The 71,596-nt window shown below is 48.0% G+C and overlaps 4 protein-coding genes and 1 pseudogene across 13 annotated transcripts; 4 read left to right on the top strand and 1 right to left on the bottom strand.

Annotated features, from left to right (window-relative positions):
• Positions 1-17,252: 17,252 nt before the first annotated feature.
• LOC136511981 (small ribosomal subunit protein RACK1z-like) lies at positions 17,253-19,468 on the top strand. Its single transcript, XM_066505983.1, has 2 exons — positions 17,253-18,225; positions 19,117-19,468. The coding sequence occupies exons 1-2, from the start codon at positions 17,335-17,337 to the stop codon at positions 19,228-19,230; spliced, it is 1,005 nt and encodes a 334-aa protein (XP_066362080.1). The 5' UTR covers positions 17,253-17,334; the 3' UTR covers positions 19,231-19,468.
• A 1,722-nt stretch (positions 19,469-21,190) lies between these two features.
• LOC136511452 (beta-1,3-galactosyltransferase pvg3-like) lies at positions 21,191-23,601 on the top strand. The gene is made up of 2 exons (XM_066505520.1): positions 21,191-21,964; positions 22,105-23,601. The coding sequence occupies exon 2, from the start codon at positions 22,331-22,333 to the stop codon at positions 23,411-23,413; it is 1,083 nt and encodes a 360-aa protein (XP_066361617.1). The 5' UTR covers positions 21,191-21,964; positions 22,105-22,330; the 3' UTR covers positions 23,414-23,601.
• Positions 23,602-27,224: 3,623 nt separating this feature from the next.
• Positions 27,225-31,849, top strand: LOC136511450 (uncharacterized). 10 transcript variants are annotated; one of them, XM_066505513.1, is made up of 5 exons: positions 27,225-27,862; positions 27,999-28,115; positions 28,546-30,154; positions 30,436-30,461; positions 30,914-31,849. In XM_066505513.1, exons 3-5 carry the CDS (start codon positions 28,600-28,602, stop codon positions 31,634-31,636), a joined length of 2,304 nt encoding a protein of 767 aa, XP_066361610.1. In that variant the 5' UTR covers positions 27,225-27,862; positions 27,999-28,115; positions 28,546-28,599; the 3' UTR covers positions 31,637-31,849. The 10 variants fall into 10 exon arrangements, with proteins under 10 accessions (XP_066361610.1, XP_066361608.1, XP_066361607.1 ...); XM_066505511.1 differs by having other exon boundaries at positions 28,009-28,115; positions 28,493-30,154; XM_066505510.1 differs by having other exon boundaries at positions 28,009-28,115.
• A 3,698-nt stretch (positions 31,850-35,547) lies between these two features.
• LOC136511231 (F-box protein At3g07870-like) lies at positions 35,548-36,622 on the top strand (annotated as a pseudogene).
• A 5,550-nt stretch (positions 36,623-42,172) lies between these two features.
• LOC136511232 (uncharacterized mitochondrial protein AtMg00810-like) lies at positions 42,173-43,197 on the bottom strand. Its single transcript, XM_066505382.1, has 2 exons — positions 42,789-43,197; positions 42,173-42,243 (listed from the first exon to the last, which is right to left on the bottom strand). The coding sequence occupies exons 1-2, from the start codon at positions 43,195-43,197 to the stop codon at positions 42,173-42,175; spliced, it is 480 nt and encodes a 159-aa protein (XP_066361479.1).
• Positions 43,198-71,596: the final 28,399 nt, after the last annotated feature.

Consider the following 71,596-nt stretch of genomic DNA (forward strand, 5'->3'; position numbering starts at 1 on the left):
CGGTGAAGAGCAAGTGAAGTCAAGATCGATGAACCAATATAATCACGTGATGATATGAAGTGGATCATATCATTGTTTGATCGTGTTGGTGCATGTGTTGCATCGACATTGAAGGAGATGGAATGGAATGCGCAAGGCAAAGGTATAACCTAGGGCATTTCATTTCACCGGTCATAGGTGTGTAGAGAAGTTTATGACTGGGTTTAGGATAGATGGCCGTACTATCAAGAGGGGCAAACTTGTTTGCATATCGGTCATCTAGTGCCACTCGAGTGATCTAACTTTGCATCGTTGCTAGGATCGAGTGGCGTGGCAAGTTGAGTGGCTAACATCCTTTGGGAAATGATTGTGAAAAGTTAACACACATACACATGGTGGTGTACACTTGGTGATGTTGGCACATTTACAAAGGAGGTGGTGTTTGCAGGGGTGAGATGGGTTTGGGTCCCTCGGCGCTTTCAGAAAAATGGAATGCCTATTTTCTATTGTGCCGGATGTAAATTCTTGTGGTTAGCACATTGGAGCAAGGGTGAAGAAGTTAGAAGTGAAAACGAGTTGATCGTGAAGACGCTGGCGTCGGTCAACTGACCGGACGCTGGGTCTGAAAGCACCGGACGCTGGTAGGCTGCGTCCGATCCGGCTGACGTACGATGACGCAGAAGCTGGAGTGTGACCGGACACTGGGCTGTGTCCGCTCAAGTGTGACCGGACGCGTCCGGTCGAGGTCGGTACCTTACTAGAAACGACCGGACGCTGAGGGTTCAGCGTCCGGTCAGTTGAAGCTGCTACGTTCGGTCAGGTCAAGTGACCGTTGGAATCGGGACACGTGGCCGTCTGCGGGCGACCGGACACTGAGGTCCAGCGTCCGGTCAACATGACCGGAGCGTCCGGTCGGCCCGATTTTTACCCAGTGAAGAGGTAACGGCTAGTTTAGCCCTTGGGGATATAAATAGAAGTAGCCTTCGGCCATGGCTGGTGTGGAGCACCTAAGGGGACTTAGTGTTCATGCTTGAGAGTGCTTGGGAGCCCTCCATCTCACACATACTTGATAGTGATCATTCGATTGTGTGAGTGAGCGATTCTAGTACGATTGCATCGTAAGGTTGCATTAAGTGGCACTAGGTAATCGAGTTGCAAGCCGGTGGTGCTTGTTACTCTTGGAGGTTGCCACCTCTATCGATACGGGACCCACAGGATACCCCGCAAGGGAGAGAGAAGATCTAGTTCAACTAGGATTCTTCCCATGTAAATCTTAGTAGTAGAACTATCAAGTAATCCTACTAGGAAATCTCATTGTAAACCGACTAGGACTCTGGCCTCCTGACTATATAAAGGAGGGCAATGCTCCTGTCAAAAGAGAGAACAGAGCAGATCATAATCAATCCAACACAAAGGCTAAGGCCGACTAGACGTAAGGTTATTACTCGATCTACGATCGAGGGCCTGAACCAGGATAAATCAGCTGTCTCTTGCGTAAACCATCGAGTTCGGCATACGCCGAAGCCCGAACATACTGCCCCGGGTACCCCCGTGGCAGGCTATCGGTGGTAAAACATCGACAGCTGGTGCGCCAGGTAGGGGCTTTCGGCGACTTTGCTTCCGAGAGCTCGATGGACCTCGACAACATAATTTTCCCGACGGGATCAACTTTCATCTTCGGCTCATGGATCTACGAGGCAGACAACAACGGCAAGCTTCAAAGCCATCTCCTCGAAGATCCAGATCATCTAAAAGAAGTTCCTATTTCAACAACTACAATGGATCAGCTCACCAGAAGATTTGCGCAGCTCATAGTATCCGAGTCAAATCAGATTTCACGACCACTCGTATCTGATTCGAATTCAAGCTCCAAGGCGAAGTTTTATCCGAGTGCTTTCAAGAAACCGAGTTCTTTTTTGGCAAGATTCCAGAGCACAACCCAAAACAACTCGGATTACCCCTAGAATTCTCTAAAGAAGTCGAGTTCTTTTCCATTTGGGCTCGACAACATGACAAAATCCTATCAGGGACAGGTTGAAAGATTTTTCAATCCAAGATTCGGGATACCACTGACAGGAGCTCAGGAGGGTCTCGTGCTAACGATAACATCGCAGGACTGTATCATCCACTGGCCGGATTCTGTTCCTGAGGGTAGCGGAACCCAACTAGTCGGCACAACAACAACAGCTATTTTACCTTACCAAGAAGGAGACTCGATCTACGACACCGAGGCATCCACTAAAGTTATCAGCGACTCCGACAGCATGAAAACTAACGCCAATAACAGAACGACTCATGCACGAGAAGTGCTCATGGTTCGATGACCGCAGTCACCATTAAATCCCCCAGAAGCACCCGATGTCAGATCATCAAATGAATCAGAATCCAACATATCACCCTTTACCCAGGGCTACGATGGAGAAACAGATAGTCAGAAACAAGCTAGAGAAAGAAAAAACAAGTTGAAGCAAGGGTGCCAACACCGTGCTAGGTAGCGCAGGGAAGCTTGGATCAGATACGAGTCAGAATTAGCTGAGTACGACAAAAGAAAATCGCAATGAGAAGTCGAAGGAAGACGCACGGCGAATACGCCTTACGATAAGATTCGAGAAGCATTAGAAGAACTCGGAGCAACTTCGCATCCTGGTGAGAAGTATGAACAGCTCTAGGACTTGCTCCGATCGACAATCCCAAGAATGCATGAAGAGAAAGCTCGATCAAGACTACCCACCAGATCAATAACCCACCGGCAAGAAGATCAAAATCAAAGGAAATCCGCTTTCGAAAGACTTGGGCCGGGTGGAAGCCATGACGGAGGAAGTAGGAAGGAACATAATCAAGGCCACCGATTTGAACAACTAAGGAAGACTAGGAGCAGGGTACCTACCTAGACAACCTCACAAGATTGTTCCCATTAGAACAACAGTTGGCCAGAGGAAGGCGCCGAATCTAAATTCAAAGAAACCAAGGCACACGACAGATTCCCCTGCTTCGCGAACAGGCTCGCATTGGTGCGATTACCTCACAAATTCAAACCGTCTAATCACTCCAAGTATGATGGCAAAACTGAACCAAAGCAATGGCTCAGAATATATTCACAATCAATTGAACTAGCCGGAGGAGACGACGATATCAAAACCCTTTTCTTCCCCATGGCACTGGAGGCCATGCCCCTCCAATGGTTCGATAAACTAAATCTAGGATCTATCAGAAATTGGGAGGATTTGCAAAGAGCTTTTTGTGAGAATTTCACAGGAATCATTACACACCCAATCACTCATGCAGAACTAAAAGGACTCAAGCAAAAGGGAGGTGAAAGTCTTAGAAACTACTATCGATGATTCGGCGAACTATGAGCTCAAGTGCATGACATAACCGAACGAGAAGTAATTGAAGCTTTCTCTCACGGAATCATGGCTACATGGCAATTTCAAGACTTCTGCAAAGAAAATCCGAGAAACAATGAAGAATTCAGACGTACAGTAGAAAAGATTATTACTGCAGAAGAAAAAACACGAGAGAGGTTCCCAGACAGAAGCAACCAAGACAACCCGGACAAGCAAAATCACCGAAATAGCAGACATCAAGAAAGAAAACGTAGACCAGACAATACTGTGGCAATGGCCGACAAATCAAAAAAGTTTCCCAAACCCAGAATATATGATGACATTGAAAACATACGTTGCCCATTGCACCCTAGTGGGAGGCACACCATCGGAAATTGCTACACTTTCAATGATCGATACACAAGAAAAAATAGTAAGGAAAACACCAAAGAGGACAATCAGAAAAGAGAAGAAGACAACCACGAGGACAAAGGATTCCAAAAACCCAGGGGAACGGTAGCAGTGATTTTCTCAGGGGCTCCGGATTGCAGAAGCAAACATCAAGAAAAACTAGCACTGCGGACCATTATGACAGCAGAACCGGCTACACCAAGATACCTCAATTGGTCACAGTATCCTATCCAATTTACTAGAGAAGACCAATGGACTAGCGTGGGAAACGCAGGCCATTATCCACTGGTTCTAGATCCGACTATTGCTGGTATGACTGTCACCAAAGTACTAATCGATGGAGGAGCTGGACTTAACATCATCTTTTCAGAAACTCTAAGGAAAATGGGACTACAACTCGCCGGGATAATTACGCCAACAAGCACACCTTTTTACGGAATAGTACCCGGCAAAGCAGCCATGCCACTCGGACAAATTACTTTACCTGTTACCTTTGGAACTCCTTCAAACTACCGAATAGAGTTTATCAAATTTGAAGTCGCCGACTTCGATTCATCATATCATGCAATCCTCGGACGTCCAGCACTGGCCAAATTCATGGCAATATCACATTATCCGTACTTACTGCTTAAGATGCCAGGACCCAATGGTATCCTTTCTCTTCGAAGCGATTTAAAGCGTGCTTTTGACTGCGACGTTCAGGCGATCCAAATTGCAGCTAAAGCGCAAGCCGACAATGGAAGAAAAGAAATAGCCGCAATCGCTGCAGAAACAAGCCAAGAAGAATTAGAAATACCGGCTAAAAAGCCCAGCATCATCGCACCACCAAAAGAAGCCGACGTCAAGTAAATCGACTTAGGCACAGGCGATACCTCCAAGACAGCAACTATCAGTGCTCACCTCTCGGCAAAATAGGAACTCGCGCTCACCAACTTTCTTCGGGACAACAAAGATATCTTCGCTTGGAAGCCAGCCGACATGCTAGGAGTCCCAAGGGAGTTGGCTGAGCACAGAATTGATGTTAACAAAAGCTCCAAACCTATAAAACAACGGCTACGACGATTCTCACCCGACAAGAAGGCAGCAATTAAAAAGGAAATAACAAAACTGATGGCAGCCGGATTCATCAAGGAGATCCTTCATCCAGATTAGCTAGCAAACCCAGTCCTTGTACAGAAGAAAAACACGGACGAGTGGCGTATGTGCATCGATTACACAGATCTCAACAAACATTGCCCAAAAGATCCGTTCGGGCTACCACGCATTGACCAGATAGTTGACTCGACAGCAGGATATGCGCTATTATCTTTTCTCGATTGCTATTCAGGATATCACCAGATTGCACTAAAAGAAGAAGACCAGAGCAAGACATCTTTCATCACCCCGTTTGGTGCCTACTGCTACAAGACCATGTCGTTTGGACTAAAGAACGCTGGCGCCATGTACCAAAGAGCTATCCAGACTTGCCTTGGGAATCAAATCGATGAAAATGTGGAGGCATACATGGACGATGTGGTGGTGAAAACAAAGAACGCAGACACTCTAATTGAAGATTTAAAGCAAACCTTCGAAAACTTGAAGAAATGGAGATGGAAATTGAACCCAAATAAATGTGTATTTAGAGTTCCCTCAGGACAACTACTCGGATTTTTGGTCAGTCAGCGCGGGATCAAAGCCAGCACCAAGCAAATTCAAGCTATAACAGAAATGGGCCCACCTAGAAATGTCAAAGATGTGCAAAAACTAACAGGATGCATGGCAGCCCTCAACCATTTCATATCAAGACTCGGCGAAAAGGGGTTACCTTTCTTTAAACTACTAAAGAAGACAGACAAGTTCGAGTGGACAATAGAGGCCGACGAAGCTTTCAAAAAACTTAAAGAATACCTCACTTCATTGCCTATCCTGACACCTCCAAAGAAAGATGAAGATATGATGCTATATATTGTGGCAACTCCTACCGTAATCAGCACAGCAATAGTCATAGAAAGAGAAGAACAAGGGTGCGTGTATAAAGTGCAACGTCCCGTATACTACATCAGCGAAGTACTGTCAGAATCCAAAATCCGGTACCCGCATGTACAAAAACTACTCTACGCTCTACTCATTATCTCACGGAAGCTTCACCACTATTTCGAAAGCCACAAGATTACTGTGGTGACAGATTTTCCACTCGGAGACATCCTACACAATAAAGATGCCACAGGGCGCATATCCAAGTGGGCAGTTGAAATTGGAGCTCTTGACATCAATTTCACCCCACGAAAAGCCATCAAATCTCAAGCCCTCGCCGATTTCGTGGCCGAATGGACAGAGATTCAACAGCCTTTATCAGATACAATCCTCGACCACTGGAAGATGTACTTTGACGGATCACTCAAACTAGGCGGGGCCAGTGCAGGCGTTCTCCTCATTTCTCCAGAAGGAAAACAACTCAAGTACGTCCTTCAGATATTATGGCAAGCTACAAATAACGAAGCAGAATATGAAGCCCTCATCCACGGGCTACGAGTGGCGATTACCCTCGGAATTAAAAGATTACTCGTATACGGTGATTCAGCAGTGGTCATCAACCAAGTCAACTAAGATTTGGATTGCACCAAAGAAAACATGGGTACTTATTGTGCTGAAATACGAAAACTTGAAAACATTTCTAAGGATTAGAAATTTTACACGTCCTACGCGATTCCAACATTGCAGCAGATGTCCTTGCCAAGCTCAGATCAGACAGAGCAAAAGTTCCACCTGGCGTATTCATAGAAGAGCTATCAATTCCCTCTATCAAACAACCCGGTGAAACAACACATGAAATTTAGGCTAAAGGCGTTCAGATCTTGATAATCAACACTTCATGGACCCAAGTTTTCATTGACTATATCAAAGAAAATAAACTGCCAGCAGATAAAGCAGAGGCCACACAAGTTGTTCGCAGAAGCAAAAACTACGTTCTAGTAGGGGATAAACTCTACAGAAGAGCAGCATCATCAGGAGTACTACTAAAATGTGTCTCATTTGAAGAAGGCAAAGAAATCCTAGATGAAATACACTCAGGATGCTGTGGAAATCATGCCGCTTCAAGGACACTGGTTGGCAAAGCATTTCGCGCCGGATTCTACTAGCCAACCGCTTTGAAAGACACAGAAGAGCTTGTCAAAAAATGCAAAGGTTGCCAAATGTTTGCAAGACAAGCCCACGTACCAGCTCACAATCTTATCTGCATCCCACCCGCTTGGCCTTTTTCCTGCTGGGGGCTAGATCAAGTAGGACCCCTGAAAAAAGCAAAAGGCGGCTTCGAGTACATCTTCGTAGCAATCGACAAATTCACCAAGTGGATTGAATACAAACCACTCACGAAGTACAGCGCAACCAAAGCAGTCGAGTTCATCCAAGACATTATGCACCGCTTCGGCATGCCCAATCGAATCATCACAGATCTAGGCTCCCCTTTCACAGCTATAGAATTCAAGGGCTGGGCACAAGACTGTGGTTTCAGTATAGACTATGCGTCTGTTGCACATCCAGAGGCCAACGGACAAGTAGAAAGGGCTAATGGACTCATACTAGCCGGATTAAAGCCAAGATTATACGAAGAACTAGTGGACTATGGGTCCAAATGGATTGAAGAATTACCAAAAGTAGTATGGGGACTACGAACTCAAATAAGCAGAGCAACAGGCTACTCACCTTTCTTCCTAGTTTACGGGTCAGAGGCCGTACTGCCCGCCGACTTGATCTGGACATCCCCAAAGATAGAGCAATACGATGAAGGAGAAGCGGAACACACAAGAAGATTAGAACTCGATAGCTCAGAAGAAATCAGAGTAAACGCTACCCTCCAATCAGCCAGATACCTACAAGGTTTAAGATGGCATTACAACAAGAGTACCCAACCTCGATCACTACAAGTCAGAGACTTAGTACTAAGAAGGATACAGAAGACTGACGGACGACATAAGCTACTCAGTCCATGGGAAGGTCCCTTCATTGTCACAAAAGTCACCGGACTAGGCACAAACAAGTTAATAACCGAAGATGGAAAAGAAGCTAGCAATACATGGCACATCAGCCAGCTAAGAAGATTCTACGCGTAGAAACAACTCATGAAAAAACAGATATGCAAGCCACAAGAGACCAACGTTCACAATCAACGAAAAGCAATACTCTTCAACAACATATGTAGTAGTTTATACTCATGATCAATAAAGACGACATTCATCCACAGCATGTCTTGTCATGACCTTCAACGAGTTGTTTTCACGAAACAAAAAGCAAAATGGCTGAAAACATGCCTGAGCATCCCGGCCGAGAGCAAAATAGCTAAAAAAACGCTTGAGCCCGCCGATGAGGGTAGCTAAAAGCTAACACCCGAAACAAAAAAGCAAAATGGCTAAAAACATGCCTGAGCATCCCGGCTGAGAGCAAAATAGCTGAAAAAACGCTTAAGCCCGCCGATGAGGGTAGCTAAAAGCTAACACCCAAAACAAAAAAGCAAAATGGCTGAAAACATGCCTGAGCATCCCGGCCGAGAGCAAAATAGCTGAAAAAACGCTTAAGCCCGCCGATGAGGGTAGCTAAAAGCTAACACCCGAAACAAAAAAGCAAAATGACTGAAAACATGCCTGAGCATCCCGGCCGAGAGCAAAATAGCTGAAAAAACGCTTGAGCCCGCCGATGAGGGTAGCTAAAAGCTAACACCCGAAACAAAAAAGCAAAATGGCTGAAAACATGCCTGAGCATCCCGGCCGAGAGCAAAATAGCTAAAAAAACGCTTGAACTCGCCGATGAGGGTAGCTAAAAGCTAACACCCGAAACAAAAAGCAAAATGGCTGAGTCGACCAAAATTTAACTTCAAAAGACCCTCCAGCACTTCGTTCCGAAAAGCAAGAGGCTCGGGGGCTACATCCAGATAGGAATACTTTTTCCTCGGAAAAGCACAAGCGCCACTCAAGAAGGCACTCGGATGTCGAAGTTTGCCAAGGCAACATTCTATACCGAGTCATTTTACATAGCGCAGGCGAAAGGTTGTTAACGCAAAGATCTACATCTAACAAGTCATAGCACGGACAAAGCACTTGACGGATCACAAAGGAGGAAGAAAAGAAAAGTACTCGACAAATCGAGGGGTCTCGTCAGAATAACGCACAGAGTTGTTTTGCGGAGCAGAGACGGGAACAGGACAAAGTACTCAGCAAGTCAAGTAACTTCAACCGCACCCAGGCAAAGAATACATCAACAAAAATAAAGAATCTTCATTTAAAAAGGAGTGTAATATTACAAGGGGATGCTCAATCGAGTCAGGCGTTGTCATCAGAAAGGGAAATGTCAATATTTAGACTGTCTACAACCCTACTGGCTAGACCTTCGACCTCAGACTCCATCCTCTCAACGGCGTCAAGATATTCTTGGCTTTCAGCTTCTTCTACTATCTTGGAGAGAGGCGCCTCTGGAGCAAGGACCCAGACCTGGGCCAGCACATTCTTGGTACATACTTGGGCACACCTCTTCGCGAACTCTTGGAAACGAGTCGGAATCTGGGGAATGAACTGCGCCCAAGATTGCCCGTCATCCGCTGGAGTCCGGAGGACATCGGCTACTGAACGAAAAGATTTCCACAAAACATTCCAATTCTCAATAGCCGTCGCCAGCTTCCCGGACAAGCCTTCAATAGTTTTTTTTGCCTGCACAAGATCTCTGTCAGCTCCGCACCTAATCAGCTTAGCAAGGGCGAGTTCTTCCTCAGCATGAGTAATTACCTCCTCAGCTCTATTATGACTAGAACGGACAAGGGCCTTCATTTCATCAATACTCTCCGAGAGCTTCTGCTTCTCAACTCAGAGAGCTAGACAGGACACCCAAGAACAAGTCAGCGGAAAAAGAAGTCAAAATACAAGAAGAAACAGGCAGAACCCACGGCACCTTTGCATTCATTCTTCGCAGACTCCACCGCAGCATCTCTCTATTTCTCCGTCTCCACTACCCGGGCACGAAGGGCTTTCTCCTCCTTTTGGTGCATTTGACGCTCCGTCTCCAACTCAGCCCGGAGGAGGTCAAGATCGGCTTTCAGAGCGTCCACCTCCGAAGACAACTTCCTCTTATTTTTAGATGAGAAAAAGAAGCCAGAATGATCACGAGAGAAAGACTGAGCAAAAAGAGGCAAAGAGAAACAAGGCGTAAGGATAGAAGAAAAACAAGCATGCAAAAGAGAAGTGGCAGTAAAACCTACCTGGAGCTTTTCACCAAAAGAAGTCGCGAGGGCCGACAAGCTCCCCCAGGCTGCGGTCAGCTCCGATAACCGATGAGTGGCATTGAACTGTTGCACCACGTCACCAGAAAAGGAGGGGCCACCGGAAGCAAGAGAAGGGGAAGGAGAGGCCGGCTGGGGCGAAGAAGGAACGACCAAAGCAACCTCCAGGGAAGCCGGAGCCAAACCCTCAGAAGGACCCGGCGCGACGACCACAGTTACCTCCGGAGCGACCAAGTCCGTAACTCCGCCAGGTAGCTCTGAAGCCCCCGCGGCAACTTCATCAACAGAATGTTGTGAGTCTCGAGGTTCGGAACTCGTTGGCACGGCGGGAGGCAGAGAAGAAGTCGATGAAGAAATTAGAGAAGATGAAACACTGAAAAGTGATAAAAGGAAGCACCAATAAAAACCAGAGGAAGGAAGATAAAAGCCAAAAAGATAAAGCTAGAATCTACTCATCCAACTACTTTTTTCTTCGCGAAGCCAAGAGAAAGCCTCGCAGGGGGAACCACGACGGCGAAGATGTCCCCGCCACCCGGCGACGGGAGCAGGACAGCCGACAACGGAGCCGCGGAAGAAGTCGGGGCTGGAGCCGTGGAAGAACTCCGCACCAAAGGAGCGGTACAGCTCGGGACAGAGGCAACCAAAGAACTCGACACCGGAGCTTCAGAAGAAGTCGGCGCAGGAGCCTTGGAAGAACTCACACCCGACCTCCGATTACCTCAAAAAGTTCAAGACTAAAATTCAAAACAAAGAGGAGAAATTCAATGCAACAAGAATATGAAAAACAACTCACCGCCGCATGATGAGGGGGACTTCATCATCCTCTTCTTCCTCAGCCAACGAAACCAGAGCACCTGCTGAAAAGGAGATGAAAAGTACTCGGTTCAAGAGAGAAACATGAAAATAAAAGAACAAAGAGTATTAAATGTGCTCACCTAAGAGCATGCTAGCAACAACTGGAGTACCTGAGGGAGTACTTGGTTTGCGAGGCTTCTTGGAGATAGGCAAGCCAGATGAAGACCCATCCACTCGCCCCCTCTTCAGGACACTGCGAGGACCGCAAGGGACTAGACGAGGAACATATTCTTCATATACATCAACAAATCTGAAAGAAACCCTAGGAAGGGCTGTAAAGGTTTGAGACTTACTAATTGCAGAAATACCAGCTAGACGATCCCCAGTCTCCACCACGGCAGGGAGAACATCAAGGGGGATCGGATCGACAAAGTTCCGCCCAAGCTCCTGCGAAAAAAGATAAAACACCGAGACAAGGAAAAGCTAAGCAAGAACGGATGCAGCAAGAGTACATAAAGAACTCAAACAAAAAGATAGACAACTCACAGCTGGGGGCGGGTTGATGGCCGAGAACTCAGAGACGGTAGGAGGAATGACGCTCACTCCTTTCAGCATCTTCTGGAGGTGCTCGAGTACCTCCTCACCGGTCAGCTCAAGAGCTGGGACCATGCATGAAGGATCCTCGGCCCCAGAATACTCAAAGCCAAGATGCTCCCGCTCTTTCAAAGGCTGAACCCGGCGACGAAGGAAGCTTGAAACAATACCAAAGCCGGTCAAACCCTGCTATTTCAGCATGCTAATCCTATCAAGGAGTGGCTGGATCGCTTGAATCTCAGCAGGTGACTTAAGCTTCTTGTCCCATTGGTCATTCACCACAAGACCAGATCCGGAGTGAACGACAAGAGAAGGGATCAAATTGGCAGCGTAGAACCACTCAGCACGCCAATCTTTGATAGAATCAACCAGGTCATAATCAAAAAACTTAATTTTGAGACCCTGGCGAAACTGAATCCCACAACCGCCGAGGGCGCTGGTTTCTTCACGGCGGGGTTGAGGTTTCAGGCGAAAGAAAAAGCGAAAAAGAGATAGAGAAGGAGGGATCCCAAGGAAGGCTTCACAAAGGTGAACAAAAACAGAAAGATGGAGAACGACATTGGGGGTTAGATGGTTCAGACTAACCTCGAAATAACCAAAAAACTGATGAAGGAAGGCGGAAGCAGGAAGACAAAGTCCAGCGTGGACAAAGGAAACAAAAAGGACAATCTCACCAGGACCCGGAGCCGGAACCCGATGCTCACCCGGAACTCTCCATTCAGCAATGACTTTGCTTTGGATCAAGCCATCGCTAACGAGCTCGCGCAGCTGGTCTTCGCTTGTTGTTGGAGCCGGCCAAACCTTCTGAGCTGCCCTCATGGCCACGAACTCCTGGTTTTCAATCAAAGACAGGGATGACTCCTCGTCCACGAAGGTCGCCTAAGACTTGCTTGCGGTTTTCTTCTTTCCCATGAACTGGCGGAAGCAAAAAAGGCACTAAGGAAGATGAAGCTAGAATGATGGTGCTCGGGTGATGGCGACAATGACGGTGGCGGATTTCTGAGAGCTAGGGTTTAAAGGCAAGAGCTGGGCGACAAGGGAAAGGAAGATAAAAGGTCTTTAAATAGATTCTTCAGTGATACAAACGGCCCACAAAGCCCGTTAAAACACAATGTGGGAACGCAACGGTCCATTTACCGACGCAGCTAAAACGACGGAGGGCACGAATCCTCACAATGGTACAAACCAACGGGCAGATTTCAGACTTATCCGTCCAACGCCACGGCAGGGTTATCAGATTGATACAAGAACAACCCGTCAAACCAAGAAGAAAGAAAGAAGAAAGAAAGGGCTACCTCACGAGGAACAAAAGAACCCGGTTATGTAAGAAAGAACTCGGTAGTCTCACAAACGACAGGGATCACAACAGAAAAGTCAAAGACAACTCAGAAGACAAGATTCGTTACATTACAAGCGACTTCAAAAATAGAAGATTACAAATCTTACAAGACCCAATGAACTCGGCACCACGAAAAGCAAAAGTAGCAAAGAGGAACACGGACACGACTAGGCTCTAGAACGACTATGTGTCCCAAATTGCTACTCGGAAGGACAAACCGCCATCAGTTACACTATTTTCTTCAAAGGACGGACGCAGTGCATCCAAGGCGGAAATCGACAGCACGGCAGGGCAACATGGAGCATAGAAGGCCGGCAGGCATCTGTCTACCCAAGACCGATGTAATGCTGGATATGGTGTTGATCTGCACCGGACGGTCTCAAGACAGGCGACGAGGATCAACCTAGAACTGCTGGATGAAGGAACGAAGCCCACATCACAAGACTTCCTCCAACTACCACCACGTACATCCTGGCACAATGCTGTCATGGGATTAGCCTACCTCTAATCCCTATCACAAGATTTCCTCCAGCTATGACAAAACACACGGGAACTACAAAACATGCCCGGAGGCTGCTCTACTTCACAAACTACCATGTTCATGACCACCAAGGTTTCAACAGAATATCCAATGAATGAAAACAAGCACTCCGGGACAGTATTTATAGACCAAAGGATTAGCGCACATGGACTAGGAGTACCAACGAAATAAGCCTAACAAAGGACACAGTGAAAAGACAGGACTCAATAATAGATGACTCAGGCGAGAGGAAGCAGTACTCGAAGACGGCCATATTCGGAAGAATATACCAGCACAGTACAACCCGTGAACAAAAGGCATTTACACTCAACCACCACCATATAACTACATCTGGCAACAGCAGACCATCAAAGAATACGCCAGGACCTCGCATCTAATTTCTTCCTGAACAAAACAACACGGATATACGCTCAGAGGCTCGACCAGCACCATAGCCTAATCAACACTAAGCTAGGGAACCCGGTTTTCATTTCAACTAATTCCGAAGGCTCAGAACCAAAGACAAAGGACCAAGAATACAAGAAACTCAAGACTACAACGACGACGATACATCAAGACTCTTCATCCGACTTCTTTTCTAAAGAGAAGAACTCGGAGAAAGCGCGGAGCTGCGGGATAAACCCAAAAGCACGAGGCTCGTACACTCAGTGAGTGCAATTTCACCAAAAAGGAACCCGGACATAAGCTCGGAGGCTGCATGCCACAAAACTACTCGGATGATGGTTTAATCCAAGACTAAAAGGCCGCTTCGGAAGGATGCCGCGAGACTACTCGGACGATGGTTTAATCCAAGTCTTGGGGACTACTTCAGAACATAAATTTTCAAACAACATAAAGGATCAAGACCCTCCAACTTTTTGTTCCAAATAGCAAGAGGCTCGGGGGCTACACTCAGTGAGTGCACTTTTTCTTCGAAAAAGCGCACGTCACCAAAAGACTTCCTCAACACAGACCATTTCAAGACATTACGACAAAAAGAACCCGGAACGAGCCATATTCGAGTTCTTTTTGATAAAACTTCAATGAATAATCGGAACAACTTCAAGACAAAATCCTCCAGCTCCTTGTTCCAAATAGCAAGAGGCTCGGGGGCTACAACCAGATGGATGTATTTTTTCTTCAGAAAAGCACTCACCACTCAAAGATCCTAAGAAGCGCTACAAAGTTTCACTCCAGAAAGCACTCGGATGACATCTTATTCCTACTCAACAAGACTTGAAGGGGCAGAGCAAGACTTTCAGAGCTCAACCATGAAGTGCTCGGGGGCTTATCGATATGGGACCCACATGATACCCCACAAGGGAGAGAGAAGATCTAGTTCAACTAGGATTCTTCCCATGTAAATCTTAGTAGTAGAACTATCAAGTAATCCTACTAGGAAATCTCATTGTAAACCGACTAGGACTCTGGCCTCCTGACTATATAAAGGAGGGCAATGCTCCTGTCAAAAGAGAGAACAGAGCAGATCATAATCAATCCAACGCAAAGGCTAAGGCTGACTGGACGTAAGGTTATTACTCGATCTACGATCGAGGGCCTGAACCAGGATAAATCGGCTGTCTCTTGCGTAAACCATCGAGTTCGGCATACGCCGAAGCCCGAACATACTGCCTCGGGTACCCCCGTGGCAGGCTATCGGTGGTAAAACATCGACAACCTCCTAGACGGCTTGATGGTGGTCTCCGTCGAAGCGCGCAAGAAGCTTATGCAGCGCTCCGGAGAAGTGCTTATGAGGGGCATTGTGCTCGCCTCGCGGGAGCCACGAAGAGCAACTCTAGTAAAGCGTGTCATTGAGCTACCCTCACTTTCAGGGTAGGTTCTTGTGGCGCCCGACGTGTGGGCTTAGCGGGTGATGCTAATTAACCGCCGAATCACCAAGTGAGCGGTCGACACAACGAGGACTAGCATGTTGGCAAACACGTGAACCTCGGGAGAAAAATTATCGTGTCAACCTTATTCTTTCCGTTGGTTTGCATCCCTATTACACAAGCTTGCAATTACTTTTATACATATTAAGCTTGTGTAGTTGCTCTTGTAATTAGATAGCTTGTGTAGCTTGCTAATTACCTTCTTGCTTGTGTAGCATAGAAGTAGCTCCCTTGCGTGGCTAATTTGATGTTAGTAACCTTGTTGTCACATTACTTAGTTTATGTAGCTAAGTATTTGCGCTCTCTAATTAGGCATTGGTTGCCTTGTTATTGAGCATTGCTAGTGAGCTCTGTTAGCTTTGTGCTTTTGCTTACTAGCATGTGTAGGAGCTCTCTTGTTGCTTAAAATACTAGTGGCATAGGTTTGTGTAACCTTGCTCCTAGAATTGTTTAGGAGAGCTCTAACTAGCCCGGCACCTTTGTTGCATAATTGTTATCTTTGCAAGGTGCTAGTGAACATATATAGTGGGGTATAGTCTTGGCTAGACCGATAATTTTAATTCTGCATTTGTATCGGTTAGCCGACGCGATTAAGTTTTAGAAAAAACTATTCACCCCCCTCTAGTCCGCCATCTCAACTCTTCAGTCGCCTGTATTCTGTGGGCCATAGCTGCTGACTGGTTTTGTTACAGAGAGCAATGGTAGGTGGCAGGCCATGATGATGAACTGATGATATGTATTTTTAGGGTTAATGGTGCCGTTTGTTGGTCTGAACCAAACCAGCGAGCCGGCTGCTTCCCCTCTCAAGTTATTGTTCACCAAACCAGCCGAACAGTGTTTTTCTCTGACAACAAACCAGCCGGAACATTGTTTTTCAGCCAAGTTTCAGACTAGCGAACGGGACCAATATCATGTTCGCTGGTTGGTTTCTAGGCTGATAAGCCCGGCTGGTGCTGATTTGTTATGAGAGGAAAATACTGTTGGCTGGCCGATAAGCCCTGGCTAAAACTAACAAGCGAACAGGCTGAATAAGACTTTAACTGAATCGCAGTGATAAAGAAAACTATACAATAGAATCCAGCTTTTTTACATTATTGTCATGATGTAATTTGGCTTATGCTGATGTTTATGCTGATTTGTTGTGAGAGAAAATATTATTCGCTGAAAAGTACTGTTGAAATAGTGCTGCAGAATAGAGTGAATATGAAGAGAAGTAGGTTTGTTCATATCTCATGATAACCGTGCCTAGTGCAATAGTGCCTACCATAACACACGCCACGAAAGCGAAATAAACCTAGCCCTCATTTGGTTAGGTTTTTGTGGTGGAACTTGCTCACCCAAGTTTAAACCCTCGACACGAGATTTAACGTGTTATGTTTTCAGTGGTACGAGATTTAACGTTCACGTCATGCGTATCATTCTATAAAATGGGTTCACCAAGACAACATTTTTTACGTGCAATTATAAAATGCTCGTGCTTAGTTTGAGAATGGGCCAAATTGATTTCTATAGGTTTATTCTGATTTCTTTTTTCCTAATCTATAGAGATTATAGATCTTTTATGTAGATTTGGGCTAGTTTTAGTAGGAATTTCATTTAAGTTTCATGCGCATTTAGGCCCTATTCGTTTTGCTGAAATTTAGCTTATGCTGATTTGTTGCGAGAGAAAAATATTGTTCGTTCGTTGAAAAGTACCGTTGAAACAGTGCTGAAGAACAAAAAAATATTATAAGATTATAGAATAAAACCATACAATGAGAGTAGTCATTTCATCTATTTTTTATTGCAATCTATCTTACCATGACACTATCTTAGCCGAGTTCGAGCTTACTTTAGCATTTGATCACTAGTCCATTCCCAAATGCGGATAAATGTCTACTTACTTTGGCAACAAGGCTAAATAATCCTTTAGTACCCTTCAAATTTTATGATAGAAATGGCCTTCAAATTTGGCAAATTAAAGATTAAAACAATATTTCATCACTATAAACAATAAATAAATAAAAGAGAAAGGGGCGTTTAACCGTGATGATCCCCCCGTCCTATTCTATCCTATCCAACGGTTCTGATCTTCCACCCACCATTCTAGCGCAGATCTCCAGCCCCGCAAAACCCTAGCCCCAACATCTCCCCACTATAAATGCGTGCACCTCCCTCTTCCGGCGCTTTCCCTCACCATCCTTCCCCTCGCGCCGCCGCCACCGCAGCCCTTGCAACCCCAATCCCCCACGGCGACCATGGCCGGCGCGCAGGAGTCCCTCTCCCTGGTGGGCACGATGCGCGGCCACAACGGTGAGGTGACGGCGATCGCCACCCCGATCGACAACTCCCCGTTCATCGTCTCCTCCTCCCGCGACAAGTCCGTGCTGGTGTGGGACCTGCAAAACCCGGTCCACTCCACCCCGGAATCCGGCGCCACCACCGACTACGGCGTCCCCTTCCGCCGCCTCACCGGCCACTCCCACTTCGTCCAGGACGTCGTCCTCAGCTCCGACGGCCAGTTCGCCCTCTCCGGCTCCTGGGACGGCGAGCTCCGCCTCTGGGACCTCTCCACCGGCGTCACCACCCGCCGCTTCGTCGGCCACGAGAAGGACGTCATCTCCGTCGCCTTCTCCGTCGACAACCGCCAGATCGTCTCCGCGTCCCGCGACAAGACCATCAAGCTCTGGAACACCCTCGGTGAGTGCAAGTACACCATTGGCGGCGACCTCGGCGGCGGCGAGGGCCACAACGGGTGGGTCTCTTGCGTCAGGTTCTCCCCCAACACCTTCCAGCCCACCATTGTCTCCGGATCCTGGGACCGCACTGTCAAGGTCTGGAACCTTACCAACTGCAAGCTGCGCTGCACTCTGGATGGCCACGGCGGCTATGTTAACGCCGTCGCCGTGAGCCCCGACGGGTCGCTGTGCGCCTCCGGCGGGAAGGACGGTGTTACTCTGCTGTGGGATTTGGCTGAGGGGAAGAGGCTGTACTCGCTGGACGCGGGCTCCATCATCCACTCCCTCTGCTTCTCGCCCAACCGCTACTGGCTCTGCGCTGCGACGCAGGATTCTGTCAAGATCTGGGACCTTGAATCGAAGCACGTTGTGCAGGACCTCAAGCCCGACATCCAGATCTCCAAGAACCAGGTTTGTCTCTACCCTTTACCTGCGCTTAGCATACTTATCTTTTGATGAGAGAAATCGTGTAGGTTAGGATCTGTAGTTACTTGTACATGAGTTACGTTCGGATGCCTGCCTTATTGATGAGTTAGTCCGTTAATGCCACTTGTATATGTTATGTCCAACAAATGTCCAGTACTATGCAGAATTGTTGGTGTGCTGAATCTTTAGTGCTAATGCATATAGAAATATATTTTGGGTAAGATGGTGTGTGTGCTGTGGCATAATTTTGTATCACTTCAATTCTGTTCTATCAATTTTCCATTTGTTTTACATGTGCTCTTGTTTTACAATCTGTCTCATGAGCTGTAGGCCTATAGACTCTAGTCTATTGTTTCTACTCAGCATTACACCATGATATTAAAGCACTATTACCAAATTTTATATGTTGTCCTCATCCAGTCTAATTGTTTGTTATCAGCATTGTACCTCACCTAGTATGTCGTTGCTCAAGATATGCTCGTGCACATATATAATGTTGAACTCTGTTAATGTCATTTCGTTCTATGTAAGACTCTGCCAGACAGTGCACTAGTGTTGACTAATTTTAAGTGGTGTTTATTTTCAATTGTGCATAGGGACTGTAGTCTGCAATGGATTTTCTGCTATAATGTGTATCATGACCCTATCATTTATACATGTACAAACATTTTATTACTCGTGAATCCAGATACCAGCAGTTAGGTAGGTATTTACTTTGGTGTAAATTGTCTTTCGATGTTGGCCTATGAAATTGGTAGAAACTCCTGTTACAGGATGTATTATATATACGTTCAGTGTAATTATTATTTTTGGATGGATGATTATCTACTATTTCTCTGATCGATATATTTAACTGTTTCTGGTGCAATTGTATAGATCCTGTACTGCACAAGCTTGAGCTGGAGCGCAGATGGAAGCACCCTCTACACTGGCTACACCGATGGGTCTATCAGGGTTTGGAAGATCTCTGGGTATGGCTACGCCGGCTAGATGTTGAAAAGCCACTTGAAGGTCTAGGCAGTCTTATTTGGCAAATCATTGTAATGTTGTCAAGTTTTTGAAGTCGTGAGCTATATCGTCTGTTTGGTACTTTCTGGTCGCCCAGCTATTTAAGCTTAGCTTTGTTAATGAGCTAATCGGTACTATGAAGAATCTATTTTGCACCATGGTTCTGTTTTGCTTCAGCTTTTTATTATACACATTATATATGCTTCAGTCATGCAACCAACTGATGCCTGTTATTGGGTTGATGTGCTGTGCTTTTCCGTTGCTATGTCTCCAGTAATGCGACTATTGGTAAGAAAATAAGCATTCATAACCTTTCAATCTATGCTTGCCTCGGTTGGATACATGAGCTAGTCAGGATGGATGACCTTGCCCACCTCAGTTCATCAGGCAGGCTCATCTCTGCCCTAACCAATGTTTTTAAGGCGGTAAGGCGAGGCGTGGCGAGTGACTACCGCCTTACACTTAAGCGACTAAATCGTGAGGCGAGGCGACGCCTTACGAATTTAAGAAAAACTTAAAACAACAACTTAGAGCAGTAGGTGATGAAGAAAAAAGAAAAGGAAAAAGAAAAGAGGAGTAAGAAGTGGGCTGGCCCAGCCCACCAGGCGGCCTATGTGCCCGTCCGCCTCCTGGCGTGGCTTATCCTAATCCCCTCCAGGGCTCTCTCTTGTTCTCCACCACTCATTCCGCCTCCATTCATCCCTTCGCGGCGCCGCTTCCCTTTGCTGCTCTGTCATCTCCGTTCGTCTCTCCGCTGCTCTGCTCCCCTCCCTCGCTGCTCCCCCTTCTAGATCTACAGCTGCCACCGTCCCCTTCCAGATTGAGCAGGCGGTGGCGAGGAGATGGCGGAATCGAGCAGACGGCGGTGAGGAGACGGCGGAATCGAGCAGACAGCGGCGAGGAGAAGGCAGAATCAAGCGGAATCGACGCGGAGACGGCGGAATCGAGGGGAGTACTTATGTAATTAACAGATTACTTACTGACTCAAATGTGCTCCAACATTAGTTAACACAAGTTCCTTCTGAGGCGAGTCGTCCGCCAAGTCGTCCCGCCTGTAGCGCCTTGCCGATTAGGCGCGCCCACCTCAGTTCATCCTGAGTTGCAGCCGAGGACATGAACTGCTTCTATGATGACACTGCCTCTGTGATGCCAGTATCGATGCCATCCATGCTTGGTACTGACTGCTGAGTTGCAGCCGAGAACATGAACTGCTTCTGTGATGCAAGTATCGGCAGCGGAGAACATGAACTGCTTCTGTGATGCAAGTATAGATGCCATCCACCATCCTCATCTGACCTCTCCGAATTCCCGAGTAACGAACCATGGGGTATAGATGGTTGGGGCATATCATCATCCGGAGGGAGTGGTCTTAATTTCGATGTCTTTCTTTAACCTTTGGAGGTCAAACCACTGAACCTATGTCTTTGACCTTGGGACCGATAGGAAGAAGAAAAAACAAAGCAAGGACCATGGGTGTTCGGCTGGTACACTACTCCACTGTAGTTCAGCTGATTTTGGATGATTCAATAGTGTTCCGTGAGAGAGAATAAGCTGAAACAATCCCTCAGCCGAAGGGGCTCGGGCGAGGACATAGAATCGCCCGCAGCCGTGCTCAGCTCAAAAGGGCTGAGTTGCAGCCGAGGACATGAACGGCTTCTGTGATGCGAATCGATAGTTGATTTTTTTTAGGAACAGTTGGTTTGCTATGGGCATGATTGGTTTCTTGCTAAGCGAAAGTCCGTTTTTCCTCCCTAAACCAGCATAAACCTAAATAAAATATATAACTAAGTTATACATGATCGAATGAGTATGAAATTTTTACTATAGCTTAAGCATACAACAATTAGCCCACCATAAAATTTTACCACGATTGGACTATAGAAACTGCAGCTACGAATTATTCTATTTAATTACAGAAAAACATAGATCTAAAGCTACAGAAAAACTTTGTACTAAAGCATACCATATTATAGGTTCACTGTGTAGATCTACTCATGTGGAGTCCAACAAAATTAGATTTTCTATTTTATGATTTTACTATGATTTTTTAAAGATTCAGTCGAAATAAACAAAAAAAGAAAAAAGACAAAACCGTCTTTAAAACCGCTTATAACCGGGCCAGGGAGGTAAGATGAACAATTTTAAAAGTTGAAGGAGGTGTTTTGTCCGGTTTTGAAGTTCAGGGAGGAAAAACGGACTTTCGTAAAAGTTGAGGGAGGTAATGTGAAGTTTTCCTTCTCGTTACTATTCGATTAAGCCACGGAGAAACGGTGCTTGTCTTTGGTGGTTCTCTTGTCCAGGCATGTGAGGGCCCAGTTAGTGTGAAACCAGCCAATGCGTTAGTTTGAAACCAACCAATGCAATGCTTCTCCGATGCGTTGATCTACTATATGCTTCTACATTGGTGTGTGATTTCAGTCGTGCGACTAGAAAATTTGTTTGTGCTCGGTTTTATGTTCAAATCTGAAGCATTTCTGTTTCAGGTTGTGTGCTAAGTTCTTTCCTGAAAAAATGCTTATGTACTTTTTTAACAATTTTGGACCTATCCTAGATTCAATAAGCATGGGTGCATAAGATGAACGTCGTCTCCGGTTTGGCCAGGTTCCGCTGGCTTGGGTACCATTACCAATTGCCAATTGGGTTCCCTCGAGTCATTTGCCTGCTGCTCGCTTGCACGGATCATGCATGGTCTTTGACCACCTCGGCAGTCTATCAGGCAGGCTCATCCCCATCATACATTTCCCATTTAGAATTTCATCCATGATGATGCCTTGGCGTACAACTCTGAGTTGTATTCAAATCGTTGTCATTTGTCAATTGTTAATAGTAAATCTTATAATCAACTCGCGTCTGCAGTTTCCCATGCGACAGCACCACCACGACACTTCACGCAACTGCTCCATCGGCCAATCAGAGAGCTCAGGGCCAAGTCCTCTGAACCGGCCCAATTATTCAACTCAAATGACCTCATATTCCCAGCTTCGTCGCAACCGTGGCGCGCTGATTTGTTCTCTAAGCACGCGCCAATTCAGATTCATATCACCAGCTAATTGTTCCAGTTGCTATCGGGTCAGCCATCGCCATGTCATCGTCCCTGTACAAGCAGCTGGGCCTTTCTGGAGCCGGCTCCCCGCTCACCGGCCGCCACCTCGCCCTCCTCATCCTCGGCGCCGGATTCCTCGCGCTCACCGTCTTCGTCGTGCACCCCAACGAGTTCCGAATCCAATCCTTCTTCGCAGGCAGCAGCAGCAGCTGCGGCGGCCACCCCGGCACGGACGCACCTGCTGCCGCAGTCGGCAGTCCCCATGTTGCCACCACCGCAGCAGCACGGGCGCCGCCGCCAGCTCCGGACGACGACTACGTGCGCGTCCTCATCGGCATCCAGACGCTGCCGAGCAAGCGCGCGCGGCGGCACCTGCTGCGGGACGTCTACTCGCTGCAGGCGCAGGAGCACCCGTCGGTCGCCGGCAGCGTGGACGTCCGGTTCGTGTTCTGCAACGTGACGTCCGCCGACGACGCGGTGCTCGTGGCGCTGGAGGCCATCCGCTACGGCGACATCATCGTGCTGGATTGCGCGGAGAACATGGACAACGGCAAGACGTACACCTTCTTCTCCACCGTGGCCCGCTTGTTCAACGGCAGCAGCAGCAGCAACACCGCCAGCAGGAGGTACGACTACGTGATGAAGGCCGACGACGACACGTACCTTCGGCTGCCGGCGCTGGTGGCGTCGCTGCGCGGCGCGGCGAGGGAGGACGCCTACTACGGGCTGCAGATGCCGTGCGACACGGAGAGCTTCTACCCCTTCCCGCCCTTCATGTCCGGGATGGGGTACGCGCTGTCGTGGGACCTGGTGCAGTGGGTGGCGTCGTCCGACCTGGCCCGGCGCGAGCAGGATGGGCCCGAGGACATGTGGACGGGGCGGTGGCTCAACCTCGCCGGCAAGGCCAAGAACCGCTACGACAACGCGCCGAGGATGTACAACTACAAGGGCGCGTCGCCCGACAGCTGCTTCCGGCACGGCTTCGTCCCGGACACCATCGCCGTGCACATGCTCAAGGACGACGCGCGGTGGGCCGAGACGCTCGCCTACTTCAACGCCACCGCCGGACTCCCGCGCTCCAGCGCCCTCTACCACCTGCCGCTGCCGGCGGCCAGCCCCTGATGACGAGCTCGATCAAGTGTCGTTGAACCGTTCGTCGTCCTTGCCGGTTCGCTCTCGTCGGCCCCGGATGCGTGCGTTGAATATTGTGATCAAGGGTTGGTGGCGTTAGTTAGGCCAGAGGATAGGTAATAGGATACGTGTTCGTTCGGTGTTGCTGAATAATACGCTGATACAATGACGTAATTGGTTTTTTTTTTTTTTTTGGTTTTGAGATTTCGAGTCTCGAGTGATGCCTAATCGACTTTGACTGTCTTGTTTGATGTCAGCCAAGTGACGCTGTTGCGATCAAAAAGTTGCCATTTCTCTTTTTTTCCCAAAAAAAACCACAAAAAAATCGGGAAAGACTTGACTGATGTGACAAGGGGGAAAAAAGTACTGGCCAAGCCGGCACACGGCGCCACTGCCGCTACAGGAATCCACGCCACGATAGGCCTCACAGAGCAAAGAGGCCGATGGCGAATGAATTTGGGCCGTTAGGCAAATCAGCCATAGCGAGCGAAGGCGGGCCAGCTAGAGCAGCTGAGCAGAAAGGGCCGAGGAAGATGGCGATCTAGCAAAACGGCAAAACCTGTGACGAGTCTAAAGTGAACAGCCCAAAGCAAAATCAGCCCACACACTTTATTTTAGGGTCTACGAAAGCTTTTTTTTTTCTAATCTAAAATTTTAAAAACAGTATTGCTATACGTCAACCGGGTGTTTTTTTTTCTTCTGTCAAACGATTTCTAGGCCGGCGTACGTGCTGTGTTGGGGGCTCACACTGCTGACGTGTACATACGTGCGTGTTGCCGTCTTCCGAGTCCATCTGCCGTGCTGCTTAGGATAGGAGTACGTACGATCGAAACTCGAGCATTAACACAAAGCCAAGCAACGCCTGACGTGTCGTACCTGGAACCCTGTAGCATGCACAATACAACCCGCGAATTTGTTTTTTAATCTGTGAATAATTTATGAACAATTTGATAATATTTCTGAATAATTTGACATATATTTCTCTGAAATCCATAGAAATAATTTATATTTTTTTTGAAAATTTTGACATATATTTGTATTATCCTCAAATTACACCTCTGCATACAATAAATTACACCGAAGAAGTCAATATAAATATAGTAATAAATCAGTGTAAATATAACTAGAAGATAGTATAAGTGTATAACAAAAATTCAGTCGATAGGAAGGGCCAAAAACAACTTAATATGACTAGACAGATTTAAAAAAAAGGCGCAGATTCCATTCATGCCACACGCACCTCTGCCACACGAGCCACGCAAGCTATAAAGCAAACGGCAGCACTACACGGTACATGCGCTGCATGGACGCCCGTCAGCCATACGTTCCGATCGCCGGCGGCCTGATACAGCCACACGCCCTCGGTAGGCGGGCGGGAATCCACGCAACCGTGGCCACCCCGAGCGGATCGGATCAGGACGACGAGGGAGCGCTCGGTCGAGGCACGGCAGACAAGAAGGGACGGGGACGGCGACGGCGACGGCGACGGGGACACGGCGCGGCGCGGCGGCTGCAGCGTCGCCACCTCGCGATGAATGCACAACAGCTGGGGTGGGTAGGCCGCCGAGGCCTACTAGCGCCTAGCGCGGAAACCCACGCGACCTCGTGCAGACGTGCAGCAGACGCTCTCGGCGACCTGAGGATCGTGACGGCGCGCGCTGCGGCCACCGGCGCGAGACGTGGCCGGGCGTCGCTCGGGCCCGTCGGCGCACGAGCCGTGGCCCGTGGGGGTCGCGTAGTCATGTGCCAGTGCGCTTCATCAGTTTATTCTTGATCAGTACTGCAGCAATGATTCATGTTTCTCCTCTCGATCGATGTCGACCCGTGTCGTGTAGCTAAGCCTGATATAAAAGAGATAACGTGAAAGGTGCCTTTTTTCTAAAAAAAAATAACGTGAAAGGTGAAACATTCCGTGGCGCTCGTTCTTGTTGCCCATGTGTGGTGCCTGAGAATGAAGTGATCCGTTCCATCCAGTTGCTCTGAGTGGTTCGCACACTCAGGTCAATTGGGGACACGGAGATAGAGTAGAACCTCAAGGATCGGCATCAAAGATCCAACATCAAAAGGCTTCAAGTAGTATGGGTAGGGATTGCAATGGGTCAAGTAAGGTGCAGGGTGAGTAAAAACACTCGTCATCAACGATGCTCGTAATATTTGGCTACGCCCGCTCTCAATGAGACCCGTGGATGCAACATCACACCTCGCACCTGCAACCGTACCCCGCACCCGAAGGTGACCTGCGGGTGTGCTAGTAAGAAGCTTACCAAAAAAAAATATATATATAAAATTCGAGAGAAAATAACAACAATTATCAGTTTATCATCACCAGTGAATCATAAGTTCACGATAACTTAATTGAATCTAGCCTAGTACTCCCTTCATTCCAGATTAAATCAGAAGTTCATAACTTTTGCTATCTAATTAATTAGATATACACTATATCTAGATGCATAGTAAAGACAATGTATTTAGAAAATCAAAACGTCTTATAATTTGAAATGAATGGAGTACATACTATCTAGGCAACCTAGCCTATACGAATCATCCTAAGTTTTACGTATGTTTGCGCCAAACGTTAGTTCTAGTCTTCTAGGCCCCTAATTGAAGAAGGGGAATAGAGAAAACATGCGTTTCAACCCTCGCAGGTCACCCGCGAGTGAAGTATAACACCCGCACATGACATGACGCCGTCGTGGGCCCTAACCCGAAGACATCCACGGGTCCAATGTTACACCCGCACCACGAGTGTGATTGCCATCTGGTAAGGAACTGTTTTTGGAAGAGGTCACAGAGCGATTGTAGAGTGCTTACCTAAAATCCAAAATTAACTAATACTCCCTCTATTCATTTTTACATGTCATATTAACTTTGTCCATAAATGAAATATTACTATATTTGATCGTCCACTTAAAAAAAAACTTTAGTTTCACAACATATGAGTTCTATATTGTGAAATTATTTCTCATAGTAGATCTAAAATACAAATTTTATGTCATGAACCTATATAGGTTTTTTGAATGATGATCCAAGATCCAAATGTTTCACTTAGGACAAAACTAACATGTCATGTAAAAAGAAAGAGAGGACACACTACGAGATACTCAGAGTTAGAAAAACCATTTTGTCATGAATATTATTATAAGCAGAAGGAGCTCTGTCAAACGCCCAAACATGCTCTAAGGTTGAATACATTCGTTGCAACTCGCAAGTTACGACCAGTGTTTGCTTTACTTAGTTTTGTTTGAAAACTAGGACCCTTGGTGAATTTCGAAATACATCAATGCACGTGTTCTATCATAAAGCATACAAGATTATAAGTTGTGCCGCAACCAAATATTGTCCTTCATAAGACAATTCTACACGTGCTATTTTCGTACAAGCATTCTAAGCACGGGCACTCGATGCACCAATGGCTAAATACTGGTACTGGTACTGTAGCACTACTAATTTCTAAAAAGTTCTTTTTCACAAAGACCTTAAAGAAAAAGTGTAGCACTAGTTCACGCACAATCCCCCCTTTTTTTCGGTCTTTTGAAAAAGAAAGCAATCTCCAAATTTTTAACCACACCACTACACCAGGCAAACGTGCGCTACTGTAGTCACCAGTCGGCAGATCCATCCAGCCTGGTTTGCGCAGCCGCGCCGCGCGGGTCGCCAACTTCTCTGTCGCGGGTCGCGGCGTGCCGAACGGAAACCACTGTGGCAGCCGAGCCCACGGGCCCCGGCCACCCTGTCGAGACTCGAGAGAGCGTCGAGGCAGCTCCGAACGATCTGCCGTTCCCCTGTACGCGCGGGCAACAGGGGGACCCTTCCCACGTCCGTCCCCTGAGATATTTTCCGCTCGCGATCGGCCGTACGCTCCCCATCCGACGCCTCCACTGCCGCCACCGCGTCGCCGGCGCAACCGACGGTTGCCTTTTGAAGACGTGGCCCAGGCGGGTTCGCTTTTCCCTGTTCCTTCCCTCCCTCCCCTCTCCCATCCCCGTCTCCTGGCTGGCTGGCTGACCAGTGACCAGCCCTCTCCCACCTCGCACGCCTGTGGCTGTGGCTCTTGACCATTCCACCACCGGAGTTAATGCCTCCACCTCTCCGTCAGCGCCGCCTCGGCTCGCCGTCTCGCTGTGCGCGGCGTGGGTCGTGGTAGCAGTACCGCGCGTGGTGGTTGGGGCCTTGGGGATGGGCGGAATTGGCGAGGGGAGGTGTGGACATTGAGGGGGGAGCTGTTGTGGCGCGTGTCTCCCTGTCGCCCACAGCTTCTTTTTATTCCTCCGCGCCCGGTTCCGTTCCGGGGAATGGATTCTGGGGAGGAGGGATTCTGAGCCGCGGAGTCAGGGGGGCCACGGGGGACGGAGGAGACGCGACGCCGGCGCCGCCGCGGTTGCTTTGATCCCTTGCCGCCTCGGCTCTCGTTCGTACGTCCTCGTCGTCGTGGCAGTTTGGGTGAGTCCATGCTTACCTGCTCCTGCCATTCCGGCCTTGGATTTTTTTGGCTGTTTCTTCCCACGGTCTAGGAGCGAGAGTTCCTGGTTGCTCGTTGTTCCTTTTTTCCGTGCTTTTATGTGGCGGTAATCCTCAGTGTTTCGCAGCGGTGTGCGTGTTCCTTGCCTAGATTGGCGTGATCCAATTCTAGTCCAACCGAGAGGCGTAGAGGTGCGCGCCGCAGAACACGAGCGTGCGCTTGTTGCTTGCTAAGGTAAATCTATGTTTCACCTTTTGCTTGTTGATGAGTTGCTACTAGATCCATTTGATTGATGTAGTCATTTTTGGGGGCTATGTCTGAAATTGGGAAATCGGGTTAGCATCATGCTTCCTGTTTTCTGAAGAGTTTGTATCGCAAGGTCATGGCATGCGCATGCACCAAGTAGGAGTACCAACTCTTTGTGGTGAAAAACTTCCTATTAAGTTCCACTCCCGCCATATACCCACCGCACTTCGCTAGTTCTAGTGAAATCTCCAGCGCGATTGATCAGCTGGATTTAAAAGTGGAGTTGTATCTAAACAAATCTAATGGAACTTCTAACCCTTTTATGTTTTCCTGATTTACCGGTTTCTGTATCGTTCTTCTGTCAGGACTTAAAAGATCTCGTTATCTCTGATTATGTTATTGTTTGCGTCCTTGACAGAAGAATCTGCAGCCATATTTCCAGGCTCACGGAAAAAACTCATTTACTTGAATCATGTCAGACTTTGTCGGGAGTAGATATGACAAGCAAGAAGATTTTCAAGTTTTGTTGAGCAAGAAAGATCCTGGAGAACCACCTCAGCACAAGCATTACCTGTGGATGGCACACTGGACCAAAGCAAGCAGCAGTGCAGAACCCCGAAACAACAATGTCAGCAATCCTTTGGAGGATATCAACAAGGGCACTACTGCAAAAGATAGTCAGACTTTGCCTTATGAATTCATGAAATCTACAGTTGCTGAACGGCTCATGGTAGGAGTAAGCCGTGGAAGTGCCTCCATGCAGCATGCCCGACAGTTCAATTCTAGTATGTGGGGTATGGCACGCCATGTTTCCAATGAATTGGGACCAAAGAATAGTGAACAGGTTGATGAGTCTTTTGAAAAATCTATGAAGAAGGATGCTGTGAACTTGCGAGCCAGGGCAGTTGTGTCAGAAACATATTCTATTCACAAGCTTTCAGAGTTACCGTTGGATTTTCAGAACCTTGGGAGCTCAGATGATCCAAGTCCAGATTGGAGCCACTTTCCAATGTTCGAAATTAATCGAAAGATTGACAGTATTCTCAACCGTAAACGAAGGTCTGCAGCACTTGGTCCTTTACCTCTGAATCTAAATGTGTCTGCATCCCATGTGATGGCTCTATCGTCACAAGAATACATGATGCACTCACATCAAATAGCTGACGAGAACATGGATACGTGCAAACCTGCAGAAGGCTTTGCATCTCGCATAGACGATCCTGCTGGCCTCAACTCAGATCCTTCAGGGCCAAAGTTAAAAGGACAATTATCGGATACCATGTCATGTTCTTGCAGCAAGGATGACAACAACTCAGCAGATTGTCCAATAGATGAGCAGCATACAAGCCACTATTTTGCAAACTCAAAGCATGAACTACCCTCTGTATCTAACGAAAAGAAGTTCAAGTTTGCAGGAAACAACCACAATCGAATTGTTGCAAGTGAGGCCCACAATCTGAAGACAAGAAGATCTGTTGTCCATAAACAACAAAGTGCTGCAGAGGCAATGTTCTGTGCACCAGTACTTGGTAGTGAGTTTCAGAATGAACCAATAGCTATTTCTACCATCGGCAAGAAGGATGGTGAAAATTTTCATGAGATGTATAAATCTCATGGCAAGGCTGTTTCGTGTTCTTTGTTACCTTATGAGCATCATCGTCATCTCAAAACACAGAGAACGGAATCTGCAGGAAATCTGAAAGTCTGCACGTTACCTGATCAAACTGCAAATAAATTGACAGAAAAGAGTAATGGTGAGCTGCTGACATATGGACCAAAGTCAAAGGAAATGTATACAGGTTCTTGTAACCGAAGAAGGCCCTATTTATTCGAAAAGTTAACGGTTCCTTCCAAATCACAAAGTGCATATCCTAAAAATTCTGTGTCTTCAGGAAAATCTAGCGGCTTTGGAGTTTGTATGTACGGCACCAATATTGGCAGTCGGTTATTCGGAGCACAGAATCAATCTTCAGCTAAGACTGAAACATTGCACAGTGATACTCTTATTGGGTCCAAATCCTCAGCAGGTGAGGTCTAGCATCTATAAATTAGTATCAGCTAAGAGCGTGTTTTAGTATGGCGGCTTGCGTTAAAAGGTGCTTTTTTTTCGTCGAACGCGCAGGAGAACTGCACATCTTTATATATTATATAGAGAATACAAGGTGCTTCTTAGTTATTCAAAACATATATGCTAACAGAGCAGCATCACTGGAATGTTTCATTTAATATATATCTTTTTTTTTGTTGCTGATGGTAGCAGTATCACTCTCAGACTCACATCTGTTTTCCTTTTTCTGGATTGTTGTAGGCATTGCTTCATTGCCGGCACAAAAGGTATCAGAGTTCCATAATCCAATAGCAATCTGATCTCCTGTTTTGCGCATGAAGAGTGTTCCTGGACTATTTATATTGTTCGATAGTATAAAAAACAACATATGGCTTGGAACTGTTTTTGTATTGTTTGGATGGTTTTGGGGAAAAAAAACTTTCCTGAAAAGGTTTATAAACTTGATTGTCAGAAATGCATTTTGATGTGTCATCAACTTTGTTTTCAGTGTTAGTCGATCTTTCCTGTTTATGCTCTTTAGTTAAAATCCTGGAATGTGAATATATTTAGGTTGGTTTGAATATATGCTCACCTACCTGTTGCTTGTTATTCCACATGATAATTATTTCAAGCTGTGCTCATTAGTTATGGGCCCATATCAGTTGATAGATCTATGTTTTTGAAAGTAACTTGATAGATCTATGTACTGATTCTATTATTACCAATAAATGTACTACAGGACTACGGTTGCCCAGACGAAGCAAAAAGTGAGCAGCTGGCAGCTCCGTCCAAGAGACGAGATTCAGGATACAGTAAAGAAGATAGAACCCATAATGTCAATGAAGGTCATGATGTTTCGTCCAAAGCAACCATTGGTAGTAAGCAATCGTGCATGCCCGGAACAGGAATCACGAACCTAGATCTCATACTTTCCCAAATGAGCAGAATGAGAAATCAAATTTCCAGTGGTATAATTCAACCACCAATAGGTGCCGAGCCAAGTGATAGATGGCTCAAGCGCCTACAGCTTGACATATCAGATCCTGACATGCCTGGTTCCAAGAGGCCAAAAGTTGGAGACAGTCCTCCACTCAGGCAAAGAAATCGTTCTTTTGACATGGCACTTCCTTGCAACAGGACTGACACTGGAGCAATCGATCGTGTTAAAGAGGACCAGAGCTTGGATGAAGGGAAAAAAATGCAAGAAACGCAAGAAAGAATCCCAATTCTAGAGAAGAGCGTGAATAGTTGGATAGGAAGATGGTGCCAGGGTGGCACTCCAGTTTTCCATGAAGACCCAGGCCAGGGAAGGCAAGCAACAAAGCCTGGCCGGTTATCCGAAGAACTTGAAGGTCAGTTCCCAAGCATTGCAGCGATGGCGATGATGGGGCGAGCGATGAACAAGCTTCGGCCATGCGAGCATCAGAAGAAGGGGCCATTTGTGGTGTGGAAGACAGATTGACCTCGTGGTTTATTTTTTTGGTTTCTTTCCAAAAAAGAAAATGTAAAGCAACTGGGAATTTTGCCTGGCAGTGCAACTGGGAATTTTGCCTGGCAGTGGTTCATGGTTTATTTTTTTTCTGAAGTGAAAGTAGCTAGGTGTAGTGTCTACTGATGGTGTAATGGTTTAATATACCAACAGTATAATACTATAATGTTTACTGTTTCGTTATGATGATGATGTGTTGAGGCCTCAGCTGAAGGGCATTGTCAAGACGAACATGTGAATTATTCCTGAATAGAAACATTGATCTTCATTTTTCTTTTGATAGGGGAACCATCACGCGCCAACATGTTGTAGAAGTAGAAGTAACTAGAACAACTAATGATGAAGCAAAAAAGAACATATGATGAAATCATAATCCGTGTAATTGGGAGCAATGAACAGCTGAATAGGCGGCTAAGCACTGAACTAGTTTCGGTTGTGGTTGTGTTATGGTAGGCACTACTGCACTAGGAGGGTTATCCTGAGATATATAGATGGCCATAAGGCCCGTGGCCCATCAGCACGACCCACGGACCGCTGTTTTGGCCCGGCCCAGGCGCGGCCCGGCACAGAGGAGAAAGGTAGTCAAGACCAGTGTGCTTCCTTCATCCTTGAGACCTTACTCATGCGGCGACACACCTGACCCACGCACGCCAGTCTAAAGATGTCAACGGGGCCCCGTTCCCCGCGGAGAATTCACCCATTAGGGGACAGGGATGGTATAAATTTTCTCCCCATGGGGAATTAAATGGAGAAAAAATCATCCCCGTCGGGTATGACGGTGACGGGGATGGTATGCATGCCCCCGTCCCCGTTCACCGCGGGGACCCGATGCCTCCCTCTCCCTCACGCCCCTCACGCCCCTGATAGCGGGTAGCGGCGTCCCCCCGACGTCTCTCCCTCTTCCTCCCTCCACTCTCTCTCTCTCTCTCTCTCTCTCTCTCTCTCTCTCTCTCTCTCTCTCTCTATCTCTCTCTCTCTCTCGGGCCTCGGCGGCGCTCCCTTCCCCCAGCCCGACGCCCCCTCCCCTCCCCTCCCCATCTGGCTGCAGCCCCCCCCCCCTCTCCAACCCGGTGGCTGGCGGCGCACCCTCCCCTCCCCTCAGGTGAGGGCTCGTGGCGGCGAGGCCTCCCAGATCAGGAGCACGGCGCCGCGTGCGGATCTCCTCTCCATCCCGGCAGCGCCCCCTCCTCTCCCCATCCCGGCGGTCGGATCCGGAGCACGGCACGGCGCAGCGCGCGACCCGCCTCGCAAACCCTAGCTCTCCCGCTCTCTCCCTCTCCCATGCGCCCCCAAACCCTAGCTCATCGACGACGACGCAGGGAGGCTCTCCCTCCCTCCTGGATCCGACGGGTGGTGTCCTCCTCCTCCCTCCTGAGGCCACCCCTCTCCTTCCTGCGGCGCAGCTCCCTCCGGATCCGGTCGATGGCGCGGCCTCGCCGCCCCTCGATCTCCCTCCTACGGCGCAGCTCCCTCCCGAGCCCGTTGACGGCGCGACAGAGGCCCCTGGAGGCGGAGGCCCTGGCACGGAGGGCGCACCGACAATGGAGGCGGCGGATCTGCGGCGTGGAGGCAAATCCAGCGCGAGGAGCAGATCCAGCAGCGGGGGCCACACGCACCCGATACAGCAAGCGGTGGCGGCGTTGCTCGACCTCCACCGCCTCCACCAGATCCAGCTGCATGGGCTCCACCGATGGTGCCTCCAGGTGTGGATTCGTCGGCGGCGGCGCGTCCAGGTGCGAAAATCCAGGATGGCAGCAGCGTGGGTGTGCAGTTGATGCGGGGATGGGGATCCCCGCGGGGATTAAATCCTCGAGCGGGGACGGGGATGGGGCAGTAACCCCCGACGGGGAATTCCCTGTTGACATCGCGACATGCCACACAGCCTCTTGAGCTTCTTCTTCAGGTCTTTGCTCAACACACTTCCCCAACCTCTGTCCTCCCGAGATCCTCCCGCATCAACCTCCGTCCTCCCGCATAGGAGCCCCATCACCAATTCCTCCACCTTGGACACATGCCTCGATAGGCCGCCTTCTCCGTCTTCCCCATCGGTCTGGGATTACACGATTCGCCGCGGGAAGCAGGCTGACCCATGTGGCCTCCGGCAGTCACGTCGACAACCTGGCAACCGCATATCTGGCGCCCTTTCGGCTTGGATATCAATGATGGAAGAGTGGTGGCCGGCATTTGACCAAGCTGCCGCGGCTGACACGCGGGATTGTGGGCTGAGTCTTTAATCCTGTCCTGATTCCTGAATCCTGAATCTCTGGTCACTATGTGTTTGTTTCAGACTCCGGGTCCGACCGATCTCTCTTCCGATGCCCCCTCTTTATAAAATTTGGGAAAGGATAGATTTTTGCATCTTTGGGGGCAATTTATTTACGAACGACGCTGCTAGCTCCCAGACGTCCGGCGCGTGAGACGCGTCCTGACGCCGGGCCCTCGCACTTAGCAAACCCGTCCGCCCTAGCCGCTTCACTTTTCTTTATCGCCCGACCCTCTTCCTCCAGCCACTTGCTTCTCTTCATCGCCAGACCCCCGCTCCAGCCACTCGCTTCTCTTCACCGCCCCCTCCCCCCTCCGTGGGAATACAACGAAACCCGGTTGCCCCCCCCCCCCCCCCCCGCATCACCCGTTCCCCCACGCTAGATATGTCACATCCTCATCACGCTCTCGTTAGAAATTTTTTTTGCAACATCAAACAAAACACAATGCGAGGTGAAACATCAGAACAAGAGCGACTGCAATAATATAACAAAGCTACTGAAATACGAGATGCAACATAAAAAAATACTAATGCAACAAAGAAAAATTACTTGTTACAACAGCAAACCAAAGCTACTGCGACAACAGAAACAAAGCAGAATGCGAGATGCGACATCTAGAAAAAAAGACTAATGTAACAAAGAAAATTTGCTTGTTGCAACAGTAAACCAAAGCTACTGCAACAGCAGAAACAAAAAGGGCAGTGCGAGATGTAACATGAGAATAAAAAGACTAATGCAACAAAGAAAGACTACTTGTTGCAACAACGAAACAACACTCCTGCAACAACAGAAATAAAAACGCAACTGCGAGAAGCAACATCAGGAAAAAGAAGTCTAATGCAACAAAGAAATATTGTTTGTTGCAACAGCAAAACAAGCCTGCTACAACAGAGCTCGCCGGAACCCTAGCCACCGCCGCGTCCGTCAGATCCAGATCCAGATCCAGAGAAGAAGTAGTAGCAGGAGGAGGAGAGCTCAGATCCAGAGGAGGGAGGAGGGCTCAGATCCAGATCCAGATGAGGAGGGGCAATGCCTCAGATCCAGATCCCTCCGTGACGTACCTTGTTGGAGCCACCACCGTCGTCCTCGTCTCCGGTGGGGTGCGGGAGCCGGGTCACAGGGAGAGTGGGGGTGCATGGAGGTCGCGGAGGCGCGAGGGACGGAGGGAGGAAGGGAGCACAGGCGAGCGGGCGCGCAGCGAGCTCGCGTGCGGAGGGAGGGAGGGAGGCCGCGGAGGGGCGAGGGACAGAGGGACGGAGGGAGAGAGGGAGCTCGCGCGGCGACGAGCGGCGCGGAGAGCGAGTGTGGGAGAGAGTGAGGGCGGGGGAACGGGCGGAGTGTGGGACAGAGCTACTGTAGGGCAGCTGGCGCAGCGGGTGTGCGAGTCGCGAGTGCGGGGCGGTGCATCCGGAAGCCCGGACGCCTGGTCTATAGCATTACCGATTTACGAATCATCCCGCCTTAACCAACACGTCGTGGACGCCTGCCGAGATTAGAATTCAGGGGGTGCGTTTTTCTCTTCACTCATACTCAGAGTTTTCAGAATATATTTAGTATCTGTTTGCATTACATGGTATCTTAGATTGTCGTGATACCAATCTCGTGTTATTTCACTGCGGATTATCTCATAGTTGATCAAGTTTGGGTGACATGGTGATGGGGAATAAGAGAAGGGCTGTAGCATCTGGCGGTGCACATTTCCTGCCGGAGGAGATGATGACAGAGGTGTTCCTACGGCTGCCCGTCAAATCCATTCTTCGCTTTCGGGCCCGTCTGCCGGTCCTGGAATGCAGTGCTTTCTTCTGATGAATTTTGCCGCCTTCACATGGCGAAAGCTGAAGCGGAGTCAGCAACACCTAATCTGTTCTTCACTTCACCAACAACTGGTTTTGACGCCACTGCGGTGTACTCGAGCTCGTCATCAGGCCCCGATGACGGCCTGCTGTTCACTCTTGATGGTGTACGCGGTGGTGACTTCATCCACCTGACGCCTGCACCGTGCCGTGGCCTCACCCTTCTCTACGATCCTTTTGCACCAGCTTACTATGTTTTCAATGCATCCACAAGGGCAGTTACCCGATTGCCCCCGTGCCACAATGCGGCGTATGTGACCGCTGGACTTGGGTTTGATGCCCGTACGAAGAAGTACATGGTGGTGAGGTTATTCCTAGGGGATTATGGTGATAAGCAGCATATTAAGTGTGAGATATACACGCTGGGCGGTGATCATGGGGATGATTGGAAGCCGCCTGCTGCAGGTGTACCCTTCAGATTATGCAGGGCTGCTCAGGCAACTATTAGCCATGCTAGACATGATAAAGTGCTGCCAGTATTTGCAAATGGGTTTCTGCATTGGCTTATCCGTCCCTCATTTGTCGTTGAAAGGCCACGAGCTGCCATCCTATCCTTTTCTGTCACAGATGAGATCTTTGCATGGGTCCAGTCGCCGTTTGAGGTGTCAGGTGTGCACTTGGTGGAGCTTGCTGGCCACTTGTGTATGGTTCGGGACCTTCTTCATGTCGGCATGCTGGAGATATGGAAGCTGAATGACTATGGCTCTGGTGGTTGGTCATTGGAACATCGCATTGATCTGTTGCAGCATGTTAGCAGAGATGATGCATGTCACAGAACCGATCAATTTATAAGAGCACAAGTACAAAAACAATCGCCGAAACGATTAAATTCTCGAACTTGAGCCCATATAAATCCAGTCAACTGAAGTCTCGAAAGATTTCAAACCAACTTGCATACAACCAAGATCACAGTAATTCAACATAACATATCGTACGTTACAACATTTCGCAGACGTTTGCAAATAGATTACATCATCACAGAGTCATCGTTATTACAAAATAAGTCTTGTAAAGTACGCGGAAGCAAATAGTTTAACTTACACACCCGAGTTCAAATACAGATATGGTTCGCTGATCACAACCCGCAAAAGCATTCAGATAAGAGAAGCAGATATCATGCCTATAATCTAGTCTTCATCACCCGTCGGGTGGAGACAATACTTACAGAATTCCTGATATAGAAGGTCATCTGTAACAAGAGGGAATAAACCCTGAGTACGAGAATGTACTCAGCTAGACTTACCCATCGGAAACCAAAACCAATGACACCAAGGATTATGCATAGCTTAATGTAGTGGATCTGGCTGACACTTTCTTTTTGCAGAAAAGCATAAGTAATAAGATCAGCTCTTAACCTGAACTAGCAGTGACTTTTAGCCATTAACCTGTCATCTATATTAGCACATGTACTAAACAATCATTTTATTAGGGCGCAAACATTAATAACCGTATCAGGTATACATTGTGGCAACCTTATCATCATCATTCATTTAACCATATCGTTAAATTAATTGAATCTACGTTGCCGCTCCTCAGTCAAGTTCTCACTATCCGGGAGAGACGGCGATTCGAATCGATTCCTATCCAGCTGGAGGGGTATTCCTAACACAAACCCTGCTTCCCCCGTCAGGGTCGCAAACAAGCCACCTTTGGTACAACTCAGGAGAAAAATAAAAGAAAAGACGTGGGTCCGGGCCACCCTGCATTCTCAGAGAACCACTCTGCCAGGAAGTGCAGGATTTTAAGCACCTGACTCCTCTTGGACTTATGCCAATGGCTCTCCGCACATCCTTACTTCCTCCAAAATGCATCCAACCCCCACGAATCCTGGCCTGAGTTGAGCTACTTGGCTTCGCGGTCGGAACGACTTATCCGGCCAGCTAAGTGTTAGGCTGCGTTCAACATGATATGAGGACGTACAGCGTATCGGTCCTTAAACGACACAGACGGAGTTACTATGTTCAACCTACACAAGACTCCACCCGGTCTTAGTTCATTATTCACATGGTTCTTTTCCACGATAGCAAATATAGCCAACCGTGATCCACCTCATCCTAAAGCTCGCAGGTGATAGGAAATCACCTGACTTCTACCGCACTAAGCATGGCTAAGCATTTAACCCGTTGCTGAACTTAAATAGGATTCTAGTACGATATCTAGACAAGGAAGGACATATAATGCAACAATTGATTCCAACCAATTCCTATACTTAATGCATCATCAACGAATAAAAGATACTCAATGTATTTGTGAAATCATGGGAGGCTTAATATGCTCTGGGGCTTGCCTTTCATGAAAGAGGAAGGCTGGTGGTCAGGGCACTCGGGCAACTCCTCCGCGGCGGCTGCTTCGTCGGCTTCCTGCACCTCGGGCTCCTCCTCCTGGTTGCCTCCCTCAAACTCCAGCAACGTCACTCCCTCCGGCACACCTATTGCATGAATGCGCCAGATAAATATCATGGATGCACATGAACGAAGTCAGGGATGCTTGGGGAATGCACATGTTCACTGTAGTCTGTATATTCCACTTAAGCTCTATTCAAATCACTTTACTTACCAAGTTTATACAACCTAATGTATAATTGCTCATCTTCAGTTAATGACCTAGCACCTGCACCTAAGCATGTTCTCAAGTTAGGCTAGCCCTTAAACAATCAACGAGGGCATGGCAATGAAGCATACACTCAAGCATTTGTATTTTAGCAAATGGGAGACTATATAGCGGTACAGTAAATTAGCCATAACTGAAGATTTATAAATCCAAATGACATGCAACAAGATAATTTGGAAAGCTTATGAAATTATCTATAATTTATTTTCAGACCTCTAAGCATGATTCTAACCTTTACCAGGTCGAATTCCTCAATCAACAGAAACCTGTCTTCACAAGATAGAGAGTAGGCAAAACTGGAACCTAACTTTAAACAGCTATAGTTCCTAAACTACTGGGCCAAATGCCCTTAAATTTTGATAGGAGCTAGATACATAAATTATCCACAACTTTTGTATTCATCATATTCACAGCAAACCAAAATATCATGGGAAATTTTATAAAGTCCCCAGATCTGTCCAGAGGGACATAATGCCAACAAAATAATTATTAACTTATGATGTAAACACATAATTGGACAAAACTAACTCTACTCACTTATTACACATATCACAAGAACACCAGAAAGTAGGATGCTCCTCACCAAAACATTTCTTTTAATATCTTTCATAATTTATTTATTTAATTAGAGGAAATGGTAAACATATATGAAAACTACACCATTAAATCTACAAAAATTACAGTAGATACTACATTCTCTAAGTAGACCCCCATAAAAATTTCACACTATTTGAGCAAGTATCACAGCCTACACAAAAATGATAAGACATAATGGCTTAAAATGACATAATTAGGAAACCTTAGTGAAAAGTATCAAGCAACAGATTTCATATTTTTCCTAGCATATTTAAGGTACTAGGATACTACCCACAAAGTTTCATAGTCATAGGATTTCTAGATAATTTACAAAAATTTACACAAGTATCAATCAATGATAAAAGGAAAATCTATAACTCAAAAACCATACATGCAATGACTCTCAAATTTTTACCAGAGCTTCTACTAAGCAAGAATAGCTTACCCACAAAATTTCATAATTTTTGGATCACATAAACTCAAGATATGATTTAAACTAGTTTGTATGCATTTAAAAACACATTTCAAGTTCCTATTTAATTCATCCAAAATTTCTACATCTTGTGCTCATGTCATATTTTTCTTAAATACTAGACTTCACTGTGAGTCTAACAAAATTTGAATCACACCAGTTAGATCTACACATTTGGAGTTACAAAATTCACAAAACAGCATAAAAATCTGTAAATGTGAACTATCCTACAAACAAACTGTCACTGACGCGTGGGACCCACGTGTCAGCCGGGCCCGTTGGTCAGCGACATAGAATAGGGGAGACGGCACGCGACGGCGCGGTGGTGGTCTAGCTCACCGACGGCGAGGACTCCAGCGACACCAAGGACACCTACGTGCTCTACGTGATGAGGTGAATCGATTGGTGCTACAGGCAAGGTCTATGGTTCAACAGAGGTGGCTCGTCGCGGGTGATGGCGGCACGACAGAGCTCCGGCGCGAGGCACCGATGACGGCGAGCCTCGGCTGCCTCCTCCGAGCTCGGTATGAGCTCCACGAGGTCGCTACGGTGCTACCCAAGCAAAGAGAGGAGGACGAGGAGGTCACGGTGGTGGTTGGCCGCGGCGAGCTCCGCTCCGGCGAGGCGCGGCCATGGATATGGCGACGGAAAAACGGTCACTGGACCTCACCTAAGGCACGGATGGCTCGGCTAGGCTACGGCGCGGCTCGCTCGGAAATGGCGGAGCTCTATTGCTGCGCGCGGTGGAGGCGATGGAAATGAAAATTGGGCTGGCAAGCTGGTCGGGCAGGCGCGTGGGGGTTTCAAGTCGTGGCCTGCGACGCCAGGACGTCTGCGGCGCGTGGCTGCATGGTCAGGCGGCCGGCGACGGGTGGCGCCACGCGGCCGTCGATTTCTGAAATCGACCAGGTACTGTAGCACAACTGAAACTTCGATTCAGTTAACTTTCGACGCCTGACAGCGATGGTTGATGATCATGAAACTCCAAATCCATTCATCAGCAGCGAAAACAGTCAAGATGAAAGTTGTAGAACTATGATAGGGCTACAACAATGCTTTGGAAATCAACAGCTAATTCTCACTGGATCACAAGTTATATCAAGCCAAAGTCGGCTCAAACAAACTGAAATTGCAACTAAGACTTAGAAATATTTTCAAGTGTTGAATCAGCCTTCAATACTGACTTGTGGGTCCTTTTTGAACATGTTGTGCACATTTTCATGACTTAGCTTCTAAACAAAGTTTGTTCCTTATAAAATTTGCTACAACTTCGTTTAGGTTGCTCAGACATGCAAACACTATAAGCTACACTTTTTAAACAGTCAAACAAAAGAGTTCAGGAGTCAAAACAAGTCAAACCACTATTTGAAATCATAATTAGGTAATGTGATCAATATGAACAATGTTCCAAATGACATTCTGGGTGTAACTAAGTTACTTAAGAGAATTATTAGCCACACCACACATTGGTCACATAAGAATCAAGCATTGTATGTACTTAAACAATGAAAAACATATGAAATGTTACATTTGTTTCATAGTCATGTTTCACATGTTTCATGATCTTGTTGCAGGGTATTAACTAGCTTTGTTTCACTAAAGTGAGTTGCAAATGTTGCACTTAAGTGTTGCACACTATTCATCTCATAAAAGAAACAACACACATGAAATATGCAACATGTTGCAATGTTTCAAAATCATGTTTCATGTGATATAAGCTTATGAATGGATAAATGATGCTCATGTTCATGAAATGCAAGTGCAAATGTGGAAGCCAAACACCTGGGGTGTTACAATGTAATTGAGCCTAAGATTGTTAGAGTTATTGGTTCTGTTGGCAGTTGTGGGTCCACGAAGATGATAGTCATTGCTACATCCAAACGCAAGATGATTGTCTATGATCCCGTGTCTCAGACTGTAGAAACTGGCACTGCAATCAGAGAGACCCCTTCGTCTTACCAAGCTGAAAATCTTGCTCTTATCAGCGTCTCCCTATTTCAAGAGAGCCTTGTTCCAGTGCATCAGACAAATGAAGAGAGAGCCCTGTCAGCTCCTTGGCTAAAGCGACAAGGGAGATCTTGCTCTGACTCCCAGCTGACTGTACCATGCGATGCAAACTTGTCTGCAAGCAGTGGCTTAGCTTGATTGAGGATAACAGCTTCATGCACTCTTATCACTCGCATAACAACATGGACAAGAGGCCCAAGAATGCTTGTGGGCAAGGGCATCACTAGGGATCGCATCACTAGAGGATCCGGCTTCAGTTTTACTCCCTGCTCAAAGTTGTTCCAACGTGCTCGTAGACATGATATATGGCTTGGCACAAAGGTGGTTCGCTCCAAGCCTTGCCATGGCATGTGTTAGCCCGCTGGACCCTCAGCTCAGGTGAGTCGACCACTCACTAGTCTTGTCGACCATCGGCTCAGGTGAGTCGTTCACTCACCAGTCTTGCCGACCACGACAAACGTTGTTCGACCACACACTATGGCTAAAGATATAAGAAGTGAGGAAGAACAGAGCATACACACACAGCAGAGACACCAGCGTTGGCCGGAGCTCTGTATAGGAGATGACAAATCTAAACTCTCTCTTTACTGAGTTGTAGTGTTAAACTATTTATACAACTCTATTCATCTAGTCCTAGTACAGCTGCCATGCTGCTACAGTGACTAGATGCGACAGCAGGGCTACCTCTGGCGCCTGGCACTGCTGTGGCTACAGTGCGACATGTGAACTATTCGACGCCTGCCCCTGTAGCTGTTACAGTGCGCAGCAGGGAGCTCTTTTCGGCGCCGCCTTCACCTACTGCACATTCACAAAAGAGATATAGAAGATTATCTAATAATTCTTTTCCTAATCCTTCTGCTACCCTTGAACCCCCTCTATGCCGATCATCTTCTTCAATTCCGTGAGTCGAAGATGGCCGAGCGGCTTGGTGAGGACGTTCACGAGTTGCCGACCAGTTTCGACGAACTCGATGACGATCTGCCCTGCATCGACACAGTCCCTGAGAAAGTAGAACTTCACGTCGATGTGCTTGCTCCGGTCATGGAGACCCGGATTCTTCGCGAGGGCGATGGCGGGCTGGTTGTCCACTATCAGTGCTGGTGGGTGAGCTTCCGCACCGGTCAGCTCGCCCAGCAGCCGGTGCAGCCACACAACTTGGCACGCCGCTGTGGCCACTGCCACGTACTCTGTCTCGCATGTAAATAGAGCCATCACCTTCTGTTTTAGCAACAACCATGAGATTGGAGCCGATCCAAGGAAGACGAGCACGTCAGAGGTGCTCCGTCGTCCGTCAATGTCCCCCGCCATGTCTACATCGCTGAACACAGTGAGCTGCAGCCTGCTTCCATCGGTCTTGGGGAAGACGATCCCTTGATCCACCGTCCCCTTAACGTAGCGCAGCAGCCGCTTCACCGCAACCCAATGATCCTCTCGAGGATCCTCCATGAAGCGACTGATGTAGCCCACGGCGAACGCAATATCCGGCCTCGTGTGGACTAGATAGCATAGACCGCCGACGATGCTCCGGTAGAGTGTTGCATCCACCTTCACTGTGGTACTGGCCTTTGTCAGCTTCAGCCGCTCCTCCATCGAAGTTACGCATGACTTGCACTCAGCCATGCCGCTCCGTTCCAACAGTTTAGAGGCGTACGCGCTCTGACCTAGCGTTAGTGCCTCCTTCCCTTGTCTCACCTCGATGCCGAGGTAGTGGGAGAGCGCCCCGAGATCGCTCATTCGAAAACGAGCCACCATCTCACGCTTGAAGCTATCGATGTCCTCTGCATGCGCGCCGGTGACGATCAAGTCATCCACATACATGCCGCCGCCGAGCTCCTCCTTCCCCATCGCCGCGTGTAGATCGCGTGCTCGGTTGTGCACCGCTGGAACCCAAGCTCGCCCAGCGTGGCATCAAGTTTGGCGTTCCACGCTCGTGGGGCCTATCGCAGCCCGTAGAGCGCCTTGCGCAGTTGGAGCACCTTGTGCTCCACTCCCTTGATGGCGAAACTTGGAGGTTGCCTGACGAAGACTGTCTCCGTCATCTCGCCGTTGAGGAATGCCGATTTTACGTCTAGGTGATGGACGTGCCAGTCCTTTGCTGCTGCCAAGGCTAGTAGCAAACAGACAGACTCCATGCGTGCTATTGGCGCAAAGACTTCCTCGAAGTCGATGTCCTCGTGCTGAACAAAGCCTCGGGCGACGAGGCGCGCCTTGTGCTTGACAATGGCGCTGTGCTCGTCCTGCTTGACCTTGTACACCCACTTCAGGTCGATCGAATGACATCCTGGAGGTGGATCGATGAGCTCCCAAGTCTCGTTTCTCTCGATCGCCTTCATCTCCTGCAGCATCGCCCGTCGCCAATTTCCATCACGCTCTGAAAGGCCCTAATGGCTAGAGGGGGGGTGAATAGCCTATAAAAATTTTCTACAACAACACTTAACAAACCGGTTATATAATTATGAGGCGAAGCAAGTGTTGCGCTAGCTTACTAAAAATATAAGCCACCCACCATAATTCTAGTTTATATAGTTTCTATCCACATAATAGCTATATCACTACACTAAGTTAGTGTGCTCTCAAAGGCTAACTAAAGAGCCACACAAACCAAACTAACAAGCTCTCACAACTAGCTACACTAAAGAGCTTGACAACTAGTTTACGGTAATGTAAAGAGAGTGAGCAAGATGGTTATACCGCCGTGTCGAGGAATGAACCAATCAATCACTAGAATGAATACCAATAAAGACCAATCACCTCAGAATCAAGTGATGAACACAATGATTTTTTACCGAGGTTCACTTGCTTGCCGACAAGCTAGTCCTCGTTGTGGCGATTCACTCACTTGGAGGTTCATGTGCTAATTGGCATCACACGCCAAACCCTCAATAGGGTGCAGCACAACCAACACAAGATGAGGATCACACAAGCCATGAGCAATCTACTATAGTACCTTTTGGCTCTCTGTCGGGGAAAGGTCAAGAACCCCTCACAATTACCACGATCGGAGCCGGAGACAATCACCACCCTCCGCTCGATGATCCTCGCTGCTCCAAACCGTCTAGGTGGCGGCAACCACCAAGAGTAACAAGTGAATCCCACAGCGAAACACGAACACCAAGTGCCTCTAGATGCAAACACTCAAGCAATATACTTGGATTCTCTCACAATCTTACAAAGATGATGAATCAATGATGGAGATGAGTGAGAGGGCTTTGGCTAAGCTCACAAGGTTGCTATGTCAATGCAAATGACCAAGAGAGTGAGCTTGAGCCGGCCATGGGGCTTAAATAGAAGCCTTCACGAAATAGAGCCGTTGTACCCTTTCACTGGGCACAACACGGGGTGACCGGACGCTCCGGTCATATTGACCGAACACAGGACCCCAGCGTCCGGTCGTGCGATGCATGCCACGTGTCCCCTCTCTTCAAATACTGAGCTCCTAATCCCAACGGTCAAGTGATGACCAGACGCGCTGCTGCGAAGTGACCGGACGCTGGACCTCAGCGTCCGATCGTTTCCAGTAAGCATCCAGAAGCGAAGAATCACAACCAGATGCGTCCGGTCATGCTCGACCAAACTCACCCAGCGTCCGATCACACGACGTCTCCTTTGTGCGCTGTCACATCAGCAGGACCGGACGCACCTCGTCAGCGTCCGGTCACTAAGTGACCCAGCGTCCGGTCGAAGACTGATACCAGCGTCATCACGCTTCCACTGACCGGACGCGCTGGTCCTACCGAGACCAGCGTCCAGTTACTTGCAGTGACCTCCATCTTTTTAGTATAAAGCGCCGGTGGCACCATTAGACTGTCCGCACTCTACGGGTAAACACTCCGCTGATGAAGTTTCTAACCCTTGCTCAAATGTGCCAACCACCAAGTGTATCACCTTGTGCACATGCGTTAGCATATTTTCACAAAATGTTTTCAAGGGTGTTAGCACTCCACTAGATCCTAAATACATATGCAATGAGTTAGAGCATCTAGTGGCACTTTGATAATCGCACTTCGATACGAGTTTCACCCCTCTTAGTAGTACGACTATCGATCCTAAATGTGATCACACTCACTAAGTGTCTCGATCACCAAAACAAAATGGCTCATACCATTTATACCTTTGCTTTGAGCCTTTTGTTTTTCTCTTTCTTCTTTTCAAGTCCAAGCACTTGATCATCACCATGGCATCGCCATCATCATGTCATGATCTTCATTTGCTTCATCACTTGGAATGTGCTACCTATCTCATGATCACTGATGAGGACATGACCTCCATACATATGACCATGCTTAGAGAACCATATGGAGACCAAGGAGATCAGCGAGGGTGTCCTAAGCATGAAGGAGGCCCGAAGCTCATCCGGTTCGAGTCACCAAGGTGGAGGCCCAAATCAAGTTCGAGTCCATCTCGGCCTTTAGGACCAGTCTGCCTTAAACTGGTTACCCAGGACGCATTCGGACTCTGTTTTCGATGATCCACATATCGATGGAAAGATAATTTGATAAGGAAGCCAATCCAAGTGGTTTCATATCAAAAGCTCTTCGGAATCAACGGGAATCATCGAAATAAGTCAGCGTCCAGAATCTGCCAGGGTGCTGCGACACCTTCTTTTGGTCCGTTGGACCGTGTATCGTGTTTAGGCTCATTAGGGGGCGCGTCTAGGGTAGGCGACGACCCTAAGACCTTTATAATCATATGCCACCGCCGTCATTAGGTTTTGGATTTTGCTTAGATTATTCTGTCAAGAACAAGAAAACACAAGTGGAATCCAAAGAAAGGGAGCATATATTTCTTGTTAGTACTAATCTTTTGCAGGATAGTATTGGCAAAGATCGTGTGTATTTTAATCGAGCAGACTATATGTCAGTAGGACAAGACATGCTACAAACCTGGACATGTGGTCATATTCTTTCTCACAATATTGTCCATTACTATTATTTTGGAAACCTCGTTTGTCCTCATGTTGTGCATGATCGACTTCAAATAAAATCGACGCCGAGGACGGCTTTTCGTCAAGAAAGGGAGGATGATGAGGACATGACCTCCATACATATGGCCATGCTTGGAGAATCATATGGAGACCAAGGAGATCAGCGAGGGTGTCCTAAGTATGAAGGAGGCTCGAAGCTCATCCGGTTCGAGTCATCAAGGTGGAGGCCCAAATCAAGTTCGAGTCCATCTTGGCCTCCAGGACCAGTCTGCCTTAAACTGGTCACTCAGGACGCATCCGGACTCCGTTTTCGATGATCCACATATGGATGGAAAGATAATTTTATAAGGAAGCCAATACAAGTGGTTTCACGTCAAAACCTCTTTGGAATCAACGGGAATCGTCGAAACAAATCAGCATCCAGAATCTGCCAGGGTGCTGCGACACCTTCTTTTGGTCCGTTGGACCGTGTATCGTGTTTGGGCCCATTAGGCGGCACGTCCAGGGTAGGCGATGACCCTAAGACCTTTATAATCATATGCTGCTGCCATCATTAGGTTTTAGGTTTTGCTTAGATTATTCTGTCAAGAACAGTTTCGCCGTTCATCGGTTCGTGAGACCCCAACTTCGTGAGATAATCATTCATCTGCAATTTGGTTGCATTCTTTCTTATTCTTGCTTGTGTTCTTCATTGCGTAGGCAGGGATTAGCCTTCTTGGCGAGGTCAACCTGGTCCGTGACTTGGTTGATAACCAGAGGAGCTGTGGTGCTAAGATTGCAGGGTTCGATCTTTCGATCTGAAGCCGGATCGATGTGTCATTCTCCGCCACAACGATAGTTACCATCACATAACGGAAGATCGGGATCCCCGTTTCCATTAATCACTTGATAAACTATGTTAGCACTTAGGGTTTCATCAATTCACCAAAACCAAACTAGATCTTTCATGCTCGGCCAGCACGAACATGGGTGGTTCCTCTGCACTGACGAGCAGTAGCTCTTGGTTATTGAGCAGACGACCCGCTAGGCCTGAGGGCATTATGTCACCGACGATGTCATCCAGCCTATGGAACCGTACCTCCTCACCTTAGTGGAAGACATCCACGAACTCAGTGATGTCACTTAGAGGTGAGGCGAACTCGATCGACGTCGATGGAGTTCCCTGTTCCGCCGGAGTACTCGGCACAACACCTTGAGTGCTCGGCACCCTGGATGCAGTGCTCGGCATTACTCCTGAACTATTCGTCACCACTTCTGGTGTGGTCTGCACCCCTCCCGGAGTGCTTAGCACCAGTCTTATAGTGGTCGACACCACTACAAGACTGCTCGGCTCCGCTACGGGAGTGCTCGGCGCCCGTCCTGGAGTGGTCAACACCACTGTAGGACCTCCTGGCTCCACTCCTAGAATGCTCGACACCCCTCTCGGAGTGCTCGATATCTCTCCAGAAGTGCTCGGCTCTATTGCTGGAGTGCTCGGCACCCCTCCCGGAGTGCTCAGCACCTCTTCCCCAGCGTCTCCACCACCGTGGATGACCAAGTGCTCGACGACGAAGGTGCTGGTGAAGCCACCAGCTTCCCTCATGCTCGGACTGTTCTAGTCCCAGGCCACCTTCTCGTCGAACATGATGTCGTGCGAGACAAGCACCTTGTCTCCGCGTGGGTCATAGAGCCGATACGCCTTGGTACCCTCCGCGTAGCCTAGGAACACTATTGGTGTGCTCCTATCCTCTAGTTTGGTGAGGATCGGCTTCGTCTTCCTGACATGGCTGATGCAACCGAATGTTCGGAGGAAGGACATGCTCGGCTTATGCCCATGCCAAGCCTCAAATGGTGTCTTGCCTGTTAGGGCCTTGGTGGGCGCGTGGTTGAGGATGAACACCACCGTGGTCACCGCCTCACCCCAGAACCTTGCCGGCATGCCTTTGGCCTTCATCATGGACTGAGCCATGTCGACCACCGTCTGGTTCTATCGCTCTACCACGCCGTTCTGCTGTGTTGAGTATAGCGCGGTGTGGTGTCACACCACACCCTGATCCGCACAGTACGCAGCAAACTCCACCGAAGTAAATTAATCGTTGTGATCAGTCCTTAGCACGCGGAGCTTCTTGCCGCTCTCGGCCTCCGCGCGCATCTTGAACTTCTTGATCGCCCTCGCCGCTTCATCCTTGCTCGTCAGGAGTTTCAGCCACATGAGGCGACTGCAATCATCCATGAGCAGAAAGAAGTACCACCGACCACCATTTGTGGCTGGCGTAATTGGCCCACAGAGATTGCCGTGGATGAGCTCGAGAGCGTTCGCCGAGCGATACTTGGCTGCTTTTGGGAACGACAACCTCCTCTACTTTTCGGTCAGGCAACTGTCACATAGCTCGCCTCCGTGCTCGATGTGGGGTAGCCCTCGGACCATCTTCTCCAGCTGACCAAGCGCGTCGAAGCTGAGATGTCCGAACCGGGCATGCCACAGCCATGGTTCCTCGGTGTGCCTTGCAGCTAGGCACACCGACTGCTCTACCTTTTGGTTGAGCAGGAATAACCTGTTCAGGGACCTCTTCACCTTGGCAAGAAGTCGCTGCTCCCGGTCCCTGATCTTGAGGACTTCGTCTTTGATCAGTACCTCGCTACCGCGCTCATCAGCTGACCAATGCTGATGATGCTTGAACGCAGCTGCGGGATATAATATACATCCGTTAGCGCGCGGTGCTCCCTGTTCTGGCACCTGAAGATGATGGTGTCGCGCCATCGGATAGCCACCCTTGAGCCGTCACCAAACTTTACCATACCGGTAACATCATCGTCGAGCTCGGAGAAGGCTGCCTTGGAGCCTGTCATGTGGTTGCTGGCACCAGAGTCTAGATACCACCGCTGCTCCTGCTCGCCGCCCACACATTCGAGGTGGACTTGGGCGCGCGGTTCGTCGAGGTTGACAGCTTTCAGGGCCTTCCCAGGTCCTTCCACCGTCGCTACCTCTCCCTTCTCCTCGGTCTTGACGTCGTGCAGTCGACCACTTGTTAGCCTGCTGAACCCTCAGCTCAGGTGAGTCTCGCTAGTCTTGCTGACCACTCACCATTTTTGCCGACCGAATTTTTTACATTTTAGCCCTTTTTTGAAAGTTTCTCACAAATAGACCCCTAGCGGAAAGAATTCAGAAAATAGACCCTTAGCTTGGCGCCGAACTCCTGGACACAGTGGATAACATGCCAGTGAACTCGACGCCAGCAGCAATGGCGCCGAACTCGACGTTGACTGGCATGTCACTGTGCCAAGAAAGCGACCCCGGTCTCGATCGATCCAGTACTAGCCCTCCCTTGTCGAGTCAACAGTCTCTGCTTTGTCCGTTCCTGTAGTCTGATAAAGCTGCCGCCGGGACCAGATTTGACCCCCTACAGTTCTAGGAGTACGTTTCAAACGTACTGTGTGCATGCTGCTCTGAATCTTAAGCCAACCATCGGATCACCTTAACGTAATTACTGGCTTCTTATCTAGAGTAGCACTGAAGCCGTGTGGGCAGTTTTAGAGCTTGTTTAGTTTCCGCTCCAAAATTTTACAGCCTATCACATTGAAAGTTTGGACAAGTATTAACTATAGACTAAAAAAATAACTAATTATATAGTCTACGACTAATTTACGAGACGAATCTTTTAAGCCTAATTAGTCCATAATTTGACAGTAAATTGCTACAGTAATACATGTGCTAATGATGGATTGATTAAGCTTAATAAATTCGTCTCTCGATTTATCGACGGATTCTGTAATTTATTTTTTTATTAAGCTTAACACATGTGCTTACCAATTCAAAGCTTCAAAGGCAGAACTTCTTCATCGGCAGGCGAAGTCTGCAACAATGAATGAGTAACAATTACTTGCAAGCCGCAAAAACCAAACACCAGTAGCTGAAGGCTCGCAACAATAACAGTGTCCTAATTCCTAAGTCCATAAGTACTGCTACTCGATCCACGTATACCCAAGCTGAAGAAAAGCGAGACAAATGCATTTACAAACGATTTGGTAGGGGCGGCTAACCAAACCGCCTCTACAAATGGTCTTGAGCCGCTCCTATAAATCCATTCTGACGTAGTGATGCTCAATCTACAGCCGTTCAGGGCTAAAGTAGTGAACTCCTGGACAATCAAGCATGCTCAACAAAACAGCAATCGACAACCAATGTACAGACTTAGAAGACAGTAATTTGCCAATAAAAAAAATACAAAAAATCAGCAAACGACCTAACACTATGAGAGTATAAATGTATTGTCGAAACCTGAACTGAAATTCAGTAATCACTACTTCTGACGAGCAGACTAGCATGTAGCAGAGGAAGCAGTAGCAGTGTAGCACTAAAACACGAATTTGAATATTGAAGCATACTATTCCCATTACCTATTATTACATGGCAAAGTCAAGTCAGAATTTTCTTTACAAAAAATATTACTCATCATAAGCATTGTAGTTTATGTAAGACAAACAAATGAGTTCAGCTCTATATAGCAGAAAAGGATGAATGGTCAAATACATTGTAGAAGTGATCATTTAAAATCTCATTTCTGCCCTTTATTTACAGTAAAAACACCATTAATGAAATATATGCACCAGTGACTTTTTTTTTCTTATTTTCAGCATTAAGGACAGTACATAAAATTGGCATGATATACCACCACCAGTAACTATCGAATCCTTGCTATCCAATTATAGTCAGTAATGAAGAGATTCATCAACATCTCAAGCGGCAGCATATGGAGGACCTCGGGGCGCTCCCATATCTAAAACTTCCATACAGTTAATTATAGTTAATTACAGTAATTACAGTAAATTAGGTTTAAAAGATTCGTCTCGTAAATTAGTCGTAGACTATATAATTAGATATTTTTTTAGTCTATAGTTAATACTTGTCCAAACATTCGATGTGATAGGCTGTAAAATTTTGGAGCGGAAACTAAACAAGCTCTAAAACTGCCCACATGGCTTCAGTGCTACTCTAGGGGCCTGTTTGGAATGCAGGAATACAAAACAGAGGAACGGAGGAAAACGCAGGAATGAGATAAATGTGTTATGACACAACAGAGGAATGAAAAAACACATGAAATGAATAGGATGAGGCGTTTGGAACGAAGGACATTGGTGTAGGAATATTTTAAACATTGAAACTGACTGAAAGCTATTAGTACTCGGTTATAAACTGATTGGAAGTTATTGGTAATACAGATATATACAGAGCAACAAAGGCAATATAGTATTTTATTTATTTATTTGTACTCTGACTCCATGGGGTCCCTAACGTCCGGCGGCAACCGCGTCCGTCGTGGATGGGATAAAGCTCTCCAGATGCAAATGGCTAATCTTTTCCACCCAACAGATGATAACCGCTTGGCTTTCCGCGAAGGAACGAAAAACCCAGAGACAGGAGCAGATGTTTTCTTTCCCATGAAATCATATTGTTGCTACAGTATTCCAGAGGAAAGGATTCGCTTCTTTCCTTTGTTCCAAACGCTATGACCATCTTCCTTTCCTCCATTTTGATTTTCTTCGCTTTTCCTTTGAAAAAAACTGTTCCAAACAGGGCCTAGATAAGAAGCCAGTAATTACGTTAGGTGATCCAATGGTTGGCTTGAGATTCAGAGCAGCATCCACACAGTACGTTTGAAACGTACTCCTAGAACTGTAGGGGGTCAAATCTGGTCCCAATGGCAGTTTTATCAGACTACAGGCACGGACAAAGCAGACGGCCTGTTCGCTGGTTGGTTTCTGGGCTGGTTTGGACTGACTAGTGCTGGTTTGTTGTGAGAGAAAAACACTGTTGGCTGGTTGATTTGGGCTGGCTGAAACCAACAAGTGAACAGGCTGAGAGACTGTTGACTCGACAAGGGAGGGCTAGTACTGGATCGATCGAGACCGGGGTCCCTTTCTTGGCACAGTGACATGCTAGTGAGCTCGACGCCGGTCATTCTGTCGCTGAGCTCGGTGTTATTGATGTTGGCGTCGAGCTCCCTGGCATGTTATCCACCGTGCCCAGGATCTCGGCGCCAGAGACGCTGGCGCCTAGCTCGGTGCCAGCATCAATGGCGTCGAGCTAAGGATCAATTTTCTGAATTCTTTTCGCTAGAGGTCTATTTGTGAGAAACTTTAAAAAAAGGGCTAAAATGTAAAAAATTCGGTTTTGCACCACGACAAACGTTGTCCGACCACACACTACGGCTAGAGATAGAAGAAGTGAGGGAGAATAGAGCATACACACAGCAGAGACACCAGCGTTGGCCGGAGCCCTGTAGAGGAGATGGCAAATCTGAACTCTCTCTTTACTGAGTTGTAGTGGTAAACTATTTATACAACTCTATCCATCTAGTCCTAGTACAGCTGCCATGCTGCTACAGTGACTAGATGCGACAACATGGCTGACTCTGGTGCCTGCCACTGCTATGTGTAACAACCCAAAAAAAACATACACCCAAAAATACCAACTACAAAATTTTCCTCAAAACTTCCATGTGATGATGAGTGTCATGTATAGAAACCTAACCTAAGAGATGCATTAGGTCTAACCTCAACCCAAGTCAACACATAAGCATGGCATATCATTTGTTAATTGTGTTTATTTAAATTCTAGCAAATAAAGTATTGCATACATTATTAATTCAAGTTGTGATTTGGATTTCTATTTGCTTTATGTTATGCTTAACAATTCCATTAAAGTAATAAACCATAAAGTAATTATTAAACAAATCAAAAGAATAAATGCTTAAGGAGAAAACTAACCCTATTTTTGTACAACAAAACCACACCTATTTTTGTTATACAAAATAGCTAAATAAATTCCTAGTATTTATATAAGTATGTTGTGGGCCTCATATAAAAAACTCCAATGAATATGGTGCACCAATTTGGAATCCAAATTTAAAAACCAAATTTGAATTCAAATCAAGGAAGTAGAAAAAGAAAACAGAAAAGAAAAGAAAAGAGAAGAAGGCCTCGTAGCCCAGGCCTGCTCGGCTTCTCGGCCCACCAGCACGCAGCAGCCCAGCAAGCAGCCCCGCCAGCACGCAGCAGGCCGGCCCAGCTCGCGGCCCAGCGCATCGCCCACGCCCGCGCGCCCTGTCTGCCTCGCTCGTAGCCGCTGCCACACGGGCCCCGCACGTCAGCCACCTCGTCCACAGTGTCATCTTCTCCACGCCAACGCCTCAACCGCCCGCCGACCGAAGGCCGACAGCGGTGGCAGGGGCAGGCCAGGGGGGTCACGCCCGAGGCATGACCTTGTCCCCTTGCGCCGCGCCCACGCAACCACTCGCAGTCGTCGGATGCAAGCTCGCGCCCCGATCACCCTTGATCCCCATCCGCCGCTCGTCCATGCCGTGGCCGAAGCTTCGGCTACAAAAGCCTCGGTCGGGAGCCCCTAGTTTCCTTTCCATTGCCCCGCCGCCACTCTGGTGGCCGTCCACAGTGCACCCAAACCAAGAGAGAAGAGGGAGAAGGGGAAGAAAGGGGAGGGGAGAAAACACCGAAGCCGCCGCGGGGGAGGAGGTCATCGGAGCCGAAGACGACGCCGTCGTCTTCATCACTGATGCGGGCAACGCTGCACTGCACGGCTTCCGGAGCTACACTGCCGCGACTCACCACTGCATCACCATCCCCTCTTCTACAACACCATCGGTGAGCACCCAGTTCTTCCCCTGCTCGCCGCCGGACTCTGTCACACCGGCCATGGCGCTCCACACCGGGAGCGCGTAGGCTAGGGCCATTTTCGGCCGCTGGGAACACACGCACCCACGCACATGTCCGTGACCATGTTGTGACCACCCAGCTGGAGCCCCGTGGTTCACCCACGTGCCTCGTCGTCGTCACTAGGTTGCCATGGCTGCCAGGACGCCCCTATCGGCCACCTGGGAACCCAAAGCCCCGCCTTGAGCCCTGGACACCTTCGCCGTGCACCCACGGAACCATAGAAGCCCTCACCTGCCCAGCTTAGCCACTGGAAAGCCTGCGTGCACGACCTCGCCACCGGCGAGCATAGCCGAGCCGCCAGCCGCCGTGGCCAGCGCCTCGGTGAGCCCCGGCCGCCACCTAGACCCCACCATCACAGTCGCCGAGACCTGGCAGTGTTTTTCCCCTCGTCAATTAGGCGCTAGCGCTGCTACGGAAGCTTGCCGGTGAGCACGTCGCCGTCGGGAACACGCTGGCAAGGAAACAGGGGAACACCCCCTCGCCGGCCACCCGCGAGTGCAACCGGTGCACGTGGACCACAGGGAGAAGGAGAGAAGGATGGGCGCGGTTCACCGGAAGGAGATGCGGTCCATGGACCGACGCATCTTGGTCCACCGTGAGCCACGCCCACTCCCACAGCCGAAGGCCACAGCCTAGTGGGGGCCCAAGTTCGTGACATGGCAGCGCCGCAGCTCGCCACGTGCCGGCCCGGCCCGGCCCAGACCGGCCCAACCCGAAGCCCACCGGAGCCCGTTTGAGACCGGTCCGTGTTGACCGTTGACTGGTCAACATTGACTGTTGACCTAGACCCACATGTTAGTGTCACATACACTCTGGACCCACACGTTAGATGCTGACATCATGATGACGTCACGCGGGACCCACATGTCAGTAGCAACATAGCCGAGGTGACGTCATGCTGACGTCACGGTGATGTCAGCTGCTGACGTCAGCAGCCCTGGTCCCACACGTCAGTGACCCTAACCGTTGACCGTAGACTGTTGACCGTTGACTCGATGTTGACTGGCATTGACTTTGACTGGCATTGACTGGCATTGATTTTGGACCCACCTGACGGGACCGACGACGTTGCTGACATCATACTGACATCAGCTGGACCCCACCTGTCAGCTCAGAACCGAGACAATGATGTCATGCTGACGTCAGCATGCCACGTGGACCAGCCACAGCGTGACACGTGTCAGCCCAGGATTAATTATGCCTTTTTCCATTTTCAGAAATAGATTTAATCTTCGAAAATTCATAACTAATTCATACGACCTCGGAAAAATACGAAACCATGACCAAAATTCATCTAAAATCGAGCTCTATGCAATGAACCCATGTTTGAGTGCAGTCGGCTCTTTTGAATTTTTATTGCTTCTTTGTGCTATTCTATAGACGTCGCTAACGCGACTATAATGCGATCGTTTGTAGACTCGGAGGAGAACCAGACAGACGAGGATCACGAGTACCGTGAGGAGTACGGAGACGACTACACTGAAAGTGCCACATCCCACCCAATCTTGTAGCACCTATTACGCATGGCTAATTTAGAGCTGCTATTGCTTTACTTCATTGTTCTAATCACTATGATAGGACTTGCATGGTAGTATGCTTTCTTGATGGCCTTTACCTTGACGCAACCTTACCCCTGCTCACCCTGCTATTAGGCTAGACACACGCTTGCTGCTATATTTCATTGCTTATTACTTCTACTATGCTTGTACTACGCTGTTGCGTGGTGGAAACTGGAATTATCTAGACTATGGGGAGAATGCTGCGTGTGTGACTTGGGTGCGTGGAGGGTGAGGGTTGTGTCGACCAAGTTGGAGTATACGACGAGCCTGGGGCAAGTCTTGCCATGGGGTGCTACCTGGGCACCCCTGGAAATGGATACCTATGGTGGGTAAATGGTATATGAGGTGGTCCTGGGTGTGAACCTGTGATGGGAGGAGCCCAGGATGGAAGTGCTGTGGTGGCACGGTAAATGGAAACCCTGATGGAGACATTCTGGCTTGGTCACCCCTAAGGACTTACTAGTACTCAGATTCACCGGGAAGCCTTACGTACCACTCGCCCTATATGGTGTAGGACGGCCAGACTACTTGGTAGGATATTGCCACTACTGCTAGGTTGATAGCGGATAGTGTAAGGAGGTACGGAGCGCAGAGGATTTCCCCCATACCCTTCCAAGACTTCATGGAGACCTTGTGGACCCGGCTCATGACTCACAGTTTTAGCCACCCCAGACTAGACTTGGGGTGTACCAGGGCTGAATGGTAGAGTGGCATTATCCTAGGCTAGCAAGCGGCCGGAATCAGCATAGTTGATGACGGTCAGCGAGGAAGGTGGATCTTGTGGTTATGTAAAACCTCTGCAGAGTGTATGGTTGATCGATCGATACATGTGCCGACTTGTCGGTTATGGACCTTTCCTGGGTTTCGCTTAAACTAGATAGAGAGATGAGTCATTCTCTTCTTCCCCCGTGAGAGAGTGTCGGACGTAGCCAGGGGCTACGAGCCTTGAGACAGTGCCGAGAGGGAGTTGGCCTATCGACTGAGCGATGGTATGGATGTGGTATGGTGATGGTGTGGAGATGATGGTATATCGATCCCAGGATCGAAACCTGGCTCTAGAAAGGGAATGGGGTGGAATGTGTATGGGAATGGTGTTAAAACTAGACCAACTAATATTATATACTTGATATGCTTTTGCATAGGAAACCCCAGCCTTATAGGTTCCTTTTGACTATATCCAACCTGCATCCAATTTCCACAAAGCAATGCTCATAGGGTTAGGAGTGGCCAGTACAAATCATACTGATAAATTTTGGCACACAGGTTCTGCTGAGGAGTATAGTTCTGAGGAGTTTGACGGATAAGGGGTTCGTGCCTACGCTCGAGTTTGGCGATCTATCTTCAAGCTATTCTGAATGAATGCTACTTTTGATTCCGCCAATGCGGCGATGTAATAATTTATGTAATTCCACACTATTTGTACTCTAATATTTCCGTTGTATGGATGTGATATTCGACTGGAATTTGGGTAATATGATCTACCACGGTCTTATTACACTTCGACTCTGTGGATTTCCCTTTGCGGAAATCAGGGTTGTTTCAGTTGGTATCAGAGCCATACTTGACCATAGGACGAAACCCTTAGAAATGGACGATAGAATATGACATGAACAACCCTTCTTTCGGTTATATACCGACCCTGCATTTACTTCTATGCAAGGCTTATCTATTATTGACCTACTAACACCTATTCCTTAAAACATGCAGATGGCAACGAACGTCGACTGGCCGCCTCTAGGACCGCTACCTCTAGACCACGCCAAGCTTATCTTCGACCTACGTGAGCTCGGGGGTTTTGCACAGACCCTCTGCCGAGTTCTCGTTATGTTAGGTGTCCCCGACGAGCTTGTCAAGGTCACCTGCACCGAGAAGCTAGCTCAGGCAGGAGGAATTGAAGGACCGGTTGTCACCTCAGTCGAGTTCCCAGCTAGTACTACCTTACCTTCTGTCCCAGCTTTCACCGAGTTGACTATAGAGGACATAGTCGAGGAGGGACTGCGAGCTATCTCACACAAGGCACTTCACAGAGTGATGAGGGACCACTACGAGCACCTGAAGACGATAGAGTTCCATCTACTTCCCCAGGCCCTCGATCTTAGCCTTACCCCTAGTGAGCAGAGTTTCGCAGCCGGCAGAGTTATCCTTGCCGAGGAGGACAGATGCCTTCGCGTCTCAGCTATTCACTTACTGGAGCAGGACAGGTACGTGACCCAGCTGGAGCAGAGGAGACGTTAGGACCAGGCCCTCCGGTGGGAGTACCAAGAGCGAGACTCACAAGGAGCACAGGAGCGAGCTAGTCTACTGGAGACAGACGCCAAGCTACAGGACGAGCTCAACCATCGTGAAGAAGTCCACAGAGTCGAGGTCGCTGACTTACAGGATAAAGTAGCTGACCTAGGCAACAGGAACTGCTACCTTGACAGCAAGGTCTTGGAGTTGCAGAGAGAGTTGGATGACAAGAAGGCCGAGTTCAACCATAGAGGAGACAGAGAGAGATCCAAGGGGATTGAAATGCTAAAGATCCAATCTTGGAACAAGACCATGACCCAGGAGCTAGAGGAGTTCAGGAAGAAGGCCGTTCGCAACCAGGGTCACCTGATCGAGGCACTCAGGCAGACCGAGTACCTATAGGACAAGTGTGAGAGGACATAGCAGGCTTGGCAGAAGTCTGACATGAAGCGCCTCAGGGAGATGAAGGGTATGTGGGATCAGCTACCCAAGGAGATTCGTAGCAAGACGAAGCCTAGGATAGAGGAGTTTGAGTTAGCCCTAACTCGCCTCAACCTAGACGCCTGCCCTACCCTACCTAGAGCCAAGCCTACTGAGGAGCTCGCCGAGGCCCTGAAGTACGTGTCCCGACTTCACAAGTCTGACGAGGAGATCAAGATCGAGAATAGTCGTATCCCAGTTGTGGTATATGAGTTAGAGTAGATGGCCCCTGCGTGGTCACGAGTCATGTCAGTAGCTTCCGTAAGTTGTGCCCCATGATGTACCTCTTATGAGATGTATTATACATTATGCGTAGTACAATTCTCGCACGTCTTCAAGTGTAGCTACTGGAGATGATGCTATGTAATAAAACCCATGTAATGAATGTTTCGGATCTTATTGCATCTAATGAATCTTATTTGCTTCTTTGTAATGAGTGTTGGATAGTATAAAGGTATTTCTTTAAATCGTCAAAATCATGTAATCATATTGAATTATAAGCACTTATGGCACAAACACTAAAATTCTCTATGATCCGTGTTGCAGATGCCGAACCACCGATCTAATCGCCTAATGAATCGTGGATGTGCGCCCACCCCTGAACCAGTTGAACCAAATAGCAGACGTGGTGGCAACAACCGTGGCCGTGGCCGTGGCCATGGACATGGAGGGATACCCTTCCACCTAGAGAATACCCCGCCGCCTGAGGAGAACATTCCTCCACCACCACCACCGAACCTGGTAGAAGTGATGGCACAACAGACCCAGCTTCTTGCAGCTCTTATTGAGGGAGCAAACCGTCGCCAGGGAGGTCAGCAGAACGACTTCCAAAGGAAGCTGGAAGGATTTCTGAAGCTAAGGCCATCTACCTATGATGGCACCGACCCTGACCTGCTTGTAGCCGATGACTGGCTCAAGGAGATGGAGAAGAAGCTTGACCTCACTACTTTCACCGACGATGAGTGTGTTGGAGCAGCCGCACACCAGCTCACAGGTGCAGCACGCGCCTGGTAGGACAGTTTCAGTGATTCCCATAAGGACCCTGCCAACATCTCGTGGGATGAGTTCGCCGAAGCATTCACTGAGTATCACATTCCCAAGGGTATCATGGAGGCCAAAGCTAAGGAGTTCCGCAACATCAAGATGGGAAAGGACAAGGTGACTGAGTACACTACTCGTTTCACCAATCTTCTTTGCTATGCACCTTCCTATGTTGTGAACTCTGAGAAGGAGAAGCTGTACTATTACCGCAAGGGACTTAACCCACACATCAAGCTGAAGTTTGGCGGTATTGAGAGTAACACACTACGTGCTCTGGTGGATCGCTGCATCCAGATCAAGAAAGATCACGCTGAAGCTGGAGAAGAGTACAGGGAGAGGAAGCGTAAGCCTAAGGAGTCCTTCCGTGGTCGTGATCGCAAGAGGTTCCACAGAGATGCACCATCTAGGGAACGCTCTCACAACAACAGGGATGACAACCCTGGATTGAGTAGGGGAAATGGAGGCTACACCGCCAAATACTCCTGCCCTACTCAGGATCGATACACCCGAGACTGTTATGCATAGGACCGCAACACTCAGGACCATTTCAATCATCCCCGCTCAGCGAATGAATGCCCAGCACAGAACCGCTCCGCACCAAGCACTAGAAACTGGAAGGCACCCGCGCCAACCCCTACCGGTGGTGCGCCTTTCACCTGCTTTGCTTGTGGCCAACCAGGTCACAAAGCCGCTGAATGCCCTCAGAACTTAGCTGCTCAGAAGTCTCAGTTCAAAGGATCTGCTACTCATGGACGTCTCAACCATCTAGACGTCGAAGAAGCACAAGCTGCCCCTGACGTTGTGTACGGTATGTTTTTAGTTAATGGCAATACTACATCAATTCTATTTGACTCAGGAGCAACTTGTTCTTACATATCATCCAAGTTTGCACGAGAACATGACCTGCCTGTAACCCCACGTGAAAAGCCTATCATCACTAGCTCATCTTTAGGAGACCTAAAATGCACCCACATCTGTAAGGGAGTGAGTCTTACCATTGAGGATCTTATCTTTAAAGCCGACCTAACCCTGTTACCTTCCACAAACCTAGATGTCATCTTAGGTATGGATTTGTTAACCATTCACCGAGGTATCATATCATGTTCACCTAGATACATCCAAGTGACCCACCCATCAGGCCAAGTTATTAGATGTGAACCCCAGTCCAGAAAGTCCACATCCATCCTATGCGCCCTTAAAACCAGTTCTGAATCACAAAAAGAGGAGAAGACAGTTCATGATGTGCCTGTGGTCAAAGATTACCCCGATGTATTCCCTGAAGAATTACCGAGTATGCCACCAGACCGTGATGTAGAGTTCATCATTGATCTCTTGCCAGGAACAGGACCCATTGCCAAGAGACCCTATCGCATGTCAGTTGATGAACTGGCTGAGCTCAAGAAACAACTTGATGAGCTCATCTCGAAGGGATATATCAGACCTAGTGCTTCACCCTGGGGATCCCCTATTCTGTTTGTTAAGAAGAAGGATGGCTCAATGAGAATGTGCATTGATTACCGGAACTTGAATGCAGTCACCATCAAGAACAAGTACCCCCTACCAAGGATTGATGATCTGCTTGATCAGCTTCGAGGTGCCAAGTATTTCTCCAAGATTGATCTCAGATCCGGTTATCATCAGATGAAGATTCGAGAGAGTGACATCCCAAAGACAGCTTTTGTGACTAGGTATGGGCAGTTTGAGTTCACCGTGATGTCCTTTGGACTCATGAATGCTCCCGCATACTTCATGAACATGATGAATAAGGTTTTCATGGATGAACTGGATAAGTTCATGGTAGTATTCATTGATGACATTCTTGTCTATTCATCCATCGCTGAAGAACACGGACATCATCTGAGAACGGTGCTTGAGAAACTAGCCCAACATCAGCTCTACGCAAAGTTTAGCAAATGCGAGTTTTGGCTACAGGAAGTTGCCTTCCTAGGCCACATACTATCAGCTAAAGGTGTTGCAGTTGACCCAGCTAAGATTGAGGCTGTGAAAGAGTAGGATCAACCCCGTAATGTGACAGAAATCAGAAGCTTCTTGGGATTGGCTGGATATTATCGTCGATTCATTGAGAACTTCTCCAAGATAGCCCGTCCAATGACCAACCTTCTGAAGAAGACTAAGGAGTTTGAATGGACGCCCGAGTGTGAACAGTGCTTCTAGGAATTGAAACAGAAGCTTACCACAACTCCTGTGCTAGCATTGCCTGATATCAGCAAAGATTTCGTGGTCTATTGTGATGCATCCCGTCAAGGACTTGGTTGTGTACTGATGCAAGATGGAAAAGTGATAGCATATGCGTCTCGACAATTGAAAGAACACGAGAATCGTTACCCAACCCATGATCTTGAGTTAGCAGCAGTTGTGCATGCCTTGAAGATCTGGAGGCACTACTTAATAGGTAACAAGTGTGATATATACACCGATCACAAGAGCTTGAAGTACTTTTTCACTCAAGAAGATCTGAATATGAGGCAACGCCGATGGCTAAAATTGATCAAGGACTATGACCTAGAAATTCACTATCATCCGGGAAAAGCTAATGTAGTCGCAGATTCTCTTAGTCGCAAGAGTTACTGTCACACCTTGATCATAGAATCCGTACCACCTGAGCTCAAGGAAGAGATTGATGATTTCCAACTAGAGATACTACCGCATGGCTTGTTGAATGAGCTCCGCATATAGTATGATCTCACGGATCGCATCCGTCAAGCTCAGAAAAGTTGCGAAGAGATCAAATATCTCCATAGTCTGATGAAACTAGGCTACAAGACCAACCACCAAGAAGATGAACAAGGAACCATCTAGTTCAAGAACAGGATCTGTGTACCTTCTGATCCAGCCCTACGAGAGGAAATTCTATCAGAAGCCCATGACTCTAAGTATTGTATTCACCCGGGAGGTTTGAAGATGTATCAAGACTTGAAGAAACACTTTTGGTGGAAGGTCATGAAGACAGACATCGTAGGACATGTGGCACGATGTGACATCTGTAATAGAGTCAAGGCTGAACATCAAAGGCCTGCAGGATTGCTAAAGCCTCTTGACGTTCTCTAGTGGAAATGGGAGAGTATATCCATGGATTTCATAGTTGGATTGCCCCGTTCATAGAAAGGCAACGATTCCATCTGGGTGATTGTTGATCGTTTGACCAAGATTGCTCACTTTGTACCAGTGAAGACCAAGACCAATGCAGAAAAATTAGCAGATCTATATATTGAGCATATTCTCAGACTGCATGGAGCTCCCTCTAGTATTGTATCTGATCGTGGTCCTCAGTTTGTGTCCCGATTCTGGGAAGCTCTGCACAAGTCCATTGGAACCAAGCTTGATTTCAGTACCGCTTATCATCCACAGACAGATGGACAGACAGAAAGAGTAAATCAGATCTTAGAAGACATGCTTCACGCTAGTGTGCTGAATTATGGCTCTGATTGGGAGAAATGCCTACCCTATGCAGAGTTCTCATACAACAACAGCTACCAAGCCAGTATCAAGATGTCGCCATTTGAAGCTCTATATGGCAGACCTTGTAAGACACCTTTGATGTGGTCCCAACCGGGGAAAGGTCGTTCTTTGACTCCGCTAAGATTCAGGATGCAGAAGGAGTTGCGCAAGTAAAGGAGAATTTGAGAATTGCTCAAAGTCGATACAAGAGTTATGCTGACAAAAGGAGAAGAGAACTTGAGTTCAAGGTGTGAGACTTCGTCTATCTCAAGGTATCCCCGCTACGTGGAACTGTCAGATTCCATGTGAAAGGAAAGCTTGCCCCTAGATTTGTTGGCCCATACAAGATTTGCAAGAGGATTGGAAAGCTTGCCTACAAACTTGAGCTACCCGAGGAATTGATGGGTGTACATCCCGTATTCCATGTCTCACAGCTACGCAAGTGTTTGAGAGTGCCCGATGAAGTAGTTCCAACTGATACACTTGACATTTAAGATACACTCGAGTATAAAGAACACCCTATTAGAATTCTAGGCAGAGATACCAAAGAGACCCAAAGCAAGACTATTCCTATGTGCAAGATCCAATGGAACAATCACACGGAGAGAGAAGCAACATGGGAGAAGGAGTCCGACCTCTGGCTACACTATCCTTATCTTTTCGAAGAGTACGTTACGCTTTAATCTCGAGGACGAGATTCTGTTAAGGGGGTAGGACTGTAACAACCCAAAAAAAAACATACACCCAAAAATACCAACTACAAAATTTTCCACAAAACTTCCATGTGATGATGAGTGTCATGTATAGAAACCCAACCTAAGAGATGCATTAGGTCTAACCTCAACCCAAGTCAACACATAAGCATGGCATATCATTTGTTAATTGTGTTTATTTAAATTCTAGCAAATAAAGTATTGCATACATTATTAATTCAAGTTGTGATTTGGATTTCCATTTGCTTTATGTTATGCTTAACAATTCCATTAAAGTAATAAACCATAAAGTAATTATTAAACAAATCAAAAGAATAAATGCTTTAGGAGAAAACTAACCCTATTTTTGTACAACAAAACCACACCTATTTTTGTTATACAAAATAGCTAAATAAATTCCTAGTATTTATATAAGTATGTTGTGGGCCTCATATAAAAAACTCCAATGAATATGGTGCTCCAATTTGGAATCCAAATTTAAAAACCAAATTTTAATTCAAATCAAGGAAGTAGAAAAAGAAAACAGAAAAGAAAAGAAAAGAGGAGAAGGCCTCGCAGCCCAGGCCTGCTCGGCTTCTCGGCCCGCCAGCACGTAGCAGCCCAGCAAGCAGCCCCGCTAGCGCGTAGCAGGCCGGCCCAGCTCGCGGCCCAGCGCATCGCCCACGCCCGCGCGCCCTGTCTGCCTCGCTCGCAGCCGCTGCCACACGGGCCCCGCACGTCAGCCACCCCGTCCACAGTGTCATCTTCTCCACGCCAACGCCTCAACCGCCCGCCGACCAGAGGCCGACATCGGTGGCAGGGGCGGGCTAGGGGGGTCACGCCCAGGGCATGACCTTATCCCCTTGCACCGCGCCCACGCAACCACTCGCAGTCGTCGGATGCAAGCTCGCGCCCCGATCACCCTTGATCCCCATCCGCCGCTCGTCCATGCCGTGGCCGAAGCTCCGGCTACAAAAGCCTCGGCCGGGAGCCCCTAGTTTCCTTTCCATCGCCCCGCCGCCACTCTGGTGGCCATCCACAGCGCACCCTAACCAAGAGAGAAGAGGGAGAAGGGGAAGAAAGGGGAGGGGAGAAAACGCCGAAGCGCCGCGGGGGAGGAGGTCGTCGGAGCCGAAGACGACACCGTCGTCTTCATCACTGACGCGGGCAACGCTGCACTGCACGGCTTCTGGAGCTACACTGCCGTGACTCACCACTGCATCACCATCCCCTCTTCCACAACACCATCGGTGAGCACCCAGTTCTTCCCCTGCTCGCCGCCGGACTCTTTCACACCGGCCATGGCGCTCCACACCGGGAGCGCGTAGGCTAGGGCCGTTTCTGGCCGCTGGGAACACACGCACCCATGCACATGTCCATGACCACGCTGTGACCACCCAGCTGGAGCCCTGTGGTTCACCCGCGCGCCTCGTCGTCGTCACTAGGTCGCCATGGCTGTCGGGACGCCCCTATCGGCCACCTGGGAACCCAAAGCCTCGCCTTGAGCCCTAGACACCTTCGCCGTGCACCCACGGAACCACAGAAGCCCTCACCTGCCCAGCTTAGCCACTAGAAAGCCTGCGTGCACGACCTTGCCACCGGCGAGCACAGCCGAGCCGCCAGCCGCCGTGGCCAGTGCCTTGGTGAGCCCCGGCCGCCACCTAGACCCCACCATCGTAGTTGCCGAGACCTAGCAGTGTTTTTCCCCACGTCAATTGGGTGCTAGCGCCGCTACGGAAGCTTGCCGGTGAGCACGTCGCTGGTGGGAACACGCCGGCAAGGAAACAGGGGAACACCCCCTCGCCGGCCACCCGCGAGTGCAACCGGTGCCTGTGGACCACAGGGAGGAGAGAAGGATGGACGCGGTTCACCGGAAGGAGACGCGGTCCATGGACCGACGCGTCTTGGTCCACCGTGAGCCACGCCCACGCCCACAGCCGAAGGCCATAGCCCAGTGGGGGCCCAAGTCCGTGACGTGGCAGCGCCGCAGCTCGCCATGTGCCGGCCCGGCCCGGCCCAGACCGGCCCAACCCGAAGCCCGCCGGAGCCCGTTTGAGATCGGTCCATGTTGACCGTTGACCTGGACCCACATGTCAGTGTCACATACACTCTGGACCCACACGTCAGATGCTGATGTCATGATGACATCACGCGGGATCCACATGTCAGTAGCAACACAGCCGAGGTGACGTCATGCTGACGTCACGGTGATGTCAGCTGCTGACGTCAGCAGCCCTGGTCCCACACGTCAGTGACCCTGACCGTTGACCGTAGACCGTTGACCATTGACTTGACGTTGACTGGCGTTGACTTTGATCGGACCCACATGTCAGTGACCCAAGAGCCCTGGACCCACCTGACGGGACCGACGACGTTGCTGACGTCAGCTGGACCCCACCTGTCAGCTCGGAACCGAGACGATGATGTCACGTCAGCATGCCACGTGGACCAGCCACAGCGTGACACGTGTCAGCCCAGGATTAATTCAGCCTTTTTCTATTTTCAGAAATAGATTTAATCTTCAGAAATTCATAACTAATTCATACGACCTCGGAAAAATACGAAACCAGGACCAAAATTCATCTAAAATCGAGCTCTACGCAATGAACCCATGTTTGAGTGCAGTCGGCTCTTTTGAATTTTCATTGCTTCTTTGTGCTATTCTATAGACGTCGCTAACGCGACTATAATGCGATCGTTTGCAGACTCGGAGGAGAACCAGACAGACAAGGATCGCGAGTACCGTGAGGAGTACGGAGACGACTACACTTAAGGTGCCACATCCCACCTAATCTCGTAGCACCTATTACGCATGGCTAATTTAGAGCTGCTATTGCTTTACTTCATTGTTATAATCACTATGATAGGACTTGCATGGTAGTATGCTTTCTTGATGGCCTTTACCTTGACGCAACCTTACCCCTGCTCACCCTGCTATTAGGCTAGACACACGCTTGCTGCTATATTTCATTGCTTATTACTTCTACTACGCTTGTACTACGCTGTTGCGTGGTGGAAACTAGAATTATCTAGACTATAGGGAGAATGCTACATGTGTGACTTGGGTGCGTGGAGGGTGAGGGTTGTGTCGACCAAGTTGGAGTATACGACAAGCCTGGGGCAAGTCTTGCCATGGGGTGCTACCTGGGCACCCCTGGAAATGGATACCTGTGGTGGGTAAATGGTATATGAGGTGGTCCTGGGTGTGAACCTGTGATGGGAGGAGCCCGGGATGGAAGTGCTGTGGTGGCACGGTAAATGGAAACCCTGATGGAGACATTCTGGCTTGGTCACCCCTAAGGACTTACTAGTACTCAAATTCACCGGAAAGCCTTACGTACCACTCGCCCTATATGGTGCGGTACGGCCGGACTACTTGGTAGGATATTGCCACTACTGCTAGGTTGATAGCGGATAGTGTAAGGAGGTACGGGGCGCAGAGGATTTCCCCCACACCCTTCCGAGACTTCATGGAGACCTTGTGGACCCGGCTCATGACTCACAGTTTCAGCCACCCCAGACTAGACTTGGGGTGTACCAGGGCTGAATGGTAGAGTGGCATTATCCTAGGCTAGTAAGCGGCCGGAATCAGCATAGTTGACGACGGTCAGCGAGGAAGGCGGATCTTGTGGTTATGTAAAACCTCTGCAGAGTGTATGGTTGATCGATCGATACATGTGCCGACTTGTCGGCTATGGACCTTTCCTGGGTTTCGCTTAAACTAGATAGAGAGATGAGTCATTCTCTTCTTCCCCCGTGAGAGAGTGTCGGTCGTAGCCTGGGGCTACGAGCCTTGAGACAGTGCTAAGAGGGAGTTGGCCTGTCGACTGAGCGATGGTATGGATGTGGTATGGTGATGGTGTGGAGATGATGGTATATCGATCCCATGATCAAAACCTGGCTCTAGAAAGGGAATGGGGTGGAATGTGTGTGGGAATGGTGTTAAAACTGGACCAACTAATATTATATACTTGATATGCTTTTGCATAGGAAACCCCAGTCTTATAGATTCCTTTTGACTATATCCAACCTGCATCCAATTTTCATAAAGCAATGCTCATAGGGTTGGAAGTGGCCAGTACAAATCGTACTGATAAATTTTGGCACACAGGTTCTGCTGAGGAGTATAGTTCCGAGGAGTTTGACGGATAAGGGGTTCGTGCCTACGCTCGAGTTTGGCGATCTATCTTCAAGCTGTTCTGAATGAATGCTACTTTTGATTCCGCCAATGCGGCGATGTAATAATTTATGTAATTCCGCACTATTTGTACTCTGATATTTCCGTTGTATGGATGTGATATTCGACTGGAATTTGGGTAATATGATCTACCACGGTCTTATTACACTTCGACTCTGTAGATTTCCCTTCGCGGAAATCGGGGTTGTTTCACTATGGCTACCGTACGGCAGGTGAACCGTTCGGCACTTGCCCCTGCAGCTGCTACAGTGCAACAGCAGGGAGCTCTTTTCGGCATCGCTTTCATCTGCTGCGCATTCACACAAGAGATGCACAAGATTGCATGAACCTGCTAAGCACTGAGCTGAAGGATTATCTCTACAACCCCTGCACAGGTTTCCGCCTTGCGTACCACACTCGAGGGACGGCATCCATCCACGTGCCCCCGAAGATTCCTAGCTGGAGTATACCAGAAGGTCATGACCATGCTTTCGCGCTTGGCCGGAAGAATGTTGGCCTGGGGTTCAATCTGTCGACACAGGATCATGTGATTGTTGAAATGTTTTACCACGTGAAGGACTTCAAATCCCGTCGGTATTTCTTGACATGCATGGTTTGAGAGCGTGGCCGGGGCTCCGTGCTTGACTGCTTCCCGCCACCTCTGCCTGTGAGTGACATGCCGCCAGCCTATCTTGCAGGACTGCTCTACTGGATGAGTGATCCAAGGTTGGGCGAAAGTGACGAGAGGGCCATGGTGTCATTTGACATAACAACACGTGAATTTGTTGTCATCCCCTGTCCGTCATGTATTGCTTTGTGGAACAATGGAAGTGCTTCCAATGCTTTTGTGGTTGAACTTGAGGGAACATTATGTGCTGTTCTTGCAGACCCTGATGCAGAAGAGCTAAATATTTGGAGGCGTGAGCATGATCAGTGGCATAGCGCATACACAGTGTATTTGGAAGGTTGGCCAGGCTATTCCCTTGGAGCAAATGTTGTGGTGCCATGGGCTATCGATCCCAAGGACGGGAAGATCTTACTAAACACGGGGAGGAAATTGGGATTTTATGACCCAGCAAGGCGTTTTATTGAGAATCTGTATGATCTTGAAGAGGTGCTGCGTGTCGGGAGTACAGAGCAATCCTCTCGTGTTGGAGTCCCTGGAAATGTTCACATTGCCAAATACAAACATGATGTTGAGTTCTGTTCACAGGAATCACTTTTGGTGCAGCACAAGGTTTCATATGATCCTTCGCCTGCTTTATCTGGGAACAGTTCTGCATGCTCCGGCGGAGAGCAATGTTTGGAGAGAAGAATTCATTACATACTGAAATAATGCCCTTGGTCCCTATATTATATGAGGAGAGCGTGGCAAGTTATCCCAGAAAGTGCAAATCAAGAGTTTTATTAGATATTGTAGCATTACAATTTCGATAATACTAGTCCATCAATGTATAATGTTTTATCATGTTCAAGTCCAATCGGAGATAGGCTGGTAAACTGGTGCTCCTAGGCTGTTTACCTGAGAGTGCACATGCAGAAGCTATTGGTGACGGCCACCGTCGTTTCAGATCCTTTGATACGCAGAAAGTGTTCCTGTGTTTTTCTGAACCAGTTTCTTTTGTTCACTGCATTATGTATAGAAATGAAAAATCATTCCATTTGATCATTTCTTGAGTTTCTGGTGCTGTCCTGTAATAGAGTATTTCAGATATTAGATGCCTTACTTTTTTTTGATAAGGAAAGCTTTATTAATTTCAAGATCGTTACATCAAGATGATACAAAGACCTTGAAACACTTCCGGCCTCTGTATAACAAGGATACACACAGCCTTACAAAAGATCTTAAAACAAAAAGGCACACTAATAACGCTCAATCCGAAGACTAGACTGCCACCCATGTGCCCGGGTAAAAAATTCCTTGGCCACCTGCGCCAAATGTTGAGACGCCGCTACAACCAAACCTTGCGAAGTTGGCTTCTGTAGGACAGCCCATGTACGAAGCCAGTGAATAATCGAGTATATAACCTGTAAAGGAAAAGAAGTGCATTTCTTCTCAAAAACTAGGTCATTCCTACATAACCAAAGCGACCACCACGTAGCTGCTGCTCCTAACAAAGCTAACGACTTCAGATCTTTACTAAGACCACAGAGCCAAGACCCAAACATGTTTGAAACACTATGTGGTTGAGACAAGCCTGAAGCCGCATGAATAAGGTGCTTAATTGTTTCATCTTTGTGACAAAAGCAACACTGTTTACTGCCATGCCAATTACGTTTAGCTAAGTTATCTTTGGTTAACACTACGCCTCTACGTTTTGCGATGGAACACAATAAAGCACTAGGGCCAGATGGCTTCCCAGCCGAGTTTTATCAAAAGTTTTGGGATGTCATCAAAGGTGACCTGATGCAAATGTTCCATGATCTCCACTCGGGAACTCTGCCGCTCTTTAGCCTCAACTTTGGTGTTATAACTCTGATTCCAAAAGTCCAAGATGCTAATAGAATTCAACAGTATCGACCAATTTGCTTACTAAATGTCAGCTTTAAAATTTTCACTAAAGTGGCAACCATTAGAATTAACTCAATAGCAGATCATATAGTTGGTCCAACTCAAACGGCCTTTATGCAAGGACGTAACATCCTTGAGGGAGTCGTCATTCTGCATGAGACAATTCATGAGTTGCATCGTAAAAAGCAAAGTGGAGTTATTTTTAAAATAGACTTCGAAAAGGCTTACGACAAAGTGAGATGGCCTTTCTTGCTGCAAACAATGCGGATGAAAGGATTCTCTCCTAGATGGATCTCTTGGGTGCAAGATTTTATATCAGGCGGGAGTGTGGCAATCAATATTAATGATGAGGTCGGACCTTACTTTCAAACGAAAAAAGGCCTTCGACAGGGGGACCCACTATCCCCCATTTTGTTTAACATTATAGCTGATATGCTAGCTATAATAATTAAAAGAGCCAAAGCAGATAATCAGATTAGTGGAATAGTGCCACATCTAGTTGATGAAGGTTTATCTATCCTACAATATGCTGATGACATGATACTCTTTATGGATCATGACCTCGAAAAAGCTCGCAACATGAAGTTATTACTTTGTGCATTCGAGCAACTTTCAGAGCTTAAAATAAACTTCCACAAGAGCAAAATATTCTGCTTTGGAGCAGCACAAGAATATTTGCCCCAATATACAGAGCTTTTTGGTTGTAATCAAGGAGCTTTTCCAATGAGGTATTTAGGCATACCTATACACTATAGGAGGCTCTCAAATGCAGATTGGAAAAGAGTAGAAGAACGTTTTGAAAAAAAGACTAAGCAGTTGGAAAGGGAAACATTTATCAACTGGTGGGCGCTTGACACTGATTAACTCAGTACTTAGCAGCTTACCAATGTACATGATGTCCTTTTTTGCGATTCCAAAAGGAGTTCTCAAGAAATTAGATTACTTCAGATCAAGATTTTTTTGGCAAAGTGATGAACATAAACGTAAATACCGATTAGCCAAATGGGACATATTATGCCAACCCAAAAACCAAGGTGGACTTGGAATACACAATTTGGACATCAAGAACACAGCCCTTCTGAGTAAGTGGCTTTTCAAATTGTTCATAACTGAGGGTACATGGCAACAAATGCTACACAAAAAATATTTAGGATCTAAGCCCCTTTCGCAAGTTCAGTGGAAAAATGGGGACTCACATTTCTGGGCTAGCTTGATGAAGGTTAAACGGGATTTTCTCCGTTTTGGGACCTTCATAATTCAGGATGGATTACAAGTAAGATTCTGGGAAGATAGGTGGCTAGGACAGTCAACTCTGCGGGAACAATATCCTTGTCTTTACAACATAGCACGGCATAAATAGGTTTCTGT

This window comes from Miscanthus floridulus, chromosome 16 (assembly GCF_019320115.1).
Source record: "Miscanthus floridulus cultivar M001 chromosome 16, ASM1932011v1, whole genome shotgun sequence".
Taxonomy (NCBI): domain Eukaryota; kingdom Viridiplantae; phylum Streptophyta; class Magnoliopsida; order Poales; family Poaceae; genus Miscanthus; species Miscanthus floridulus.

Excerpts from the sequence above, each read along its gene's own strand:
- LOC136511450 (XM_066505513.1), top strand. The coding sequence starts at position 28,600 with ATGTCAGACTTTGTCGGGAGTAGATATGACAAGCAAGAAGATTTTCAA. Across the intron at positions 30,155-30,435 it reads TGGGTCCAAATCCTCAGCAG|GCATTGCTTCATTGCCGGCA; the intron begins GTGAGGTCTAGC and ends GGATTGTTGTAG. Across the intron at positions 30,462-30,913 it reads CTTCATTGCCGGCACAAAAG|GACTACGGTTGCCCAGACGA; the intron begins GTATCAGAGTTC and ends AATGTACTACAG.
- LOC136511452 (XM_066505520.1), top strand. The coding sequence starts at position 22,331 with ATGTCATCGTCCCTGTACAAGCAGCTGGGCCTTTCTGGAGCCGGCTCC.
- LOC136511981 (XM_066505983.1), top strand. The coding sequence starts at position 17,335 with ATGGCCGGCGCGCAGGAGTCCCTCTCCCTGGTGGGCACGATGCGCGGC. Across the intron at positions 18,226-19,116 it reads TCCAGATCTCCAAGAACCAG|ATCCTGTACTGCACAAGCTT; the intron begins GTTTGTCTCTAC and ends GCAATTGTATAG.
- LOC136511232 (XM_066505382.1), bottom strand. The coding sequence starts at position 43,197 with ATGGTGGCTCGTTTTCGAATGAGCGATCTCGGGGCGCTCTCCCACTAC. Across the intron at positions 42,244-42,788 it reads CTTCCCCAAGACCGATGGAA|TAGGTGAAGGCGGCGCCGAA; the intron begins GCAGGCTGCAGC and ends GTGAATGTGCAG.